Source organism: Pseudopipra pipra, chromosome 5 (assembly GCF_036250125.1).
Source record: "Pseudopipra pipra isolate bDixPip1 chromosome 5, bDixPip1.hap1, whole genome shotgun sequence".
In the NCBI taxonomy this organism is placed as follows: domain Eukaryota; kingdom Metazoa; phylum Chordata; class Aves; order Passeriformes; family Pipridae; genus Pseudopipra; species Pseudopipra pipra.
This window is the reverse complement of record NC_087553.1, coordinates 44,509,814-44,581,902: the sequence shown is the minus strand read 5'-3', so window position 1 is coordinate 44,581,902 and position 72,089 is coordinate 44,509,814. Positions and strand designations below refer to the sequence as shown.

Genomic DNA, 72,089 nt, shown 5'->3' with positions numbered 1-72,089 from the left:
TTCAAGAGTGATGCTATTTTTTAAATGATTATACAGCTGTTGATAAACCCAGAGCTTTTGGATGTGACGAACTCCCTTGCCATGAGCTTGGCCATGTGAAAGGTTGCACAGAGCCATTGAAAAGCATCAGGCCATTGCTGAAGGGGATTCCATAATTAGACCAATGCGGTATCATGAATATGACAAAGCAAATTAAGATCTCCAGACTTTCACCAAAACAAAACTGACTCAATGAGAGTGTCAAATACTCCTCCTGACTCTCACTGAGTAACTGAAGGCAGAGGAACAGAGTGTCTCTTCATCCCACAACTGCATGTAACCAGCACCACTGAATGTGTTTCTGGCTTCCCCAAATTCATCATGGTGCTTCTGGAAGTGCTATTAGCTCGTGAATATGTGGAAGGGGAGAGTTTTCTTCAGAAAACAAGGACTTCTGCCAGCTTCTCTGTGCTTTACAGATTCAAAATCACATCCACGCTGCTGCTTATAGCAACAAGAAGAGGTGCAATACTGGCATGGAGAACTTCCATGCGCCTTTTAGGAGGCAGCCTGTGTTTGCCAAAACCGTGGCATTTGTGTGACATTTTTCTCAGAAGACCAGACATGCTGCTTTCCTAAATTATCCATTTGGCCCAAGCAAGTATTATCAGGGTTTGGTGATGGTTTGAAATAGGGAGATTAAATGCAGCATGTTCTTGGTTGTTACCCAAGGCAGAGAGGGATGAGATGTCTGAGAACTTGTGTGGATGCTGAGCCCTTTCCAGAGCTGGAGAAACAAAACTGAAGGGTGCAAGCTAACTGGCATGGGAATTGGAAAAAAAAATTAAAAAAGGAGGGATGACTTTAACATGATGAGAAACAAAGCACAGAGGTCATCTTTGGATGGTTTCCAAGACAGTTAGCTTGTGACAACATTAATAGGCAATGCAGAAGATTGTAAAACACCTGTCTCTTTCCCTCTGGATGATTATGCAGCAAGTTGTGACCAGCTTGTGAACTGTGAGGTGGCAACTTCCAGCTAAGAGCAGCAGCAAAGTGCTGCAGAGGTTGGATGCAGAGGACAGTCATACCTTGTTGCTGTTTAACAGAGACTCTGTGAGCCAGGAGCTGAGATACTCCAAGTCTATCTCCTTCCACCCTTAACAGAAACTTCACCAGTGCAGTAGAAGTTTGTCATATTTGCCATTAATTTTTTCACATTAAGTAGGAGTTTTTATTCTTTTTCTGTTAAAAAATTCCACAGTAATTCTCTCCCCCACCACCTTTTAAGTTTGCGTGCAGGCCTCCGTGTCTTGATGATGGTTATATCCAGAAGGTTTATACTGTTTTCATAAATGGTTTAAAATCTTACTTAAAATTCTTTCCTCTGTTTAATATGTAATTTTTCAAAATAGTTTAAAGGGCCTTAGGGATTTCACTGACCATCTTGTCTTTTTAGGCTTAAGGCCCAGGCATTTTTTGATAGACTGCCTGTCTCACTGCAGATGTACTTTGAAACACAGTTTTATTTGGAGAGGTGCTGCATACCTACACCCTGGAGTCTTCCAATGTACATCTGCAGCTGACCCCTCCCATTGCTTTTTATAAAACTTAGTTTTGCTGGTTTGGGGAAAATATAAACAGTCCACAGTTAGAAAGCTATGTTTTTGCCTGCCTCTGAATTTTTATTTCTGGTTGCTTCAGAGGGCTTCAGCCCTTTCAAGCCCAAAACCCCATTGGGGCTGCAATAAATCTTTAAGAGATGCTTCAGTGTAGTCATGTCTGGAGCTGCACTGCCACCTACTAATGGTGAATGAATGAGGTCTTGCTCACACCACAAAAACTGACGTAAAGATAAAGCACATTTTTATGTCTTCAACACAGATGATGGACCATGGGGGTCTCAGTGCCCTGAGCTGGAGGACCTTGACTGCGGAAATGATCCACTCTCTGATGACCCTAAAACTGTGTGGGATCTGCTGCTCCACCTGGATCCCTACAAATCTATGGGACCTTGGGTTTGTCCAAGAATCCTCACAGAGCTTGGCTGATGTCATCACAAAACCTCTCTCAATGATTTTTGAGCAGTCTTGGGAATCCAGAGAGGTCCCAGCTGACTGGAAGCTGGTGAATGTTGTTCCTGTTTTCAAGAAAGGCAAGAAAGAGCACCCCAAAAACTATAGGTCTGTCAATCTCACTTCAGTGCCTGGTAAAGTTATGGAGAGGATTATTCTAGGAAGTATTGAAAAACACCTGAAAACCAACACAGTCATTGGTTACAGCCAGCACAGCTTCATGAGAGGAAAGTCCTGCTTAACCAACCTGATTTCCTTTTATGACAAGGTAACCCACCCAGTTGATCTAGGGAAGCCAGTTGATGTAATCTTTTTGGATTTCAGTAAAGCTTTCCATACTGTCCGAGTGAGCAGTTTGCTCACAGCTCAAGCACAGAGGGTAACAGTGAATGCGGTAACATCAGAATGGTGACCTGTCACTAGTGAGGTTCCACAGGGCTCCATCTTCGAGTTGGACTTGATGATCCTTCAGAGTCCCTTTCAACTCAGCATATTCTGTGGTTCTGTGGTAAAAAATAACATTTCACAGCAGCCTGAGAACAGTAGATACCTGTGCTGTTAGAAAGTGAGAGGTGCAGTCCCTTAAAACTGCACTTATTTAACATACCCTCTTAAACAGTCATGCCACAAAAAGGAAGAAAAATGGCTGCTGAAAATGTATGTATGGATTTGAAACACTTCCAATCAAATTTTACATTTAATTTGAAGATATTTGAAAACAAATTGAGAGTGGTGAGATACAGTGTAGGGCTTGGATGCGGCTGGGATCATTTTCCAGACAGGCTCTTCTGCTTCTGGGTGTTTTTTTTCTGCAGAGCCCTTTCATTCAAACCATACACTGAACAAACCTAGAATGGATTGCCAGCCTGTCCTCTTCTCATGTGTTATTAGCTTGTTAGCTAATGAACCACTATCCTCTCCTTTCCCTGTTCTGATCCTTGCTGGTGCTACTAGTCTCCTACAGCCAGATCAGCTCTCTTTGGTCCAGGGTGTCCCTGGACAGCTGTTGTTGGTCACACAGCTCAGTGCTGGAGCAGGGGCTTTTGTCCTGCTGGAGACTGTCTGGAGAAGATCAGCACCAGGAGGCCCAGCTTTCTCCCTCCACTCCTGAACTTACTTTACAAGGGAAAAAGGCTTGTGGCAGTGACTGCAAAGGCAGGATTTTGGACATACATGACCTGTACCATATTAGATCACATTACATTGTTTAGCACAAGGTTGGGAGGTGTGTATTCTGCTCAGATGTTTATAGATATCAGACTAAACATACTCTGTTATCCCATAGTACATTGGGCTCCAGTCTTGTAGTCTCCAAGCTATGCTGATTTCAGCCTCAAGTTAGTATATATTTGTGGACCTCCTGAATAGATACGGCTCAGACTGATCCTCTCTCCAGATGAACATGGTACCTTGGGAATCAGAAGGGCTGTAAACTTGGAGTTATTGATCTGTTAGAAAAAAATTGCAAAATTATTTGGGAAGGCTGAAGAAAAACATGGCTGGTGACTGAATTCATGGTGCAGCCAGTAATACAATGGCACATAGCTTTGATGTCCACATATGAGTTCCCCTTGTAAAAATAACAATAATAATAATAACAACAACAACATGTTTATTTTGTGAATTTAAATGTTTTGGCATGTTTGAGAAGGTTTTAAACATCTAAAACTGAGCTCTTCCAGGTTGCTCTCTGGTTATTTGTTTTAGGACCTATGACAAGCAACACCAGCTGTTGTGCTCCAACCCACTGGTGTTTCCAGATGGTGCAACCCAGTTAGAAAGGTGGCCCACTGCAAGGAGTTTGTAACTAACAGGTTGGATTACTTATCTGTAGCCAGCACCACAGTTGAAGTCTATTCTTCACAACATGCTTCCACAAAAATGAATTAAAAAAATATTTGAGACTTTTGCACTATCTTGAACATATACCATATGTCTGATGTTCCTGTCTGAAAGCTGGACTATAAATCAGCCGGGACAGGAATTTTCACAGCTCTTTTCATTAACATGAATATTGGGATAAGCAATGAATGAAAATCCTCATAATTTCAAGCTGATGTTTTTGATTACAAATAACTGTATATTTCTGAATATCTCTCAAAATCTGCTGCTTGTTGCTTCTGAATATGCATGTAACAGAGATCATAATTGTGCTGCAGCATTATAAAACTGTTCAGTTTGGAAACCTTTGAAGTCTTGTACATCTCTATCTTCTGCAACAAAAAAGTGAAATCAGAATATAAAATTAATATTCTTCCATCAAAATAGCCCGTTCCAACTAGTACACTTTTAAACAAGAGATGAAATATGATGGCAAATAGTAGAGCTATTTGAAATTGCCTGTATTTGCTCTTCTATTGTGTGCTTGAAATAATTGAAATTAGATACAAGGTGAATACCAGCAGGAGTCCTAATTTCAATTCATTTTTTTAAAGTAAGTCAGAAATGAATACTAAAAATGTGTCCACATATGCTTCCAGGAAGACATTTTATATAGTTGATACAACTGTTACCTTTTAGAAGTTGTGAAACTTATTTTTGGCTGCTAATTATGCCCATTTCATGTATGTGAATAACAGCAGAGAATTAAGAAGTGAAAGTGTTTTATTACAGCAAAATGTCCTTTATGTATTAATGTGAACTCCAGAAGGTTTGTACAGGAACTACCAGAGAGCGCAAGTCAAAGGGGCAACTTTAAAGTTTTTTTTCCTAAATATAGCTCTTTCTGGCAATCCCTGAAGTTAAACAAGCATTGGATGTTGTCATTAGAGTATCTGGAATGAGACTGGAGGTATGTGAGAGGCTCCACCTTGAGCTCCCATGCAGGTCAGGGCCAGAGATCAGAGGTGAAGGGTGGGTGAGATGGGGGATGCACCCACCTAGAATTGAGTAATGCAGGCTTTGGACAACTCAGTGAGAGTCTATCTTGATATAATGCTGAGGAATGGGGCTGGAGAGGTGAAAGAGTGAGTTATATCAATATGGCATTTATCTAGGTTCCTTTCAGGCTCTTGATTTTGGCTGTGCATGACAAGGATGTGCAGCCCCTCCTGCCTCATGCTGTGTTTTAAAGCTGTATTCTTGCCTCTTGGTGACTACTCAAGTAGTCTGCTGCCTGTTCTGCCTATACCAGGAACCAACCCTGCTTTGGATACACTCTAGTGCTGTGCTGGCATTTGGTGCAGCTCCTTCCAGACAGCCACCCCCAAGAAGTTCCCTGGATCCAGCTCCTCACTCATGAAGAGTGATACTCATCACAGTACAACAGCTGTGGTGAGGTAGGTAGTCCCTCCTGGGAGCAGGCATGGACAGTTATAGGTTGCTGCATACCACTAAAGAGCTTCTTCATGGCGAAGAATGATTTGTCCCAAGTACTTCAACTTTGGAGATACTGATATAAAACAAAAGAAACATATTTAGATGCTTCTATCCTTTTCTCAGCACTACCCTCATGCCCATGAGTAGATGTGACTTTGTACATGTCAATGTTCTCTTGGAGACCAAGTCAGAATTCATACCTCTGTCAGCCTTAGGAACCTAAAAGAACTTTTGCAGCCCCCTCTCCCCTCCTTCTTCTGCAGGCTTGATCTTTACCCTTTGATCTCCGGATCTGTGGCCTTAGAAAAACAACAGTTTCACTGGGGTTGGGGCAGAGCCCTCACATCTTCCAGGCTGTAAATCTGACTATTGTGTTTGAGCATTGCCTGTGATGCTTCTTATCGAGATCATTGTTCCACCCTTTCCTGTTTGGTTTCTTTCACAATTCCTTTTGAATGGGCTCCCTAGTAAAGAGCCCATCATAAACAAACACATGAGCTTTGCACAATGCAAAATAACATTGATTTCCCAGTTTTCCTCCCCAGTGGCATAAAAAATGCACCCCAAATACGAAATGAAAGAATCCCAAAGGGATGGAAAGCATCCAAGAAATCATACTCTCGAGTGGCAAACCACCACTGGTGCAGCTGAGACCCCCCCCATCCAGTTTCCAACTTTTCCAGAGTTTTCATAAGTGGGAGAAGGCAGTGGTGTGTGCCCACAGAGTGCCCTGCTCCCTGCCACCCTACCCCCCAGCAGCACCCCCTCTCTAACCCTCAGCAAGGTCTCATATTGACTCAGTGTCCTCTAGTGGCAAACCTGCAACACAGGCACGAGAGCGGTGGGATATGGGGACCCTCTGCTTGGGCTTGACTTCAGAAGAATCAGGAGAATGTGGCCTTGAAGTAAATATCTTGGGGGAAGGAAGTCTATCGCATGTGTCGTCCGAGCCATGGGTATAATGTGTGGCAACGTGTTAACCAAGTAAGTCACGGTGTCACTGTCATCTGGTCTGCTAGACATGCCAAAGAGGCTTCTGGAGAGCACTGCAATTGAAATACTTCAAGATATTCCTGCAGGTGAGCAAATTGTCCAAAATTTTTCAGGGTTCTTCACTGTGAATGACTGAGATACTTTCTTAAGGGTAGAATTTACAGCTTCATTTGGGTGAAATAAAGTCGCTAAGCTGCAAAAGTGAGGCGGAGCCCTCATCATGCCTATCTCTGGCTGGGAGCCAGGTTCGTGATGCAGCAGCAACAGGGGGGCTAACAGCACTGCTCAGGAGGGCTAACAGACTGCCCCAAAATCTTTCCTCAGTATCGCTGGGAATAGCACATTCATTCTTCATGTTTTCAGCATGTTAGCTTAAATTCTTCTTGTCACATTCACTAGACTTTAATTACTTGAAGTACCATAACAAAACCGTATTTAAAGTGCTCTCAAAAATCGCCTAAGTTCTGTTGCAATTACACAGAATCACAGAATATGCTGAGTTGGAAGGGACCCACAAGAATCAATGAGTCCAACTCTTAGCCCTCTCTGTTGGAACATCCAGGATTGCCCCATCCCAGGTGCAGAATCCAGCACTTTCCCTTGTTGAACTTCATATACTTGATATTTCTTGCTCTTTGTTTTCCCCCAACCTTTACTCTCATCCTACCAAATTCTTTTGAAATCTGTTGTTGGATGCTATTTCCTGACCTATGATTTAGTGATTTCAAATCCCTTTAGACTCTGAGTGTGTTTTCCATCTGGAGATGGACTCTGGCTAAGCTCATTTCTAGTGGTGACATGAAGGCATGACTTGTTATTTTGGCATGCAGCACAAGTCGATAGAGAAATCAGAAGATCAAATGGATCTCTGCATTAGGCAAGCTTCCTGGAAAGGATGATGCACTTTTAGTTGTTATCACCACAAACTCCCAATTAAAAATATGTCATGACACTACCATTGAGGAATAATGATTCAGCTTCTCAGATAATGGAGTGTTTATCCACACTGGAACACAACATTTTTAGTGGCTGTAAAATGCCCCAGAATATCTTTCTGTGCTGCAAAAACACGTATCAAAACTTTGTCTGTAATCAGTCTCCCTTGAATGTGAAATCAAGCGCTGTCTAGTGTTTTCCTTAAACAGATATGGAAAAGCTTTTTTCTTTTTTTCTTTCCCCGCCCTCTTTTGCTGTCCTTGAACAGCAAAGGAGATTCTTTAAAATGTCTGAGGCTTTCCAGATGACGCTGGTTGGCTGGCTTTATACACTGTATTGGGAGAAGTCGAGGCTGCAAAGTTACTTATTTTTACTTCTGTTCACATGTTTTGCATCAGACAAACTGGTTTTGAACATTTTCAATGTATTTTTTTCTTCAATAATCTACACTGTTCGGATAAAATGCAGAGCCAGTTCTTGGAGGTTGTACAGGAGCCCAGATGTCCCCCCCGCCTTACTAAGTGTTGAGAAGCTACCAAATTCACCCAGGACATCCTCCCTCTCTGGTCTCAGTGAAGTTTCCTTTCAAAGTGGAACCACTTCAGAAAACAGGCTTAAGGACTTCAAAGTTAAAGACTGCTCTCGGAATCCATCTAGAAGGGAAGCAGCAGCTGCTGTCCACTGGGAGAAACACAGATCTGACTGTATACCCAGGTGAGGCAGGCAGAGGATCTGTTGAGGATGGCAGATGCCTTAGGCAGTAAAACACCTCTGGTCTTATCACCTGCTTGGACCAAACCACAGCTGTGGAAGTCGAGGTTTGCTGCTTGCTGCCACTTAGAGGTGTATTGGGGCAGATGCTGAGCTCATGTCTGGCCATTGGCAGCAGTCACCTCCTCACCTCCTCATCAGAATGGGCTGTAGAAGTGGACAGCCTGGCCCTTCTGCACCATGCCATCCCTTTGTCTTCCTCCCATGCAAGGGACATCTAGTTCCAACCCCTCAAGCACAGCATGGCAAACCCCAGCTTTGCCCCTGGAGCTAAAAGCCTAGAGCTGGTTCAGATAGCATCCATTACATTACTTATGCCCAAGGAATGGATGGAAAAGGCAGGGCTCACACTGGAAGAAGGCAATAAGGTTAGTTTAGGACTCCACTGCAGGTATTTTTCCTCAGATGCTCCTAGTTGCTGCTGGACATGAAAGCTCAGGGGAACTGAAAGCAGCTGCCTCTGTGCTAACTGAACTGTGCTGCTCCTCTGTGTCTGCAGAAATAATGTTCGCTGTAGCTCTTGGCAGCCTTTGCTTTTTCCCATCGTGTTCCTTAAACCTATCTATAGCACCCTGCCCTTTCACCTAACTACGGGCTGGGCAAGAGGCAAGACATTTTGTTTCTGGCTGGAGATATGGTCAAATAGCCAAACAGTCCAGAGGAAGAAGGCTTGATTTTAAACCTTTCCTCTGGTGAAGATTTGAATTTCTTCTCTCTCTAGATGCTGATTTTTATTCAACTCTTAAAACACATTAGTTTATTGAGGACTGCAAGGTCCTGTCACATTGCACCAAAACAGACCACAAATTGGTCCAGAAAACTGCAGGAAGAGCTGACAGAGAAACAGAAATTGCATAATCTTCATTTCCATGGGAACCCAGATAATAAGAAGAACTTTTTCCTATGAGTCCACTCTGACTATTGAAAATAGATAACAGATAATATGATTTGTGGAACTGCAGGCTGTGACTTCCAGCATGTCTTTATGCCCTCAAGCTTCTCCACCATCTGCTGCTTGTTACCACCTGACCCAACCCTTGTTCCCGTACCAGCAATTCTGCTTCCATGGCCTCACAGGGGACCAGCCTGCAGAGCAACAGTTCTCTGGTCAGCTCTCACTCCCACTCACTTTGTGCATGGCAGGGTAGGTGGAAGCTCAACAGGGATGTGAAGAAATGTGTTATGTGACTGGAGGTCTAGATCCTACTTTTATGTGCCCAAATTGTTTTGTTGGTGGACCTGAGTTCAAAAGCTGTCAAGGAGCTTTCCAATGGATCCTATGTGAGAGATCTTCATTGAGTTGAGACAGCCTCCCATTAATAGCACTGATGGACCATGGTTTTCATTTGATCTTTTGCTTCAGACTACCTAAAAGGTTTACATTTATGTTCTAAAAAATTATTATGTAAGACAACTTACATAATCCTTTATTGTTTTACCCTTTCAACCACCTTTTTTATTTTTATTTTTATTATTTTTATTTTTCCCTAGAGGAGATGAACAATAAATAATTTGATACACAGGAAGAAATGGAAAGTTTCTACACTGTTTTGCCAGTGTGGTGTCACCTTTCTTCTTAGAGACACAAGGTGATGTACTGATAGTGCGTATGCCGCCTTCTGAATAGGGGTTTTGACAAAAGTTCCCACGATTAGCTATTCAGTAAGCAAGTGGATAAAAGTCAGGCCTGACTGCATAACTGGTTAGAAAACAGAAGGATCTGACTTGATAAGACATGTATCTGTCTTGACTGATGGTTTAAAAATATTTGTCTTTGTAAACTGGTGAAAGAGGAAGTGAAGAAGATCAGGCATAAATCCTGCAGATAATGATTTATCTAGTTTAATAATAATACTGTGTGACTCACTAGTCAGAGGGACCAAACTAAGCTACCCAACACAATGATATAACATCATATTAAATACTGTATATGCATGTGGGAAGAGTAATTTTAGTTAGAAATGATTTGTAGTCACTCAGGAAATCAGATGTCATTGTGGATATCTCAGTGAAAACATCTGGTACAGAGGATCAAAGGCAAATGCTATTTTGGGTTGGAGTAGAGTGCTATTGAAAGTAATATGATAACATAATGTTTCAGTCAATAGTGTTTGGTAGGTTGTGTTCAGTTTCAAATGTAGAGGTACAGCCAAAGAAGTACATTGGAAAGGACTGGATTTTTAGGGGTGATTGCACTGACGAGAGAGCTGGATACGGAGCCAACAAGGTGGCTGGGCTTGCCTCCTGATACAGTTGTTGGATTGTTGGACACTTATGTCAAGGTACCATTTACTTATTTACCATGGGGCAGGCATCATTGGAATTGCTTAATTATGGCAGAGGTAGATACTCCAGCACTAGAAATCTTTACCTCAGGGCTTGATTCTTTTCCTTTCACAAGAGTTCAGGGAACCTTCTGGTTTGTGCTGGCATAGGGTGAGCAGTCCTTAGCCTTAAAATGTATCAGTTGGGAGGAATAAGAAGGGAAAGAGAACATAAGGAGAAAATGAGTAAAAGTTTAGAGATTACATAAAAATTCTAGAAAAACCTTTGAAGTGGAGGAAGAAGCATGTCAATTAATTTCTTACTGAGGCAGACCACTGAACTGTAATAGACCCAAAAAGAATAGCTGTGTTCCTAGTTCATCGACACTTATGTAGCCGGATTATCCAGGTTTAAAATCCACAAATCTAAAATCTCTTGACCATGTCTGAAAACTTTCCCTTGTCCTAGGAAGAAATACTTCCCATGTGCCAAAACAACACCTGTTTTTTTTCCTTTAACCAGTTTGTAAAGAATATGGAGCAGCTGAAATATTCCATGTGTTGTTTTCTTTTCTAGACTTCTGGTTCTGACACAATTTTACCCACGAGGGGCTCAGCACATGGACTAGAACAGCAAACATTTTGATAAATTAGTTCGTTTTAGCAGGGACTGATGAACTTTATCATGACGTAGTGGAGAAATGCAAGATCTAACCAATCTAAGATGGATGGGCATTACTGTGGAAAGCAGGAGAACTCCAAGTTAAATCCATAGGGGAAATGTCATTACTAAACTTCAGCTGATTGATTTATAGAGTCATAGGCTTGTTAAGGTTGAAAAAGAACTCTAAGATCAAGTAAAAAGTTACTTGTCTAGTGAGGCAAAATCAGATGTAGAATTACAAACAATATGCAAGTATTTATGCAGAAACAAAGCAAAAAAATAGGGATCTAGGGCTATAATGGAGCACAAACCAAACAACAGTCAGCCATAGGCAGAGAAAGAGCAGAAAGCATGGGAAGGCATTGCCCTTCCACTCCGCTTACTGAGCATCACTAGCAAGCATTGAGACAGACTTCTTATCCATTCTCCTATTTTGTGGACTTATTGTATAAAGCTTATTCTGCTATTTTAAAGGCTTCATATGTGATTCTGGAGCATATGAGCAAGATCTGGAATAGCAAATGCAGAAACCCAGGGGTTCTGGGTTTCAGACGTTGGGTGGGGATGAGCAGGGCACATCCTGTGGTCCCTGGCAGCATGTGGCATGCGGCATCTAGTGCCCATGACAAGGAAATAAAAAAGGGGATTTCATAGTGTTGTGCCATATTTTTGCATCAGGGAATGGAGGCTCTTTGGCAAGGAGTTCCTCCCAAGGTAGGCAAACAGAGGCCAAGTGGAATAACTAATAGGATATTGTCTTCAAAAGCTCTTCTTAGGTTCCTCTGTGCAGTGAAGTCTGACAATTCATGGACATGTAAAATCTAAAGAGATTGTTTTGACAATTACATGGTGTTTGAAGACTGTTTAGCAATAGCCTGTTCTGGAGTGGCCAACATTTCATGGTCTGGGAGCCAGAAACCAGAACTTGTCCTCATTAGAGGACAATGGATCTTAATTATTTCAAGTGTTTTATGAGCAAACCTTGCGCTTAATCTTTGCTTTCTTCGAATCTTTTTTTAAGCACACCAATAAGTATGTGTGACTTCATTATTATATACAGTAATTTGTATATATCTGAAAAATCCTGCAAACTCATCAGCTGTAGTTACCCTCAGGCAGAACTAAAAGGTTAAGCCATCCAGGACTAGTCTCTCCATGACTGTTTCAAGCTACTATGCAGGAACCCGTAAGGCTGAAGCTTGACACCCACAACACACAGTGCTAACCCCCGGGTGCTGCAGCATCTCCTCCAAGTCCTGGGGCTCTACATCTTTGTTTTCAAGTACACAAACAGGAGAAGGCTTATTTTAGTAGTTCCCAGCTGCTGTAAGCCATGGTTTCCACTGCTGTACAGTCTGAAAGAATAAACCCCATCTACCCAGCCAAATACAAATGCGGTGGGGAACAGTGTGCATTCAGATGGCTTTCTGTGAGGCTGAAGGGGTTTTCTTGCCACAGATGTGCCTTTTGAGGGATAAAACATGGTCATAAATCATAGGTGGCACCATGAAGAGGATGCACAAATTTTTTCCAGTCACAATGGGGATGTGTCAGTCCAAGCATCTGAGTAACGTGATTGAACAAGTTCCAGATGAGGGCAACAGTCACCAAAAAACCCCAACAAAACAACAAAAAGAGGGCACAACAGAATCATTAAGATTGGAAAAAACCTATAAGATCAATGAATCCAACATGTTGCACTGATTGAATGTACAACTTTATTACAGTAAGCAAAGCCAGTGTGGGACCAATGCCACAAATGCAGTGGGCTATTATCAGGCTTTTCAAAAGCAGTTGCTGCCACATTCAGGTGTATCTCATAAGCCTGGTCGAGATTTCTCCCAGTTTTGCAAATGCCTATTTATAATGCAGAATGATAGACCTCTATGTTCAGCAACAAGGCATAAAGTTCTGAAGAATCAGATGTGAAAGTCTGCAGAGCCTTAGGCTTTCACTTATTTTTCTCAAATTTGGTCCCAATTTCAGAATGAAAGATGTTGAGACAGTAGTGACCACACTACCTGTAGGGGCAATCCCTCACCTTGGAACCTCTCTTTCTCTGCCACAGTTTTTTGTCTTAAAGGACAAGTGGGTCACCTTTCAGCTGTGATAAGTATAAGTGATCTTGGTCTTTGGGCTGCAGGCTGAATTGGAGCCTCAAGTTGCAAATAAAGTCATCAGTGTTGTACTTAGCCTAGTGGGGCCCAAGTTAGCCAGGACCTTTTAGCACAGCGGCAGTACAAATGTTAATAATAAATCAGTGAATGGTTGAGAGATTTGCCCTACAAGGAAATCTCTCCAGCTCTATTCTTTTCATCTATGTTGTTTCTAGGAGATTGCTGTGCTGTTTTCCTACAAAAAAAAGGCCCTTTTTTTCCTGCTTAATTCAAGATGCCAAGTCTTGAGGTCTTGCTCTGAATAATTAAGAACGGAAAGTCCTTTCCTACAATGTGACTTAAGGCCTTGTGATCTGCTATGGTCTTCTGATTTCTGATTCTGACTTTAAGTGACCAGGTTTTGAATTCAATATGAGGCTGAATAAGTAGTTACTCATACATGCAACCTGATTTCATTGAATGGAGCTAGCTGAGCATGACCGCTTAGCTGCTGGCGTAAAGAGCTCATGACCTGCCTGAAGTGACGATATGGTCATTTTTAGCAATAGCACATTTCCTTTCCTTTTCAGACTTTGAGCAAATGTGTTCCTGGACACAGGAAAGAAACAGTATCTTAAATTCCTTGTGAAACAGAGGAACTGACTCACTGAACAAAAATTGGGGGGAAGAGTCCTCAGCAGAGCATGTCAAACCCATGAATCGTGTTATTATGTTTTGGCTTTTAGCTAGCTTGCTAATCCTGTCATTCAAGTGGATCTTAGGAGGCAGGAGAGGGCAGTCTGACCTCTTGTAGCTCCTAAGGGATGCAACCGTGATTTTTCCAAAGCAACAGGGGTTTATTCCAGAGCCCTGGCAAAATGCAAACCCTGGATTAGAGGTGGCATCCTTGAACAACTACTACTGAATTGGTAAAAGCTTTGCTTCAGTAAGAGCTGCATGCATACCAAAGATGGTCTCAGGATATGAACATGGAGATCTTACCTATAATTTTTTCTGTTTTCAGCTGAAAATATTGTTTTGTGTCTGTTTTCCTGCCTGTAGTTTTGCTATTGTGTAGTTCTGTGTTTCAGTCCAGAAATGGTAACATTTATTAGTGTCTGAAATATCTCATTTGTTAGCTCATTGCTTAAAGAGGTGTTAGATAATGATACTTTGTCAGTTAAAGAGCAATTCAGGACACTTTGGATTTCATATGAAAACAAATTTTTAGACATTAAGCCTGTTGAACAAACTTAATTTTGTGGGCCTAATTTGATTACAGAAGTAAGTTATGAATAATCAGAAGGTATGGAAGGTAATGTAAGCATTGTGCAGAACCCTGGGAGGCAACCTGACAGAGGCAAAACTGAGAACAGAGGTATCTGGGAATTAGTTGGTATAAATCTCCCCTATTATCAAATTTCCCTGTGGCCTTCACAACCACTAGAAATCTCTCTATCTATAGAAAAGCTTATGGATAGCTGCCAGTAGATGATGCCTGGAAATCAGGAATGGGACAGCTGGTGCTTGACCTTTCTTTACATGATCCTGATTTATAAAAAGAGCTGGAAATCTCTGGGCTCCTATGACTCCTTTGGGAATCACCCTTTCCAGCCCTGTGGAACAGCCTTCTCAACAAGATCTATAAGCCACAAGTGAAATTTTCCATGTACCCTGGAGCCTTCTCCTGGCTAGCCATTGAATCATACCCCCAGTGGGAGTTTCAAAGATGTTCATTGGTGGTCATTGATTTTTTTTTTCAAAACTGTCGTTGCAGTCCTAGAATAGGCCATGTAATTGCAGCCTGAGAAAATCTAGCTAATAACCATGCAACAGATCCAGAAAATTACACACACAGTGAGACTTAAAAATCTCAATATATTGCCTGACTGGCACGAGAGTTTTCAGAGGAGCATCAATAATTAAAATAATAGATTATTAAAATCATAATGTAATAAAATAAAAATAATAAATAAAATAAAATAAAAATAAAGTAAAAACCACACTATATTGACTAAAATTTGGAGGAAAAAGAGTGAGTTATATAGAACTCCCCAAAGCTTTAATCTAGGGCTAAGAACCACACAAAAAAATTCTAACTCCCCTTTGTTTTCTTTGCCCCCTGCTGCTGTGGCCTGTCTCTCAACCTAGCAAAAGTTGCTCAGAAAAATTTAATACTTGGCATTGATTTCCAGAATTTCTGGATCTTCCAGTAGAGGGAAGTATTGTTTCATTTCCTTTGGCTTTGAAAGGCTTTGGCCTGGGGAAATAAGACAAAGGTACAGAGAGATCAATAACATACAAAGAAGGAGATGGAAATGATTACTTAGACCTTAGTCCTCCAGGAGCAGGTACTCAAAATAAAAGAATACATAAAAGCTGCAGGATCAGTCTCTACATCACTTAATATGCATGTGAAGGACACAGAAACTGTCCCAAGCAAAAGTTGTGCAATGGAAGTTAAAAGTGCAAATTAAAGTTTTGTTTGTGCTATTATAAGGGCTTTCCTGGATGATAGTTTGTAGCCTAAGCTTTTGCTTGTTTCCTCACTGCTTTTGTGTCCTGTCAGCTTTGATTATCCAAGGAAAAGTGGGGCTGGAAGACCTGACTAATACAGGTACTATGGCTTCCTAAGGCACCTCTACATAAAGCCAGCTTGGATTTCTACATGATGTTGCTAGGTGAACTCATTCACTGAGGGCTTCCCAGTTATTGTGTGCTGTCCTGTGGGTACTGGAAACTATCTCAGGTGGGATCGGAGTCATTGGTCCTGAGATCCCAAAGCAGGAAGCAGGAGGGAGCCAGGCACAGGGGTACAGAACCTGCTCAGGAGTACCAGCTCCTGGTGCTGTGCCCTAGGGTTGTGGATGTGGTGCTTCCAGCTGGCTCAGTGGGAGCAGAGCTGTGCCTGACCCAAATAAAACTGATTTGGGTACCTCAGCCATACTAAAAATATTAGGACCAGGGTATAGACTCAGACGGTGGTCTTTAATTGTTCACACACTCCTTGGTGTGATTTTCCCCTGTGCCAATTAATTCTCCTGCAGATCAAGGTAGACAGGGACAATTTGGAGAGCTGGAGGCAGCGCGAACATTGTCATCACAGTTTGGGTTGAAAGCAAATTTGTCAATTAGGACACGATCTATATGGTATTGTGACAGACACACTGCCCAAGTAGAGACAGCTTTGTTATTTCTGTCCTGTGAGGTGTTATCTGCGGAGGAAGTAATTTGCTGGCTGATAATCAAGAACTGACTGAACAGATTGTGCTGCTGAGGGTTAGCCTGGTTGCAGAGCCACTCTGCATGACTGCGCCTTATGTGGCGTCGCCTTTTCAGGTGCTGGTATCAATGTGAGCCCCAGCAGCACAGGGGCTGAATTCCTCAGGGATCCCTTATTCTGCTGCCCCATCTGCATGCCTCCTAGTATCCTCTCCAAACTTGCCCTGGGATGCAGCCCATGGAAATTCTCAGAGGTGCCTCTGAGACTGAATCCTCTCTCTTGTGGAACAAATGGGATGATCCTGCTTTGGTTCTGAATAACTTCTCCCAGCATTATGGGTACTGTGATGAGCTTAGCCTGAGTTCCTTAGCAATTCCGTGACATTTGCAATGTTTTTTTTTCTGGAAAATTCAATGCTGCAATTTTCCCAGTGAAGGCAGAGATAGGATTTTAGTGCACTTGATACGGTTGCTTCATGCTCTGCTCTCTTTCTTAGTACTGATGGCAGAAGTAATTAAATCTATAATGAATGAAATTTTGTAGTTATAGACCATCACAACTATGTTTTTTTTCTACCTATAGATACCATCTAAAGTTGTTCTACTTTTTTTCCTTTTTCTTAAAATAAATCAGACAAAAGTTTTCTTCTCCCTACAGAGCCAAGACAGATGAACCTGCTCCCTCCAAGTTCAAAGGTATATTAGCCTAGAGACCGGCCTAGCATTTCCTCAGTTATAATTGGGGAAAACACTTTTTTTCCCCATCTAGAATATGTCATACGAAATTTGTCATTTTAAAGTCATCTTTGTTTCTGCCTGATGCCTCAAGAATTATATGAAATTATTCTGGATGCAACAGCTCATAGAGGCTTCCTCAGAACATGAGTCAAAGGGTTGGACAGAGAGCACCCAACTGCCCTCTGCAAGGTGGCACAGAGTGGCAGTGATTGTGTATAATACGTCACCATACTTGGCTCTTATTCAATCAGTTTGAGGATGATGTTTTAAGAAACGGGAGTGGGTGTGGCAGAAGTTTCTCCTCAGCTTGTTGGTGGTAGTTGTAAGGATTAGTATGTTGCGCTCTGCAGAAACTCAAGAACTTGTTACACGCTTTATATAGGCATAAGCAATCAGGAAACAGCAATATGGAGATTATTCCAAAATGCAGATTTTTCTTGTGCACATTGTGGGTTACTGCTTCCAGAACTGTTTGCCAGAAATGTCAAAGAGAAATTTTCTTTCCTCATACAAACCTCAAATGCAAGCAGAAGCAATTTTGTTGGTTAGAATAGACAGATTAACTCAGAGAACAGGTACCAGTCAATTTGTTTCAGCATAACCTTTCCTCATAACCTGAAAGTTAAAGGGTATCAGGTGGCTGCCTTCTGTGACCCTTCATATGATGATGGATGGGCATGTGTTCACTGGAGAAAGGACTTCAGCATTTGAAATATCACTCACCCTCTGTGATATTACTGTCCTTTGCTGGAAATGCAGCCCCCATGGCAGAGCCACTGGAAGGGACATTCTGCTCATCCAGAATTTCAGAGAAGAGTCTACCTGTGGGGTTGAAGTCACTTGGTCGAGCTCTGGAAAGGATGTCTGGACACTTCTGCGTGCAGCACTGGGGCAGGTGATGCTGATGCCCAGCAGAAGCCGTGTTGCTAGGTTCAGTTCTCTCACCTCTTATGGTAAGATTTAATGTCTGACTATTAGCAGTTTATAAGTTTTTGCTAATGCTGAAAACTCTTGTCAGAGATATGTGGCTGGATGTTTCTTCCAGGCAGAAGTGTCAGCAGGATTATTCACAGGCACTGGTCAGGGCAAGTGTCTGGTTGTTTCTGAATCCTTTGACTAAGGGCTGCTGCTGGGGCTAGCAGTTCATGTGGAACTCTCACAGTTCTTGCCAGTGAGCAGTGCCAATCAGGAAAGGGCATTTAACACAAAAAGAAGATCTAATCAGTGTCTAATAAACAAAGACATCTTGCTTTGTGTCAACAATATACTGGACACATGGCTACAACTTCCTCCAACCCCGTGACCTCTGTGATATGCAGCTTTGTCCAACAGTGTTTAAAATAGCCACCCACATAGTCTGGCTGTTTTAAAAGTGACATTGTTCTAGGCTGAGGCTCATCAGTGCGATGACAGACACTGGAAAAGAAAATGCAAAATACAACTCCTTATATTGCATAAATCTCAGGACTGGATTCTTGATTTTTTTGCTGTCAGGTTGCACCCCTGCCTTCCTTCTGCCAATCCTACATAAGGATGTAACTATGGACAGATATGACAGGACAAAATTTCAGCTATTACTAGTACTGCTACTTCAACTTTACATATTTGGTTTCTGATTGGAATTTACTTCATTGAGGTTAAAATCTATTTGAACTTTGGATACAACCAAACAATGCTTTCAAAGGACATGTTAATATTATCAGTATATCAGTGGAAACTGAATCCAAATGTATCATTTCACATTCAACTCAACTCTCCGTGTGCAGAATAAATGTAAATATAAGTGATTTTAACCCAGATATTAGAAATATTGTACATTTTTTCAGTATGTAAGGTGCTTGGCACATGACATTTTGTGTTCCTAGTTTCAGTGAAAATCAGAAAAGAGTGACACACCAGAAAAAAGCCTAGTAGATTATGCTGTAATTGATATTTTATACAGAGATGACAGCTGTGATGGAATAAACCACAAGCTGTATTAGTGCTTGCATAATATATGTATGTAATACATATGTAATAGTATATGTAATATATGAAGATCCTTAAAACAGAAGAAGGGAAATTATTTCAGGAACATGTTGAATATGTTTCTTGTTGTGTTTTGATTGTCGCTTGTCTTTAGGTACATGTGAATCTTTCTACTTGCTTTTATTGGAGTAACTTCATGCCAGCCAGTACTAGATATATGTTGTATCAAAACTGCATACCTTAGAAGAGATGATTTAACTCTTCAGGTCAAACAGTTACCTTCATATTTACTGATTGCTGTGCATTCTCACAGGAAGACACTGTATTTTTATGAATACTTTTGTTATTTACTTAGTTCTGGAGGGTTTTGGTTGGATGTTGGGTTTCTCACAAACTATTTCTCATCACTTGTTTCAGTCCCAAGTGACCAGTAATTCATCCAATAGATGGTGTGTTGGCCAGCTCCATCTCATGGGATGGTGTCTTTCACTGGGGATCTGAAACTTTCCATGAAGGCTTGAACGAGTCCCTCGGGGATTGGACCTTTCAGCAAACATATGTAAGCGTTGCTATAGCGATGTGTGTTTGTGTATTATCTGTCACAGATTGTATGTCTCCGCAGAGCAGCAGCAATCATTTTGATGAATTCATTTATACATTGATGCTTTTCAGGTCATCTCCTTGCACGAGAATCATCATGAGCAAAGTTCTTCTGTGTTCAGAAATGAGGAGAGCAAAACACCTGGGTGATACTTAAGCAGATGTTGTAGAAAAGTTAGTATTTTCCTACTTCCTCACCTTCTGCACTCCAGCTGAAGGAGAGAAGTTTTCATATCTCCAGTCTGAAGTGAGGGTCTGATAGTGGAACCCATCATTCCAGTGAATGTTTGTCCCTTGTCTTCTGTTAACCACTTTTAACATGGCTATGTAACAACATTAAATGTTCTGGTAAATATACCAGAGCAAATAAAAAAAAAGTTTTTCTTCACTATTCCTTAAGGGGATAGATATAACTAGTGTTTTTTTAATCCCTGGTGATTTTTACAATACATACAGTATTTAGATAGCTTGGTAACTGTTATAGACCTCCAATGTGGACATTAGCAAATATCGAGGGATGAAGTTATGCAGAATATAAGAATCAAAGAAGTAGTTTCTAGTGCTCAGATGAAGTCACAGTACGTAGAAACATCACAGGTCTTCTTCACATGTGCTGAACATTGTATCTTAGAGGCTAAAAGGGTCTATCTCTCCTTTCCACTCTAAATAATAATGTTTAAGAGCTCTGAAGTTTTCTCCATTTCACTGGCCCTTGCAGTTTTTCTCCCCAGGTAGGTTTGCAGGAAAACTATTTTTAGCTTTTGGGAGGGGAATCTGGACTAAAACAAGCAAGTTTTAGTTGGAGCTCCCAGGGAGATAAAACTGTTCCTGGGAGCTGCTGCTGAGGCTGGAGTGTGTAGCATAGCCTTCTGTGACAGGCAGGATGAGCTTGGACATTTGAAGTGACCTGCTGTAGTGGGTTGACCCTGGCTGGGTACCAGGTGCCCACTAAAGTTGCTGTCACGCGCCCCTCTGCAATTTGACAGAGGAGAGAAAATATAACGAAGGGTTTATGAGCTGAGATAAGGACTCAGACAGGTCACTTACCGATCACCATCATGGGCAAAACAGACTCAAAGTGGGGTTACTAATTAAATCTATTACTAACAGAATCAGAGTAGGAGAATGAGAAGTAAAATAAAACTTAGAAACACCTTCCCCCCACCCCTCCCTCCTTCCAAGCTTTACCTCCTCCTCTCCAGGGTCACAGGGGGATGGGGAATGGGGGTTGCGTTCAGTTATTGTTTCTGGCACTGCTCAGGAAGAGGAGTCCTTCCCCTGCTCCCCATGGAGTCCCTCCCATGGGAGACAGTCCTCTATGAACTTCTGCAATGTGAGTCCATCCCATGGAAAACAGTTCTTCACAAACTACTGCAATGTGGGTCAGTTTTCCACAGGATGCAATCCTTCAGGAACAGGCAGCTCCAGCGTGAGCCTCCCAGAGGGCCACAAGTCCTGCCAGGAAAACCTATTCCAGCGTGGGCTCCTCTCCCCATGGATCAGCGGGTCCCTGCCAGGACCCTGCTCCATCATGGGTCTCCAATGGGGTCACAGCCTCCTTCGGGCATCCGTCAGCTTCAGCATGGGCTCCTCCAAAGGCTGCAGGTGGATATCTGCACCCTGGTTATCCTCCATGGACTGCAGGGGCACAGCTGCTCCACCATGGTCTGCACCACAGGCTGCAGGGGAACCTCAGCTCTAATGCCTGGAGCACGTCCTCCCCCTCTTTCTTGACCTTGATGTCTGCATTTTTGTTTACATGTTCTCATTCTGCTCTTCTCTGGCTGCAATTTTCATCTGCACAATAACTTCCCCCCCCCCCCCCCCCCCCTTCTTAATTATGTTACCACAGAGGCATTACTGTCATTCGTGATTGGCTTGGCCTTGACCGGCGGTGGGTCCGTCCTGGAGCCGGCTGGCACTGGATATACCAGACATGGGGGAAACTTCTGGCAGCTTCTCACAGAAGCCACCCCTGCAGCTCCCCCCACTACAAAAACCTCAGCATGCAAACCTGGTACACCTGCTGCTGCTTTCAAATGCTTGTGTGCAACTCAATTTTCTTGTGTCCAACAGGGCAAAAAAGTAGCCTGTGTCACTGACTGCTAATTAAAGAACAGAAAGTGCTGTGCCTGGCTCCATAGCACCAAAAGGCAATGCTCAGCAAGCCCTGCAGGCCCTCTGTCCCTTGGATTCACATTTTATTGCTATATAAAATTTATTGCCCATACACTGCTTAGTTCATATTATTCAATGATTGTGAGGCATGATGGTTAGTAGAAAAAACAAAAGTGAAATAAAAAAAAAAAGGTCTCCAGTGTCACTGTAGGAGACTTTTCTTATTCTCATTCTAGCAGTTTTCTTCCTAGTGTTTACAGGGTAACCAATCAAAATATTCTATCAGACTCTAGTAGGTATTGTAAAAAACTTGGTCACATGTGCACACAGCTGTGAAGTTTTTCTCTGATTTGGCAGTGAATCTGGAAGATGCTGGCTAAGGACTTTGGCACTTAGTTGACTCCAGTGTTTTAGCAAAAATAACCTGTCTCTTGTAGTGGTTGTACTTCAGAGTGCCTGGAGTACAGACTGAAGTAGTGTTAACTGCACACTCCCAGCTTCTGAAGTTAAGGATGTGATCCTTTTGCTGCTGGTGGTACAGTGTCTATGGGAAGGAAATAGCTTTAATCCCATCCAGAGGATACTGGTGATACCTTTTTTCTATTTTACAGAAATACTGAACTTGTCCTTGTCTTTCTTTTGTACCTGAAGCCAGGTAAAATATTCCCATTTAACCAAAATGTCAGTTCATGGCTCTGGCAGTGTATATGACTGTATATAAGAAAATGAGTTATTCCTGACTAGGTTGCCTGAGTCACCCCACCATGAATGCTGTTAGTCTGAATGCAATCAAATGTATTTCACATAGTACTATGAAGCCTTGGGCATTGGAGACAATTTCAGGGAAACTTGCTTTCTGAGTAATCTTGTCTTTGATTTCCCAATAGCTTCTAGGAACACAGCTGCTTTAATTGCCAGCTGTTTTAGCCACACATTATGCGGATGTTTGCCCAGCTCGTTACGGGTGAGGCTAGTAGCAGTATTCTGTGTCTTGCATTCTTAATAAGCAATATCAGGAACAACCACATTTCCTGCAACAGCCTGATCCAACATCAGATTTCCTGGAGAAAATAATGGGTAAATAATTTTCTGTTGAGCTTGTATTTGCCCAGTTACTAATGGTGTAAAAGCAGGGGTAATTAAAATGTTTGTTTTCTTTGAGGCTGGATTGAAAAAAGGGCTAAATGGCATTTTGCAGAAGGTTTATAAGAAAAACTGTAGAGTGCAAAAGCATTATTAAGAGCAAAGGAGTGTATTAAGAGAGCTCAGGCACCATCAGAAGATTTATATCAGTTAGTTGGAGGTTTCAGATAGATGTAAGTTTTATCACTCTGTAGCTGAAGGAGGGAAACAGGTGGCTCCTAACCCCTGCAATGGGGCTTTGAGACATAAATAAAGCATCTATTTCTGTACACTAGTGATGTATTAGGCTGAAGTGTCTCTGAATGGTGAGGAGATGTTACAAGTCAAGGGGATACCACCAAGCAACCTGTAGGAAACAGTAAATAAGGTAGGGTATAAAAAAGGTGTCTGCCTCAGCAGCTGCTTCTTCCTGGGGAAGTTCAGGAATGTTTTGTGCCAGGCCCTCCAACTTTGCTCAGGATGGACCAAGTTAAAGGTGGAGATTCAAAGAAGAAATGTCAGTCTTAGTGAGAGTATTTGTATTAATTCATGCACTTGGAGCTGTTTGTTGGGTTAGTCTGATTGTGGCAATCCGGAAACTGGGTCAATTGCTTGCACTGCTAGTGAAGAAGCTAAACCCAACCATCTTGGAAAGAAAGGGTGGGAAGGGTAGGCTGGTCTGTGGTGGAAGAGGTAGAAGTTTCACCTCAGTCAGAGAGTGAAAAGGAGGCTGATGCTGATGGCATGCATCCATTGCTTCCTGCCATTGGGAAGCTTCCCCCTGAGAGGAGGCACAGACCCTCCTTTTGGGAATAAACAGCTAGGTAATAATTTATGTGTAGACAATCTGGTACTGAGGAGAGGGTAACTTTTCGAAGCCTTAAGATGAATGAGCCAGGAGAGGTGTGTAATACCTGTAAAGCTAAATGAATGCTCTGAATACTTTCCATTTGAGTGTGTGGAACTTGAAACATCCACTTCAAAGTGTTCTGCAGAGCTGTAGCCAAGCAGGCATCTTTTTTTTTTTTTAGTTTTGCTTTTCCTTGGTGATAAACACCTTCTATTTCACCTTTCACAAGGCCTCCTTCTCATTTTATGTAGCAAAATTAGGATAGTGTATTGATTTCCAAAGCTATTTATCATTATGCAATGCACTGGCTTTAGAACTTGTCTCAAGAGGTGGGCAAGGGGAGTAGGCTCCACATGATGTATATCCTTTCAATGTTAATGCTTTGCTGATGAAGGCAGCAGCTCTGCAGAACAGTGAATGCCCTCAGCACCTTTTTGTGCAGAGGGTACTGAGGTATCAGTGTTTATTCTGCATAGCTGGAAACATCTTTTCCACACGTTAATGGTTGTGAGACCAGTCAGCACATAATTTTTTTGTATTTTGACTTCACTAGATGTCTGAAACAAGCATCTCAAGCCGACGTTGTTACTTTCGAACACTAGCCTAAGACTGCTATCTAACAAGGGTATGGAACAGGAGGTTACTTGAGATCCCTTCCAGCTTCACATATCTCACACTATTAAGGAAACTGTCTTTATTACCCAGGTTCAACACAAGCTTTTGTGTGTTTGCAGTATGTGGTGATTTAATTAACTAAAACCAATTTTTTTCCCCAGGATTCTACTAGACAGCAGAACAGAGACCAAGCTTTGCAGAAGGAAACTCTGTGACCCCGAGCTCACCCTGGACCCCCAGCCCTGGGGATGTCTGGGCTAGGTGTCAGTGGGCTGGCCCTTCCCCATTGCCAGGTGGAGGCTGGGAACTGTAAGCCCCCCAAGCCCACAGCACCTTGCCAGGCAGAGTAATGGAAAACCGGGCAGGTTTTCTCTCAGGTTTGACTGGGCTCTGCCAGAATTTTGTTGCAATAAAATATTTTCAGTAAAACTTACATTGAAATTTGAAGTCAAACAAATGGAAATTTTCCACCTATAGCACCAACTAGACCTCTTTATAAATAATTGCTGACTAGCTTTAATTACTATTATGTCAGCCATTGAGGACCAGCTAAGCACGTCAGGGTTTACTGAAAATTAACACCAAAGCCAGCTGTTCTGACTTACTTAGGCCTGCTGCCTCTCTTTTAGACAGATGTTATTGAATATAATCTTTGATTATTTATGGACTAGAGAGGACTTTGCCCTCTAGTGAGTGTCCCTTGTTCTGCCCCTTTCCAGAGCTGAAATATTCATTACTTCTGGTTTGTTTTTTTTTAACCCCTATATATTCACTTCTGGCATTCTTGTCACATTCATTTAATGACACACCTCTTTGACCACTAAAATTTCTAATACATTTTCATTGCTTTTTTCTTGTCCTTGAAGACATACCTTTTACTTTTAACTCCACTCATTCACTTGCAACAATTGTAATTGTTTAGTTAAAACAGCCTCCTGCTACTAGAAATTTATACCTCAAGCACCATCGAGACAGAGCAAAGCTGTTGCTGCAAGGAATTAAGGATGTCTAACTACAAGGGAAGGAGAAAATCAGGGCAGATGTTTCTGTCGTAGTTGTTGATCATGCATCTGAGTCTGCAGTGCCTCCCTTATTAGTTGGCAGGTTGCAAATGCTGGCTGGCCCCATGTTTCTCCCTTGAGCTCATCGGTGATGGAGGTATGTGTAGACCAGTGTATTCTGAGCTGTGATTATACACCAGACAAGTATGTAACAGCAGGAAAACCCACAGCTGCAATCATAGGAAGTATTTATACAGAACAGTACCATCTGGTGCGTGCTCCTATACCATACTTAGTGATATACTATATTTACTCCTATAGTACACTTAGTGACTATACTTAATTGCTATACTGAGTATCCCAGTTAATCCAAAGACATTCAGCTTCTGATAGATAACCCCACTTTTAAGAGTAGCCATTCTTTACCCGGTGATGTCTATGCAGCTCCATGAATAGATACAGAACAGGGAATGTGAAAGGGTTGTTATATGAAGGAGCTGCCATCCTGCTCGTCTGCAGATACATGGATACATAAATTTCTCTCTTAAAAGGGAATGCAGTTATAGCAATGCCAGTGTTAAGGCTACCACCTCGACTCTTCTTGATTTTCAAAAAAAATTCCTTCTCCTCCTAGCCTAAAACAGAATAAAAAAAACCTACAGTATTTGAAAAATTAGTTTATTATACATCCACAGATGGTTTTGTAATAAAAATCCTCACCAGGCCTATTGTCAACAATACAAAACAAATAAGAAACTCCAACATCCACCATTTGCATGGTGCAAGTGCTAATAAGTTAGTGAGCAATAGTGCCCTTACTTTCAGTGTGCACTGTGGCTGCATATCATTGTGACCAATGCATTTTAACTTGAAAACTTGACATTTTACAGCCTCTCTACCTCTGTTTTGGACAGTGACAGTTTTGTGCCATAAAAACACAGTGAGTTATGCCATTGTTCCATAGTTCTTCTGTTATTTTTCTTGAGGTCATCTGTGTTTTCGGTGGGCTACATGAATTCCTAAGTCTCTACATGCAGTTGCAGTCATGATCCGTGCTTTTACTCTGATACAAAGATGCAGTTGCAATTTCATACATATGACTCTCAGTAATGGTATCAGGAAGAGAGGTGTGGTGTTGTGGTACTATTAACTCCAGTCCATGCTAAAGGCCTCTTCAGTAATAAAGCAGCATTATTTTTATTAGTTTGCTTAAAACAGAGGTAAATATTACTGGCATGTTTTTCTTTAAAAATGCAAAGCCAGACTTAGCAATCACGAGGAAGTGTTTCTCAGTATATTAAGGATACAGTACTTAAGTGAGCATACAATACTGCCCAGAAAGGTAGCATTTGGCACGGATATGTTTTTTCAGTTAATCTGTGAGTATACACACATTTGTATGTACACACACACAGAGATTTTTGTGCGAAGCCAAGGAGAGAGCAGAGACAACTTCCAAGTGCCTCATAGCCTTCTGAGTTCACAGGTGTGTACTCAACAGATTTCGAAGCTGGAAAATGAAAACTCCAATTGCATGAGCTTGGACTTATGTAAGCATGATAAAACCAAGTCTCGCCTTCCCCCTCACTCCCTGTACTACTTTTCCCCGGTGTGTACAGAGAGCATATGTAGTGAGTACTCCACAGCATAGCCCAAAACATGGTCTGAGTGTTAATTAAGCATCCATATAACACAGAACATAACCTTTTTTTTTCTGTCTTGCACAGCTGCATAGCACGATACACTTGAGATTGTCAGCAATGTGGTTTCTTTTGCATACCTTAATTACATATGATGTTGCTGAATGCTAGTGTATGCATAGGCAAGCTAAGGTACAGCAATCTAGCAAGTTATCCAAATTTTTGGTGTACAATGGTAATACAGAATTTTAGGTAACATATTAAAAATTCTCCAGAGGAAAACATCTTGCAATTTATTGTAACATAAGTAGCATACGCCTGAATGTGTTTTTACACAGGTAACAGTTAGGTGACTTGCTACAAGTATATTTTATACAATGGTGAATAAAAATGAACCTTTTACAAACCCCCCAATTCAATATGTTTTCTTCAAAACAATATTAAGTGTGTGGCTATGAAAACAAAGTGACACATAAAAAAATTTCAAAAATCATTTACCACAGGGTAATATTTTTATGACTGGGGGAAAACAAAAAATTATGTACATAAATACATATATTTTTATGTATAGCAAATTACAGTTTCCTGCACTGAACATTTATCAAATATACAAGTACTGAACAATACTGCATAGAGTGCTTTGCCACACCTTGTGGTCTCTTTAAATTCCTGTGAGAGTGGAAGACATATTTCTACAGAGGATACAACTTGTTCAGTGATGCAAGCTCACACAACAATTAAAAAAGTAAAGAAAAAAAACCCTACAGCAGAAATGTCTGATGTTCCCAGCACAGGCATCTTTAACAACAGAATGAAAATGTTCAACTGTTCTTCAAGCACATGTTCCAACACAGAATCTGTGTCAGAGAGCTTTATTCCGTACGATGAGACATCACCTGTCCACGGCGATGCATTTGGACAACAAATCTAATGCTCAGCCTTGTCCACTGGCTTGTCAAAGCCATCATGTTTCTGATAGGCAGATTGGTCTATCAGGCAGTGAGGAGTCACCTTTCAGATCCCCTACAGAAACTGTGTCCTTTCTCTTGGACCTGGGCAGCCACTCCCATGAGCTTCAGATGGAGAACAAGGCACTATCTGGTTTTCTGGCCATTATCTTTCCAAGGCTCTAGGAACTGTGGTTATGATCATGATGTGAGATTTTGAAAGGGGTGACACCAAGCTATTTTTGAGGACTATGTACAAAGTTATTTTGGTACTGAAAATAGGAAGCATTCACACCACACATTTCATTTCACCTGGCCAGAAATGCTAAGCTCAGGTTTCTAATGCATAAATAATGATCCTTATTGAAAAGGATGACATAGACTCCATTGGGTTCTTGTGACCTTACCAGAAACTGTTTTCGAAGTACTGCAGTTACTAGCCAGGAATAACAATCCCATTTAGATGTTTTTCAGAGCACACAATACAAATATTTATGTTATAAAAAGCACTTGGTTGTCTCCACAGGTTAGTGATGTCTGGAACTTGGGGGATTGTAAATCCAGTCCATTACAATAAGGGTCATACTCACAATCATGAAGATTATGCCAACTATGAGAAAGATCAGAGCCTGCAATTCGAAAATAAAATTTTATTAATAAAACAAGTGACTGAGCAGGCTGTAGCTCACAGACTGTCCCACTGGAGCCACATTTATATAACACCCAGGGCCTGAGTTTGGGTCATTCTCTGTGACTAAAACCCAAGTAATGTCGTACAGGGTTACATAAATCAGAGTTAGTCCTGTGTGAATTTCAGTCCAAGAGACTCAGGCTTTACAAGGCTAGATCTGAAGATAACCCATTTTGCTACTGTGAACAATAATACAGAACATAACACAGGAACAGCTTTTTTTTTTTCTTTAAAAATTGATGAATTTTCAATAAATGATCATAGTCTCTGACATTAAGAACAGCTTCAGAGTTAATCCATTTTATCCTTGTTAGCCAATCAGGTAAGTCCATATCTCTCATCTAAAGGTATTTCTGTGCATATTCAAGCGATTTAGGTGCTTGTAGTCACTCTTTGCTTTATTGAGGCTTTAGTTTACCATAATCTGTCCACACTTTACATTATTCTGCCTTGCAGCACAAAGATGAATATTGTATGTAATCTCAGTGCAGGGTGTGAAATTCTAGATGTGCCTGACACACAGCAACATGAAGAGTAAACAAGGAGACATGAAAAAATATTCAGAGTCTCTCTAGAATAACAGCTTCAAAAGTCATGGTAGAAATAATTTCACCATAAAAAACCTCTTCTTCTATGCTTGCAGTATGTATTGGTTAACTTCCATGTTTTTTGTGAACATATATATAGATATATATATGCTCATCTGTTTACATTATGTTCCTGCATATATATTTCATTAATAACCTTTCTGATTAAATTTTCAAAGAACATTTCCTTGGTGATAGTTAAATGTGCAGACAGTTATTGATGTTCAGGATGAAAGGTACTGCTGTGGTAGTCCAGCATGACATATAGACACATTCTCTGCATAAATGGTAGACCTTCATATATGTCTTCTGTAGGTGTATGGATCTGTCTCAGAGGGGAAATCACTATTACTTATTTATCTCTGCAGTACAATTTCCCTCTTAACCTTGACCTCAAATCTTCCTGTTAATCCACAGCTGGCCCTCTAACATGAACCAAGAGCTCCTTATACAATTACTTAGTCTTGGTGCTATTTATGTAAATGCAGGTGTTAACTAGACCTTAGATTGGATTAAATAAATGCATTTTTATAGTTGTTAAGAGACACTTTATCCTAAACACTTAGTGTTGTGTATCAGGTGTAGTAGGGCACAAAAGGCTTCAGCTCCTGAAATCTGTGGTGAATCACACTGTCCAACCTATATGCTAGCATAAATGCTAGCATTTATGAGCAATTGCCACATATTGCAAGTCAAAGGTCTGTGTATTTGTGACCAGTGGAAAGCACACACCCTCCCACACTTCTTTTTGCAATTGCTGCCAGGTCTCTTACCCCAATCTTCTGGGGAGACCTCAAGGGTTCCTTCTCAACAAGACGCAGGTAGAAGGCACCAGGGAGGATGAAAATCAACATCGTAGCAGAAGAGGCTCCTGGAAGAGAGAGAAGAGCTGAGTACTGCGCCATCTGTCAGAAAAGCATTGTGGTGCATCTGCAAAAGAGAGCATGTGGGAAGGCAGCTGCTCTTCCAAGCCCAGCTGCACACAAAATATTCACTCTGTAGACAGCACTCATGGAGAGCTGTAGATGTCCAAACACTTATTTGAGTGCTTGGGGCCTGAAGAGACACTTGTTACTGAGAGGATTTTTTCAAACTGTGCCTAGGAAGTGCCTACTCCTCTCTGCTCAGCAGAGCCCAGTATGGTGGCCCAGGCACAACAGGCTGAGAGGAGCAAACCAGCTGCAGAAAGCCCATGGAGGTGTCTTAAGGACATCTGCATCCATGAGTCTTCAAGCAGCTCAGAGCACAGAGGCTCTTCATGCGCTTCTTTGGTCAGAGGCCAAAACTGACCAAAAGAAAGAGGTAGGGAGAGAACTGTGAATGTCAAAATAAATGTGTCACTTTTCTCCTTTTTCTTATGTCACAGTTTGGAAGTCAATACATTTTATTCAGCCTACAGGTGCTTGAAAACCAAAGGTGATTTCCCACTCCTCCATATGCATTGAATGACCTTTTTGTCAAAACGGGGATTCCTTACCCATTTTCATACTAGGATTATTGGATTCCTTGTGCCTCATGCAAGGTAGCAACAAAATTGGGTAGCCTTTAGCTTTGTGTGTCAGTTGTTTGGGAATTATATCCCTTTTAACTTTAATCTGTGTTTATAGTAGTATACTGTAAGACCCAAACTGAGACTGTCACTCAGTCCATGAATGTATATATGTAAAAAGAATTAACAAAGTGTTTATGAAACCTACCAATAAATCCAAAGATGTCTTTAATAGTTGGAACAAAAATTACAAGCAGGTTATTAAAAGCCAGAATTACTGCTGCAACCAGGAAATGTCTTATCCAGCTGAATGGCCTTCTGGGAAACAGCAACGCACTGATAGATGAACGGATCTGCAAGATGAAAACCAGCAGGAAAAGTAAAACGATTAATTTTCTTTGCTTTTCACTTTTAAAAATTATCTATATTAAGTACTTTTGCAGTGAGAAATTCTGACTGAAAAAAATGTGTTTTCAGTCTTTGATTCCTGTAATGTAGTCTCACTCTGATGTAGGTTTTTGAGAACTGGGTTCACGGTTTAATGCAGAAACTCAAATATTTGCAGTGTAGAAGAAAATCAAGTAAATAGGGTGTAAAATCAGGGACATGAAATCTGTTCAACTGAAAGATGCTAATATCAGCAAAAAAACCCCCAAAGAACCCCAACCCCCCACTATGAATACTGATCAGTAGGCAAAAAATGCATGTGTGAAATAGGAGTTGCTGTATTCTTGTACCAGATCCCTCTGAAAATCCCACAGGAGTTCTATCATTTACTTTTCTGAGAGAAAGAGGAAGCTGTTGTTTTACTTTCATCAAATATATACATATACATATCAGAAAATAAAAGCATATTTTTCAGTGCCACTTGGAAATTATAAACCTAAAAGCTGTTGCAAAGGATCTTTTTTGCTCCACTGACTTTCTCACACAACACAGATTTTTTTTGCTTTTTCATCATAAAAGGTGGCAAGTAGGAAAAAGGTCAAAAGCAAATCCATTTGGTGGCTGGAGATAGTGTTACTCTCAAGTACCATGATTAACTTAAAATTCGAAATGTAGAAATTGAACAACAATATTTTTACACTGTAAAAAAGCTCTAAACCCACTTCTGTTTCATTCTTTTAAAATAACATACAACTGTACAACTGTTTCTGGGTGAGTTTGGCAGCTGAATAAATGTATGGGGTTCTATCAGACTTGAAGTCCATCGCTTGAAAACACAGCATGAATTTTGTATTTTATGTTTTTCAGGTTGATGTGAGCCAATATTAGGAAGAGGGAAGCAGATTGCAAATATTTTTTCCAGCCTCTGAGTTGGTGTAAAACAGCTTAATTGCAGCAAAAAACTGCTGCCTGCATTTCTGTGCACTTACTCTTAGCATCTTGTCCATTATACCTTCTGTGACATAGTCCTTAAAGAGGATTTATCAATTGTAAGTTTTACAGTGACTAATGGTACGTTGCTCTATAGTTAATTAATTTTTTTTTAACAATGAAATTAATTTTTTTAAAGAAAAAACTCTGACTACTTTGAGAAAATACAAATTCAGTAATTCATTAAAAAATAGTTGTTACAATTATATTGCTTATTTGGAGTAATAATATCTGCTGTGCTGGCTGTCCAAATAGGCTGTGTAAATCTCTTTGATATTCTGGCTTACAAGAAAATGATGTTTTCTCAGGAGTCCTCTTAATAGAAAAATTAGTGCTGTGGTATGTAAATGTTAGGACTTCACACACTATTCAGATATAAAAATGATTTTACAGAAAGTTAAAAGGAAAAATGCTACATCTGACAGAGAGAGGCTTTTGCAATGCCCTTAGCTTGTTTTCCCATGAAGAGCAACCAGTTTGTTAAGACTAATTTAAACATTTAGCCACTAGTTTAAACATGACATTTAAGGCAGAGCACTGGCATTCTCCAAGCTACAAGAACCGATCACTCTGGGTCCTTTATACCAGACCTTTCTTTTTGATTGACAACATTGAACAGTGATCACTGCTCTAAGACATTTGTCAACAAGCCTGGAAAGAGTATCTACACAGAGCATGCACTGCATCCAGGACAACAGAGCAACAGGACCCCAGGGTTACTGCTCTCATCAGATGGGAACCCTATGGTGTGACATGGATTGCTGGGATCCCTCTGGCAGCATGATGCTGGGCTTGTACGTGCTATACAAACGACACACCAGCCTCCCAAAACCTAATCACCAGGATCAGCTATTTTCTCCCCTGCTGCATAGCAGCTCAGAGAAGGCATGACAGACAGTCTTATACATTCAGGAGCCTAGAGGTCTGCTCTTCAGGGGAGATTGATCCCTGAGGAAGCTCAGTCCCTCTTCAGAGCAGTTTGTTTACCCGTGTCTTTCTGTCCCTGCTACTGTGGATATTTTGTTTTTCCTTGTGAAGAGAACACAGAAGCTCCAAACTTTGCTCAGACAACTGACTATATGGCTGAGTCTCGTATGCCTCTGTGTTCTGGTATTTAGCTTCCTCCCCTGTCCATAGACTGAAGCATGTGAGGTGAACAGAGGCCTCTGTCCCTCTGCTTTGGCAGCTGGATCTGGGAGTCCTGCACAATGTGTGACCTGAGATTCACATGTCTGTCCTGAGTTTGGATGCTATAGTAGGTGCCTATGTCTCTATTAGGAAATCTCGTAAGTGGTTTCAGTATATCCCCGTCTTTGGTACTTAGCACTGCTCTGATAAATATAGTACAGAAAGAGCCAGAGAGACAGAGAAGTCATTCCTGATTTGTTTATAAAGACTGATTTATTTCAGTTTTTCAAATTTTGCAACCCAAACTGCCTAAGGTCCATGCCTAAGACCCTTCTAACTAAAAACTCAGGCTTATTTTTCTTCAATGTTAAAATCTGCCTGTGCTGAGCACATACAATCAGTGTATATGGGCTAGCCCTGATTTCAGCTTAAGCAACTGTGTTACTTACAGGGAAAAGGACAAGGGGCACAGTCAGGGTTACAGCCACCAGCACTGCCAGACGAACTGACAGCAAGAGGGTGTCGAAGGTGTACACTTTAGTGTATGTATGAAGTAGCTCATCTTCAACTTCTCCTGCAAAAAGGAAACAGAAAGGAGCTAAATCACTTAAGCAATATCTGAACATGCAAAAGGATCTTTGTACTGCAGCCAGATAAGATTAGCTTTAGCCCAGCCGCTGTCATTAGATACATGTTATGGGCTAGACATGAAAGAGGAATTTTCCCACTGTGACTGATACAAGTCCATCATTCACAGATAATGAGGGTAATACAGCTCTGAGGTGATGCTTTGTACTCTAGTATCTTTGGGATGACTTTGAGAAAGACATTAAGTGAATGTAGAACCTGAAGTAAAAATAATTTCTGTGATATGAAATATGAAACAACTGAACTGGTGACAGCTCCCTTTGACCTCCACCCACATGTCCCAGCTCTCAGACAGAGCTCTCTTGGCCCAGTGATAGGGAGAAGATTGTGCTGTATCATTCATTTCTTTGCTGCATGGAGGAACTAACAAGCTAAAAAGAAGTGGCGTTTGCATAAAATGGTGTGCTAATAGAGGGGCTTCTCTGTTTGCCTATCGGTTAGTCTAGCTCGTCCATATTTTTTTACACTGGAATGATTTGCACCTGCTTTTCAGCATAGATGAAGCTGAACTAGTGGTGTCAGAGCCAGATTGAGTAGCACTTAATAGTGTCATGTAAAACTGTTAAGCTCTAGAGTATTTTTAGTACAGTCACTCTTGGCCTTTGCCAAGAGCCAAGTTTACAGCAGCTTCTTCTCTGAGTTCACAAAACCAAGAGATACGCAACTGGTCCCCCTAGCAGATGCCTCTGAGTCTCTCACAGGTGAGGTTGTCTGACAGCTGGAGAAGTGCCACAGATCATTCAGGAGATTGCACACTGCATATTATAATTGAATGTTGCTTACACTTGGATTTGGGCCCATAAAAATACATTAATACTTGGACCTCTGAGATAGAACCAGCTCACCTGCTTTAAAATGACAGGGAAAATTCTGCAGAGAACACGGTTTTGACCTACCATAGAAGGTAAGGTATCCAAAGAGGGCAGCCAGAAGATACATGATAAGCATGCCAGTGATGGAGATATTTGAGATATTCTGCATCCGCTTTCGGGAGCGACTGAAGTACAAAAGAAAGAGAGTAACAGTCCTATAAAGCCTCTATTTGTACAAGAAGTACTCAGAAGTATCTTAGCTTTCTAACATATCCTCTCTGGCTAGTAAGTTCATAGCAACTATATTGGTTACACAGAGCTGTTGATACTTTACAGCTCTGTGTAGAGCATCATAGACTTATAAAAAGTGTGTTGAAACTCCATTTCTATTGCTTTCTCACTCACAACATAACACGTGTCACATTATTTTGTATATCATTATTTATTAACTATCAATCTCAAATGGTGTATTTTAAATAAAAAAAAATGGAGGGGCTAAAATTACAGGACTGATAGTAAGAATAGACAAGAGCTCTTAGCCAGCTCTATATGAACATACCCTTATATCTACATAGGGCTGTTCTGCAGGTTCAAGAACCCCTTGCAGGACAAATCCTTTCTTCATAAATCCTTTGGTTAAAGACAATCTTCATCTTATAGGACCTGGAAGCATGTTTCAAGTTATCTGTGAATTTTTATTGCTTCTGAGGTTAAACCTGCTGAAATAGGAGGTAATGATTCATAGCCTCCTTGAGTTTTGCAGCACACCCTCCTGTAATGTATTTTTTGCTGTTCAACAAATGTCTTTGATTAGTGCTTCCCACCTATCAACTCTATGCTGATTTAAGCATGTGTATTTGATTTTTGATATTTCTCAAGCAAATTAGGCTGGGTGAAGAGACTATGTAAGACACCCAAACCAACAGCACCCCAAGAAACTTTAAGAGTAAGTAACAATTGACCCTGAACTCATTAAAATATTATTAGAAACAAGAACTATCTCCCTCAGTGCAACCAAATTCCCCAGTTTATTTCACACCCTTTAAAGAACTGTCCAGATTCCTCCTTTCCTAAGTAAAAATTGATGAATGCAATGGTTCTCTGTCACCAATATCTGACTACAAGGTCAAAGCAAAGCCAATGTCTGCTTTCTATGGTAAGCAATAAATCATTATCATGTGGGTGTTTATACACCTGCAGTCAAGAGGTAACATGTAGAAAATGATCTCTAGCTGTGGTTAACTGGAAGTATTGGACAAAATTTAAGAACCTTACTCTTTTAGTTCACTGTATATTGGTAGCACCTCAGGGTGGCATACGAATGCAAATGCCAGGATGGGTATTGCATAGGCAGTCTGTAAAATAAAGCTCCCATTAGTGAGAATGGTCATGGCTGTACCTCTGACTTTTGGCAGCCAGCAATTTAGCTGTAGTACAGTTAAAATGGTTAAATGGTTAAAGACAAAGAATCTCCCTTACCCGTGAGTTGAACACAAAGTATTTTGGCTGACACCTGTCACTATTGTCACTGTGCGCTTCATATTCTACACTGCTTTTGGGGGAAGTATCTTTTGGTTCCTCAAGGCCTGGCAAGTGCCCAGCTGTGTTGTCCATCATGAAATTCACACCAGAGCCAAGTGACTCATTTGGTAACATGACCAGGTGCATTAGCACTGTGTTATTGGTGGTGGTCCAGTTTTCAACCCCATGGTCCATGATGGGGAGAGGACAAGGTATTTGGGATTTCTTGAAGATTACCTACAAAAGAGTAGACTATGTCATCAGAAGAGTACCACTGTAGGTGATTACACACCTGGGGTATTCCAACAGAAGTATAAACAGGCACACAGAAGAGGGGAAATAGAGAGAGCAAGAAATCAAGTGTTACCACTTCTGCTTCTCTTGCAAATATTTGTTGCTAATTTGCCTTTGCTGTTGTCCTGTTTTATTTTTTATTCTGAAGTGTTTTTTAAACTGAATTTCTTAATTCTGACTTCATTCAGCAATAGGCTTGTTGATTTGATTCACTTGCAGATGCTATTCTAACATCCACAGTAAATTGTAATGGTAAGAAATATAACAGTGTTTAAGGGTTTGCAGGTTCTGTATTTGCTTAGAGACAATACCCAAACAGTCACCTACCACACTGACAAAGAAAACCATACAGGTCAGCGAAAATCCACTTGTATAACCAAGATAACCTGTGCAGTAAGAAAAACAAAACAAAACAAAACAGAAACCAGTTCAGCTACATATAAATTCACAATCCTAATAGAAATAAGAAAGGAGCTTAAGCAGTACATTAAGCTTACCTAAGGTTTTTAGAAGGGAGAGGGGAAGAATAACCAAAACTGTTACAAGTATTACGAGGTAGTTCCCATTCAGGTACCATTCTCTAAAGAGGAGGAATAAAAATAGCAACAAACATCATTGACGTCAAAGTGAAAAATTTTCATCTGAGGTTCAGGTTGGGAAAAGGTACCTACCCAGAATTCTCAAGTTTCATAAATGCTCTGATGACTTCTGGAAGTTCATATTTAATAATAAAGAGGTAGCTTGACATTGCTGAAAAAAAAAAACAAGCTAAAAAAATAAACACCTTCAGGGAAAACTGTAGTTCCAAAAAAAGAAAAAAAGAAAAAGATTTTTGCAAAAGTAGAGAAATGAGTTTTGTTCAAATGAAAGTGTGACTAAATAAATGGTGTGACCTTCAAATTGTTATGAACATGTCCTGAATGACGTTAGAATGACATCAGAATGACATTAGAATGACATTATTGTATTAGAATGCAATACAGTTACTACTGAATTAACAGCATACTCAAACCACTCTTAACTTTTCCTTCTACTTTTTTGTTGTAAATGTTGTTTTTCCAATAGATGCTCTCCATCCCCATTCTGTAGTAACTTAAGATGTTACTGCCTCCAGATCTCTTCAGCTATCTTATTCTTCCTATTTTCAACTTCTTTCTTCTGATAATCTTCTCTATATATAAAGAAAACAACTAGTCGTCGAGATTCTTGATGGAAGAGTGGACTTCTATACACCTTATTTAAATGTACTTCCAAAAGGAATGCTTTTTTCAGTTATTTTATGTTTGCCACAGAGAGATCTCTGGAGACCTATAAATCAGTCTAGACAAGGACAAGAGAAACAGCTATTCTTCTTTAATAGGGAAGCGTGCTTCATTCCTGAATTCAACCAATTTGATATTTAGGCTTGAGGAAGGAAAGGAAGATCATAGAATAGCAGCTTTTATGAACAAATTCCAAAAGTCTTTTGCAGTAGAGAGACGTGAACTACATCTCCTAAAAGGTTTCTTCCAGGATAGTAAAAGGAAACAAGCTTTGTTGCATGAGTATACAGTCCTATCTCTACTATTTATATTGGTAAGTAAACAGCCTCCTGTTCTCAGACAACGAAGATTACTTGATAGATGTTTCACAGGAGATATCTTTGTAGGTGAATACATTAAAAACATACTTTAAACACACAGCATCTTCAGGAGAACACAACCCAGCTGTTATTTCAAGGAGAGAATTAAGCTGAAAAATGAACTACTGAAGAGTGTTTTATGGAGAAGACAGAACCATGTGCTGTTCCTTTTACATTGTACTAATCTTTTCTAAGTTGAAGCGGATGGTTCAACTAGATGCTAAGAAGAACAGTCTGAGCTGTGCTCAATAAAGAGAAATGGTCAATTCCTGGAGGACAGTCAGCCAGGCCACTTTAGCCATGATTGAAGCCTTTTCACTGGCCATGGAGAGATCCCGGGTAACTGTCTATCACCAGACACTGAAGTGTCAGGTAGCTGAATCAGTGACACAAATCTCCCATGTCCTTTCTTTTTGTAATACAGTGTATGCTGTATCTGGCTCAACTCTAATGCCATTTAGCTAGGCAGAGGGGGGAAAGCACTTGTGTTTTGTAGAAAAGCATTAAAAGTTAGAAAATTCTTTCCCTTACCTCCAATGTTCTGCATTGTAACCGAAATGAAAACACCACACTTCCCAGGCCAGCCAAATGCCTTTTCTCCCAGTTTTTCATATATTAATGATCCTGAAAAAAAAAGCAAAATTAAAAACAAAAAAACCCCATGAGCCACTGCATGCTTGATGAATTGCATTCCAAGGTAAAATACGTGCAGCAGGGACTCTCTATCAGCCACAGCCTGCTCCTCATACCTCCTTCTTTTGATATCTTCAGTAAGAGGTGGACGGAATAGAGTGACAATATTGCTACGCTGAGCAGCAAAACTCTGTAAAGCAAAGCAGAAATTAGAATCCTAAGCAGGACATCAGAGGCAGTGGATTTGAACTTGCTCATTTTCATGAGGTTAAACATATAAATAGTTTTCAGCGTGTTTGTTCTTTGGTCTCCCAGTGCTAAATGCAGAGATGTGTCAACTGTAGCTTACTTGTGAGTACAGTTGCACCTTATGCACTCCAAAAGCCCCTGAAGGGTTGTTTAAATCCAGTAAGTGCCACTTCTGTGCTATTCCACAAGGACAGAATCTTGTATCTTAACAATATCCTAGTAAAGTAAACAGAATTTCTATGTGAGAATCTGGTCTTTGGACTCTTACCCTCTCCTTGACCTCTCAATTTCATATCTCTCCTTACTCAGAGCTGTCACCAAAAAAAAAAACCCAAACCCCAAACCCAAACCAAAACCAAACCATGATTGTGAACACTTCACTGCTGCCTCCTGGGCGGTCACTGCTTTTGGCTTCTGCCATATCATTGTGAAGCAGAGTTTAGTTGCCTGTTGTGCAAGTACATTAAAAACTTTACATAATGTTAAAGCATGGCATGATACCGGAAAACCTGCTCTTGGAGCACTTGTAGCTAAGTCTTCTAGTCTAGTCTGCTTGAAGGTACTGGTGCCTGAATTCATTAGTTCTGATTACTGCCATGTTCCTTCCACACAACATTTGCATCCTATGTGATTTCAGCCTCTCACAAAGTGCTGGTGAAAAATGTAGCTTTGTATGACATATTCAGGGCACAACACTGTGGGCACTACATCTTATTACCATAATTGTCTTGTCAGCAGCCTGCACAAGTGCTGGTGCAGAAGGGAATGTGATGATAATGTGACAGAGCTAGGAAATACAGATGTGCCTTACTCCATGGCTGAACCCACACCTTCCACCCCACTGAACATGCAGTTTGGTACAGATATGGGAGACACAGCCAAGTTCATAAATGAGTTATAATCTAAGAGCAGACCTAGGACCCGGGGCAAGGTGATGGCCCCCAGACCATCACAATTTTTTCTGAAGTTTCTCTCTTTGAGAGAGACAGACAGTGTTACAGCCTTCGTGTGAGCAGGGTTGCCTGTCATGATGTGGGCTCATGCAATATGGTAAGGGGGAGTCATGCCTGAGATCACAGTGTATCCTGCTGAGAAAGCAACCTTCTTGATCAGGCAAACCCATGGAGCGTGCTGTTCATGTTTCCGTGTCCTAACACATGAGGTAGGGTAAAACAAAGTCCTCCTGGTTTCACTTGATAAATCATGACAGACAGAAGTGACGCTCTTGTGCAAAATCTGTGCCATTTTAAACCTCCTCCACAGGAGGAATGTAATGGGAACTTCTGGAAAACTTCTGAATTTTAGGAACCCTCCTTTTAGCTTCACCCTGTAGGACATCATCCATCATGAGAGCGCTTGAGCAACATGAGAACAGCAAATCACAAAAAATTTAGACAATGCTGCCAGTATCACCTAAATTAGAATTAATGTCCAGCAGTTTCCATTTAGGTAGATGGTATTTTTCTGTCCCAGTAACACTAATGTGGTCTGTGAAAACAGAGGAACTTCCAGCAAGTGGATACATGTCATGGGGGAAAAAATATCCACAAAAAGTTTATGCTTTTAAATAAAACTCCTTCATCTACCAGAAGGGAGAACGTTTTCATGCAGGAAATATGGAAATACGACAGAAAAGAAAGCAAACTCTGGGTGGAGACACCCTTTTTTTGGCTGCTTAAGTCTCCATGTAGTGCTTTAGCATTACTCCCTGCTCTAGCACTGCTAACAGAGCTAATGTCATTAGGCTCGTATCAGGTTTTTTTTTAGCCACCTAGGTGAATGAACAGAGCTTAAAAATAGTGATATTACAAAGGTAATGTTTTTTCCCCAACTAGTGAGGCTTAACATATCATAGTTTTATTTCCAGTGATAGTTCATGGACACACTAGTTATTACAAGTGCTCAGAGAAAGCTGGAGAAAAAAAGAATCCTACATTTTTCTAACCCTGATGCAGTCAATTTTAGAATGAGCTTCCATTTTTGATCTGTAAATACTATGTCTAAGACAGTAGAGTGCAGGTGTTATGAAGCACTTACCCAGAACAGTGTTTGAATATACAAATAATTTTCAGTTAAAAATTCTACTGGCAAAACAGGAGATGTTTCTTAGCAACTGGAATCTACACGTGGTATTTCAAATGCTGTTTCTCTTGTAGCTACACAGTCTTCACAAGCAGGAAGTGATATAAAAACAGCCAAGCAACCTGGTTTAAAGGCTTGCTAGATTTCACTAATGTCAAACAATGGCCTAACACCATCATGCTTTATTCCAGTTTCATGGGAGGTTAAAATTAAGGCTTCAGTTAAAATTAAAACCACTTATTAAAAAAATAAAAGCAACATTTTTTTTTTAGTCTGTCTCATTAAGATGAGCCAGAGGTTAGCCATCAATTAAAAAACTTCCCATGGCTATCTGTCACTGTCTATCAAAACCCATTCTGTATAGATACTGCCAGCCACACACCACTGCTTTCATCTGTGCACATTGTGCACAAATAAACTTGAGGGAGCAACATAAAATCTGGATAAATCTGTGAATGCATTTACATTCAAAACATGTTGCTATTATATTGAATATTCTTCTTCTATTTCTACATAGTGATTAGATAGTTGGAACGGTGTAAATATATTTATGGGTGATTTAATTCCCATAATGGGTGATTTGGATTCCCATAATGAACCAGCAAGATTGCTATCTTTATTTTAGGACTAGTATACTGTTCTTTCCTTCTGTTTTTTGACTGCACAGTATCAATTCACAGGTGTGTTCCTGATACAGAAGAGGTCTAAAATACAGGGAAAAAAAGGTTTTTCAGCAGTGGTTCCTTGTGGTGAAGCTAAAATGGTTTAATTACAGATGATTTTACGAAACCTTTCAGCTAACAAAACAAGCTTAACATACCTCTCTAACCATAAAAGCTTCAGTGCCAGCTCTGTTCTTATATTCTATTTGCTTTTCTTTCTATGTACTTACATGAAAAAGATAATTCCTGTGTTGGCCATAGCATAGGAGAGCCCTAAGATGCCGCTCCCCATAATAGCATTGCTGAGGTTGAACGAGGACATTCCAAAGGAGATTCTACCTGCATGCTGTTGGGTGCAAAACCAGAAAATGGCAATTAATTTGTATTTTACTGAGCACAACAGACTAATCATCCTCATTGCTGGATTTCCCTGTACTGCTATCTTGATCTTTAGAGGTGGAGTTTTTCAAGGTTCCTGAGTCCACAGATGCTTGCCATCATAAGGAGTCTCTTTATCCCCAAAGACAGCTATGCTGGTAGTGTTTGCCTCTACCCATTCTTCAGTTGTCTCAGAGGGGAGGAGAGCTACATTCCTGACAGGTGACTGAGGTGACAGCTGTGTTGGCTAGCCTCTATAGAAATATATGCTGCTATCTTATAGATTACCCACTTATTGATTTTAAAAAATCTGATTTTTTTTTAAACTTAATAAAATTGATTTTTGAATTTTTCTTTGGGTAGGATGTGCTTCTTTCTCTGGGGAAATAAAAGTGTGTCTAGGGGGGAAAAATGAGGGCTGAGTGTCTGGGACTGGAGGCAGGAGAGTGGAAGAGGACAAAACCTAGGAGAGGGAGGATGGTGTGTGACTGACACTTGACTGACACCAATTGGAAAAGAAAAAGGGGGAATATGGCTCTTAATTTTAGCTTACAATCACAAGGTTTTATGTGGTTTTATGTGATCAGTCCTAATAAAACCTGTAACACAACCAATAAAATAATATTTTCTTCTCACCAAAGTCATGAACACTGAATAAAGTTAAATCCTGAGCGGACAGGTACCCTTGTGCACACCCCAGGAACTGGTGCTGTGCTTCCACTTTCACATGGAGTTGTCTAAGGAGTGGGAGGTGTGCTAAGCCTGTAATGCTCAGCATCATAAAGCCAAAACAAGAATGTCCTGTCCTTAAAGCAATGCAGCTGGATGTGTATTCATTTGCACTGATGCTGGAAACAAACAATATAAGCATGCACGCACTGAGGCCAAGATCTATCTGGCTTTTGGAGCAACAAAGTCCCTCTGAACCAAATGTCTTTTTAGAAAAATGGATGCAGACCCGCACTGGTTGAACACAGGTGAGATTACATGGGTTCTACCAAAGTTCAAGTGTGATCTCAATGATTTTTCTGATTACTTGTGAAAGAAAGACCCAGTTTTACTTGTAAGACAACAGAAAGGCTTTGTTGCACTAACTGTTAGAAAATGCTTTTGTTTGAAAGCCAAAATTATGCTGATCGAGCTCCAGAGTAACTTTGTTTACTGGAAGTTTTGGAAAAAAGATTCAGGTCAATAAGATTTATTTTGTAATTATTCATTAATTCACTAAAAATGAATAAAACTTACATATTCTTCATTATAGTCTTCCAGTTTCTTTTTACCCAGATATCCATTTGTAAGGAACTTCTGACTTTCTGCATCTTCACTAGCAAATGGATTGAACACAAAGAAAAATAAGAAAATAGTAGATAAAGCTTATGATATATATTTTATTCTAGTAGTGCCTTTTGTCATTAGTGGAAACTTTCCTTTGACATTGCAATAAATATTTAAAAATCCTTCAGAAAAACACACTGTTCTCCTGTAAGATTCTCATGTCCAATGGCATATTTAATAGATCTCTGCTTTGCCTTGGAATTTAGTTTTAAACCCAGTAATCTTCAAATTATATCTGATTTTAGATGTTGGAAAGTAGAATTCCATACAGCAGTGTGCTAAAGGTGAGTGTATACTTCACATCAGAGTAACGAAGCACCTTGCAACTGCCCTGTTGGAGAGACGTGCTGGGGGGTGCAGCGAGCTGAGAGCTGGAAGCCAGTGGCTGTTTTTGAGATGTCTTTCTCAGATCATGCAGGTGCTACTGCTATGGTGGGTTCTGCTGGATCACCTGAGGGTGGACTGTCCCTGTGGGAGAACTGAGCTGCTCAGGTTGCGCTGCTCTGAGAGTGTATTAATTTATGTGTGTACTATCTGACTGGAGTGGTTGGAAATTGCCAAGGGGCTGGGAGCCTGCAGAGGTCACTTCAGGTGGTGGCAAGGAGGGACCTGGGCTACCTTGGCTGTGCTGGGAGCACTGTCCTCCAGAGCATAGAATGGGGAGGGTCATCACTGTGGGAAAACTGTCTCAGATGCCATTAGTGAAGCTTGTTTTTTGATTACTGCTTTCTAGCCTTAACAGAACAGTTAAATGCTTACCTCCTAATTGCAGCCTTTTCTGAATCAACCAGCTCTGTGTAGTTGTCTTCGAGGCTTTCCCCACTGTTGCTCTGGTCATCAAGCTCAATATTGACTTTTTGCAGCTCCATACGATCCATTAGAGAGGTCAGTGCTTTCCAGTACACACCCTCGCTTCTTCAAGGTAAACAACACCGTGCTGTGTGCTTGCACCTCTCTGTCATGCAGGGACTGCCAGAACACTCTGTTCTGCAAACAAAACACAATAGAACTCATTAGAATTTTCTTCAAATTTGATAAACCAGTGTGAATTGTTGGTTTGATCTTGATAATAGCATTAAGAGGAGAAACTGTTACAGACTGGGAAAATTCTGGGCAAGCATAGAAGTTCCTTTATATGCCAGCACTTGGCCCTCCTTCTCCCTTAAAATGGTAAAGTGCCAGGCCAACAGATGCACAGTGGGTGTCCAGCACCTGGCAAAAATACAAAGCCAGCAGAAAATAATTTCCTGAACTGCTTCTTTTGAATTTCTAGGGAAGGGGGATGCAGAAATGCTTGCTCTAAAACAGGAGTATAGCAGGCTTTCTCAGTCTCGTAAGATTATTGTTGTCACAGGTTTAAATGTATTGTAGACTTTCCCCTTTCACCAGGATCTGACAGATGTGAGCATTTCTGTATGATCACTTTTTGATTACTGGGAGGTGCAGTTCTGATAGATCAGTTTCTGGTTTTCAGTATACGTGTGTTTAATTCTTACTTGACCCTGTTAGAAAAATTCCTGTCTTTTAAAAATCATATGATGCTCAACTCTTTATTTCTGTATGGGCCAAATAAAACTGTACAAACCAAATTTACAAAGGGAACTTCACCTCTGGGATTTCAGCAGCTGCATGTTACAGACTTTTCTGTAGATACACGTGGATTCATTTGATCATAACCAGACTTAAGAGGAAAAGACTGTGCAAGAAATTTTGCAGTTTCGCAATACTTTTGCCTTCTCAAAGATATTCCTTGAGGTATTTTATATGTCCATTTCACAGCTGAGGGGACACCAGTGAAGGGAGTGAGCACAGACCAGAGAGCACATTGCTGGCAAGCTCATGGCCAGAGTTACAGGTTGCTGACCCTCTACCTGCTGCCTTGCAATCAGGCACACTGTCTAGATCCATGACATTTTTCATAAATATTACATGATAAATGCAGCTCAACATTGCACAATAACAATATCATAAAACACCGTAACAAGTAATTTCCATGTCTGGCTCTTTGCAACACTAAATCTGCAATTATTTAATAACCTTTTTCCTGGTTTTGCATTTATGGGTTTATAAGTTCTGCTTGATGACCAGATCATCTCTATCCTCTGTTACTCATCACATGCTGTTCTTAAGAACATCTCCAAGCATATTTGTAGTGGCAAGATATTGGAGTGCATGTTTTTAAAATGTAAATGTAAACTTTAAATCCAGTCCTGGAGGTTAATACTGACCCCAGGCCAGAAATTAAAGTGAAATTCATTGCTTCTTACTAAAAGCATTCACCTAGACAAGACAACTGAAAATGGAAAACAATATCACAAAGCACTAGGAGATTTCCTACCAGAGAGAGTGGGTGTCTCACAGAGAGTGTGCGTGAGGGGATGAGTGACTCAGGGATCAAGGCAGAGCTGTTGGCATTTGCATTGCAGTGGCTGGGGTATTCTACCCGCTCAGGATATGAATAACTCCATGAGTTAGAAAAACAATAAGACCCTCTTTGCCCCCTCCCCCAAACCTCTGATGGAGCCCTAAGAACCATAGTTCCATTCACAGAACTATATTCAAAAGCAGACACTGCCCTGTCTGAGAAACACAGTCATTCCAATTCTTGATGCTTATTTTTAATCTGTGGTGTAAAAGTCAGGCAAACAAATCTAACCGTGCTTATCCCTGTTCTGGTAAAGTGTAAAATCTGCCCTGTGACCACTGCCTAACTCTTATTGGAGAAATGTCTTTTCCAGAAGTGGCAGTCCAAAAAATACAAGTCTTCAAAGAGGTGAGAAACAGAGGTAAAAGTAAGTAAAAAAGTTGTCAGGAGTTAAACTACACAAAGATTAAGCTGAGGATGAAAATCTGTGCAACACAGTGAACACAATTTGGAAAGGAGAGGAAAAATTGACCGGAAATACATGTTACTGCATAAGAATCATCTGAACATTGTCCTGTCAAACATTTGTACATGTCATCTGATTTATGGATGTCGTCTTAAGAGGCTCTGGAATTACTGCATAAAGTAGTGATTTTCTATTTTTTTCTATTTTTATTTTTTAATATGTGAATTTCCAAAAGTCTGGTGAAAGTGCAAATTCCTCAGGTGGCAAAATTAAATCTGTTGAGAACCTGCTTTCTTGAAGTCATAACTTTTTAGATAGAGGTTGGTAGAGCTCAAGGAGTCTACAAACTGGCCTTGCCAGAAGCTTAGCATGTAATAGTGGAGGAGAAACACCAAAGTTCATATGTTTTAGCTTCCCTGGGATTTCATGCTTTCTTCTTCTGAGTTATGAAGTTGGTGTCTAAACATATAAGAAAAATCTCTTAGATTTACAATGTTCCTCAGACTCGGCTTCAATATGGTGATGGTTTTGCTGCCTCCTGGGGCATTTCGATGAACAAAAAAATTTTTCTTAAAGTTTAATATTAAAATGGAAATACTTATTGCAAAAGACATTCACCTATTACCAGAGGGAAGTTATTTGTCTCTGCAAGACTGATTTTCCTATTCAAGTATAAGGTACTGTTCTGCATCATTTATTAAGTAATGGTTTTCAGCAATGATTCAGAAAAAGATGAAATTTTTGCCATCTGATTTCAGAATGTTATTGATTCCTGTCCAGTATGCAGTTAGGACATTAAGAGAATGGGCAAATAATGCTGGGTCACAGATATGACTAACACTTTGATGAGTTTTGCAGTATCAGTATTTGTAATCTCCTCCATGGTATCCGATTTAGCAGATTTTGCCAGATTCTTTGTCTTCGTGACAGTGACTTTATAATATTATTGTCTATGTGGCTATTTCAAAGTGAGATAACTGTTGTCACTGTGAAACACGCAATTAAAATGTAAAGCTTTCACAAATTCTTTTGTTTAAAAAAATGTCAGCTGAGTAAATCAAAAGCCTTGAAAAAAATTCTCAGGAGTTAGCCAAGGTCTGCAAAGGAGAGCAATCATTCATTTCTTAATTGACAAGGCAATTTTGAACACTTTTGCTGTTTCTTTGGTTTCTTAGGTTTTGATTTTCTGTATGAAAGAGAAGGCTAAATTTCATTCCTGGAGAAGTACCAAAGATATTTGCCAGTGTAAATTACCATGTCAGTAAATCTTAAGGAGCCCATCCTTCACATTGCACTTATATGTACAGGTTAATTAAATTTCTAATTCCCAGTTTTGGAAGACATGGCCAATCTCTGAAGTACATTGATCAAACATTGTAAAGAAAGAAAGTTTACCTCTGAGTCAAGCAGGTTCTCTTCCTCGCTTGCTAGGCAGGTTATATCTTTTAGGAGTTGCACCTGTAAGGAAAAGTTTGCTCATGTGCAACCTAGAGCAGTTGAACAGTGATTTAAAGACAAATGGGAGTGTATGAGATGAACCAATCAACAGCTGCTACACCCCAACAACTCCCTTTGACAAACTTGCGTCAGCTCTTTTTAAAAAAGAGGGGAAAAAAAAAAGAAGAAAGGTAAATCAGTTTATTGGAGCACACTGAGGGCAAACATCTCGGTTACCGGAGCTATTTGCTCTCTGAGCTTAGCACTATTACAAAACACTTGTCCACAGAGTGCTTCACCCAGACTTGATCACACTTTCATTTCACAGTTTTGATTTTTGAATAATGCACATGCATTAAACTTGCAGCAGCACAATAGTAATAAGCTTGGAAAATAAGATCTGGGAAAAATACCTATGGGCTCCACACAGCTCTATCTCTTTGACTACAGAGACACATCTTGCACCGTCTGTCTGGGCTTGATCAGAAGTGTGTGCTTTCAAATGGGCTAGCTGACCTGTGCCTTAGTTTGCCAGTTGAAATATTTACTGTAATTGGAATTATAGAGGTATATGTCGAGTAACAAATGTTATTCATTTAATGGCAATATAGGCCTGTGGAGAAGTGTTTCATTACCTGTGACGTGCCTGTAATACTGTAGAATTTACCACCTTTTATCCAATTGCTTAATGACCATCATTAAAAACCACAACGAACCCTCCAGCCCTCCCTCCCTTGTAGTCTTTGTGATTAAAGCCCTCAGACTGGCCTGACTGTGAAGGCTAGAGGGCAAGTGAGGGGATGTGATTTTTAATTCTTAGAGTTTCCTGTGGAGCACTCAGACTGCTTTAGCTCAGGCTGAGTGACAACCTGTGTGAACCCAACCCTGATCCACTGTGACCAGGGCTTTTGTTTGCTTGCTGCCAGCACTGGCTGTGGTGTGCCAGCTTCAGAGTTCCCCCCTTTCAAAAAAATCTGAGTTCCAAGACAGACAAATTGTTTAACAAAAATAAGCTCTGACTCCCTCAATTCTGCATTCCCATGAAAAGGTGACATTGTAAGGCCCATCATGCCATATGATGCCAAAAGTAGTACAGTCCAAAGATTACAAGGTGTAAGGTTTGGAGCTAGAGGCCCTATCTTGCTTTAAACCTAGCATATAACTGGAAAAATGAATAAATTTTTGGGCTTAGATTGGTTGAAGGCACTTTGAATCTGAAAGCTCCCTGTGTTTTCCAGTGCATCACCTGGTTTAATGAGGGAAACAGGCTTTCCTTCTAAGGCATATGACAAAGAATAGGCGTCCTTAACGTATTAAAGTAGTTCTCAGCAGCAGTTTAGTCCCAAATTGTCCTATGCCATTGCTAGGGTGAGGGAGCAGAGCTATGGCAGGGGCTGGGAGAGGCAGCCCCACTCTGCTTGAGCCTGTTTACTTTGCATACTTGAGAGGGCTGTGGGTATGGGCAGCCTCCTTATTGCACTGTTGCTCATGTGGATGTTTCATGTAACAACAGGGGACAGAAAAACATTTCTTTAAACAAAGGAAAATAAGATTGCAAACCATAAAGAAAACAGCAGGGAGAGTTGGGGACAGATGTACTAACAAATCAGCAACAGCTGTGAAAATTACTTCTCATGCATTTTTTTAACCTGATTAAATAAATAATAATCAAGATTATAGTTAATTTCCTTTTCAAATACCACAGATATCAATGTCTATGTCTGATACCCATCAAGCCTCAGCAGTGTGGCACAATTATCTCTGCAGCCACATCAGGATACTTAGGTGGGTCTTTCCTCACTGCATGGGGAGATGGAGTCATCAGGGTCAATGGTGCTCGGCAGTTCCCCTTTACCAGCACTTTTTGCCCCAGAGATGCCAGGCACCATAAGGTGTACAGGCAGATGGGGCTGGCAGGAACCATCCACATGGTTGTAGGCAATTTTTACTGCAGAGGAGCCAGCTGTATTAACGTGGAGTTTCTTGACACTGACAGTTCTTTCTGTCTATCCCTAACTAGAAAAGCACCTCTTAATTTACATCAAGAAAGACTTCTTTCAGCAGAGCAAATGTCAGTGTCCAATCTTCACACATGGTAACCTTAGGACTGCAGAGTCCTTTTTGTCTTGTCTTCAGCTTGCCTGTGTTTGATTTCACTATTGGTAAAGAAAACATTGTATATGCTAGGATTGCTTGAAATCATGTCAGAGTTCACAGAAAAAAAAATAAAAATTTCTTTGTTTTCTAAAAAGAACAGAATTAAATTCTTGATTAGAATGTTGGAAACAGTGAACAAAAGAAAACACAACCTTGTGATATCCATCACATCCACGCCTCTTTGTAGCTGGAACTAGCTTTTTGTGTGACATATCTCTGCCACAGGCACACTGCAGTCAGAGTAGCTCCTCTTCCATTCAAAGAACGGCCAAGTGAGCTCTTGGCGACCTTTCCCCCTAAAGCTACTAAATAAAGCTCTTCTGTGTTAATTTGTGGGATCATGCTATAAGCTACAATACTCACCCTCAGTGCCTATGGAACGACCTGAAGCTCACCAAGGAATGTTTTCTCAGCTCAGAACCTGTTTACCCTTTCTCTGGGGAAGCCAAGTCAGTTGCAATTAGAACTATGATATTTGGTAGATATCATATTATACATTTCTCATCTGGTGCCTTTTGGCTACCTATCATCCTATAGAGACAACACCTGTTGCAGTAATACCTGCCACTGTTTACAGGAGAAATTTCCACATGTGGTGCACCTGAGGACTTAGGTCATGTTTCCTGCACAGAGAAGGCAGAAACAACCTTCTGTAGCTATAAGTGTGTTTCCAGAGTCTTCCAAATTTGGAAGGGTGTTTTCAGAGCAGATGTTTTTGCAAAATATAGAACTGTCAGTGGTGGCAGTGCCATTAGAAAGGGCTCAGTGCTCCTTGCATTCCAGGTACCACCTTCTACATTTGCCACATGAACAGGTCCTGTTTTCTGAATGCTATAGTACTCTTTAGTGAGCAAAACCTACCAGCCATTGCTCAGAGCCCTTGTCTGAGGCAAAGAGCAATAAAGGGCTGGTCTGCTTGTGTGAACTGGAGGTGCTGGCCCAGAGCTTGGTACTTCAGGTTCCCCAAACATGGGGATCACTGGGGCACTGTTAGGCGAAGACCAGCACGTTCTGCTGCCTGCCTCTGCCACAGCTGCTGTCCCCCCCACTTGAGCTGGTGGTCACCCTCTGGGATCTGGTCTTGGGTAAGGCAAGTCAGGGCTGTGCTGCCATCCCTGTAGCTGCTTACGTTGCTATGTATAGAGCACACCGAAAATGCTGGCGATATTTTACTTAAATGCTAAGTGCACTTTTTTCCTGTATTTTGGCCTTGTTTTTTGGAATGTGAGGTAATGTTAAATGTTCCATTAACATTTTCCTGTTTTATACAAACAGGAAATAGCATTCTCACCTATAAGCTAAAAAAAAAAGGGAATATGCCTGTTTTGTGGTAATTGCTGCTCTCACTCTCATACTACCTTCCTCCTGATACAAGAGCCTTATGTCTGTCTGTGTTTGCTTCTTGCTCAAATACTATCTTCTGAAGTTGAAGGAGATTTTTTTGGAGCTCTGAGTTTAGTTTTCTCTCTGTACTTATTATCACTGTCACCGAGACAGTCTGTAGAGCAGAGCAAAGTGTATTTTGCAATTTTTTTTTGGTTGCCTGCTCTACACCAGCACACTAGAAGTCAAAGGAATCCTGGCGATGATAAATGAACCGCATTCAAAGCACCTGACCTTACATGTATATCTATACACAGGTCCAAATCCACACTTTAAAAGGGTTAGGGAGATTTTTGCGGGGATCATTTCAGTATTATCAGACTCTTACTATGTTTTACCCTCAGAAATACCCATTAAAAATAATTTTTTATTTCACATTTTTTTACAGTTTAAGACCAAGATGGGCAATGTCAACTCTTGTATCTCAAACAACTTGCCTGAATTCTCACCCAGATCCTGCAAATGTAAGGTGCTGCATGATTTCAACTGGAAAAAATCACTTGAATTTTTCAAAATAGAAAAGTTTGGGAAAACAGGGTTTGTTTAAGCTGGAGAAGGGGAAGCTAAAGTGAGGCTAGAGAGCAAGCTATAGCTACTGGAAAGGTATTTACAAAAATGACAGGAGCAGACTCTTCTCAGTAGGGCCAGACAGCACAGACATGGGGTGGGAGCCACCAGAGTGTGGAAGATTCACATTGGACATGAGGAGAATGCTAGTACAACTCAGGAACAGGTTGCTAAGGGAGCAGAGGCTACAGAGTCACTGCCCTTGAAGGTTTCTGAGACTTTGTAAGCCAAAGTCATGTCTGAGATGACCTGATGTTTGTGTCAGCCCCTCTTTGTGGAGGATGCTGGACCAGCTGCCCTCCACTGGTCTCTTCCAACCAGTGTTTTGTTGAGTCTGTGAAACTGCTTAGTGACACAGACAGGAACACAAGGATACCTCACTGCAGTCTACAGCTTCCTCATGAGGGGAAGAGGAGGGGCAGACACTGACCTCTTCTCTGTGATGACCAATGACAGGACCTTAAGGAATGGCCTGAAGTTGTGTCAGGGGAGGTTTAGGGTGGATATTAGGAAAAGTTTCTTCACCCAGAGGGGGTTTGAGCGCTGAAACAGACTGCCCAGATAAGTGGTCACCAACCCTGACAGAGTTCAAGAAGCTTTTGGACAATATTCTTATGCCCATGGTGTGACTCTTGGGGATGGTCTTGTGCAGGGCCATGAACTGGACTTGATGATCCTCGTGGGTCCCTTCCAACTTGTCATATTCTGTGATATTAAAGATACTCTCAAAAATACTGATGGCAGAAATGCAATTAGGTGAGACATGGCCAGACATTAGGCAAACAACACTCCATGTGTCAGAAGCAAGTAAAAAAAAGGACTTAGTGAGGAATTCAATAGTCCATTGATTTCTTGAAGAGATTTGCTGCAGAAAGTGGAGAAGGTTTTGGCTTTACAAACCTTTCCGTCTTTACACATACACTGTAAATACATAACTACCCACAAAAGAGCTCAGAGTGTTCTTTTACAATATTAATATTCACAAGTTTTGCAAAACAAAACTGATGACAGTTGGTAAATGTGTTAAATTCTGTGTAGCAGAATAACTGGTATGTTCTTAAAAAGGCTGCAATATCCTGTGTTTCCTTTCCAAAACTAGAATTTTTTCTCATCCCCAGGTTTATTCCAGTCTCTCTGGCAATAATGAGCTTCACAGGGCAAGCATGAAAAGCTGCATTTGCAATTTGCTACAGTGAACTGAGGAAGAGCTAAAAGAGAGTATTAAATAAAACTCATGTGATTAATTTTATGAAATAGAATTCCTTATAATAAACACAAGTTTCAGAATCATGACTATAATTTACAATATATTAACTGCTTTACTACTGTGCTTTTTGACTTAGTGTGCTTATAACATTAAGTACGACTATGGATGGCACAGGGTATTTCCTTTGTGACGTTACAGTATCTCCCTATTGTAATGATTCCTGCACTGCAGAGTGTAAGTATTTATTGCTGCCCAATATTTTTAAGTAAAAAGGAAAACTTGAGGTTTGTAACACCTAAAAAAAGGCACTTCACTGCAATGACTAAGAACGGAGAAAACATGCCTCGGTGTCTGTATAATCTCAACAGAGAGAGAAAAGAACATTTCTGAAAATTATTCAAGCCACCTAGAAGGGGCTTATGGTCACCAGCCAGTTTGTGTAATACACTTCAGTCTGCTGCTTAAAGGCTTATGGTATGAGTTTAGGCTTTGGGAATGGTATAAGGTATAACAGTACTACTTATACTATTTTGAAGAAGGACATACCATGAAAATATTTTGCCTTCTTTACATCTGAACAATGCCAGGAGTGGACAAAAACATCCTCTAGATTTTTACCCCATGCCTTCTGTTGTTCTAAACCCTCACATAAAAAAAAATACTTCAGTGGTACCTGTAAAGGTCCAAACACTAAACAATCCCAGTTTTGGAGGTAGAAACTGGAATCTTTACTGAACATGCGAAATGTTATTTGAGGGTCTTGGGGCAGAACATGCTAATGAGGAGGCTGGGTTATGCCAACTAGGGGACTACCCAATTGATTAGCATTTCCAGTAACAAGGATTACATATGGGGGAAAAATGGCTAACATTTCCTGTATCCAGGATTACATGTGGGGGTAAGAGGATTAATATTTCCAGTAACCAGGATTACACTGGAGGGAGGATGGTTAACATTTCCTGAAACAAGGATTACAAGGGAGGAGAGAAAACAGAGGGGCTTCTGCATAGACTGATAACATCATCACAAAGTCTTTCCATATCCTGCTGCAGGAGATAGGACAATCCACATGGCTGAATATCAGTGGGTCTTGTCTGGTCCTTAGATGATGGAATTTCTCTCAGCCCCTCTTACCCAAGGCTTGCTGCTTAAGCCCATCAATCTTCTTCCTGATGATAGCTGAGTTTTGGCCCTTACAGGTACCATTTCTCCCTCCATTATTTTCTGAACACATTTGGGAATGTCTTGCACCATCAGGACAATTATTTCTGGCTTCAAACTTTGTCTGAGCAAAGGCAGAGGCTATTTGGAGATTTTCACTGCAAGCCTGTATCTGTTGTTTGCTCTGAAAATGCCCACATGTGCTAGAAAGAACATATTGTCCATGCTCTACGTGGAATGAGGCTGAGCAAACAAAGCTGTGTGGCAAAGGAATGATGAATTCACTAGGTAGTGAATAGCCACAGCTGGATAACATGGAATATAATACCATGATTTTATATGTTTTTAAATGTAATAGCTCACTGAAGAATATTGAGCTATTATATCCCTTTAGCCTAGTCCCTTTCTGTACTGATATGAGAAGTCTTAATACCCCTGATTGTATGGAACTATGTATTGCAATTTATCCAGTCTCTTTTCACTGTGCCTTTTGCTAAGGGTAGACAGCTGCCCTTTCAGGTGACTAACAGAGTGCCTGGGGTTTCTCACAGCTGCTGCCATGTTCTGCCCATATGACTCAGGCTCTCAAATTTACCACTGCTTTGACACCCCTGACTTGGGCAGTGAGTGGTGCTGAAACTCAGGGGCAATGGGAGCATCCAGAGCTGCATATGAGGCATGTCTCTAGAACCTCTGTTTCTTTTAAGATCTGGAAAACCTGCAGGTCTAGGAAGAAAAGAAGTTAAACTTAGTTTGATATTTTGATCCCCATCCTCGTTTCAGGAGGCTAATTTTTGCGGCAGCTGCAATGACCCCTTGCTTCCTGAGAAATCCATCAGAAGCAGACCAACTCAGATCCAACCTGCCGAAACATTTAATTTAGGTGGTTTGCATCTCTGCAGCCACTTCTCATGGAGGTCCTTCAGCTGTAGATAAGGAAAGGTTTCCAGCAGGATTATAGCAGGATTTCCAGTAGGATTAGGCTGGGCTAGCCTGCTTACGGATCCCCCTTCCCTGGGTCACAATGCCTGTCCCATTGCATGACCAGACATATGTCCACTACAGCATGTATCTGCAGTTATCTACTGTGAGATAAACACACTTCCAGTCACACAGGCTGAGGAGAGCTCACCGTTCATAATGTAATAGGGAACACATGGGACACATACATACATTTTTGTTCACTTTTAGTAAGCCAGATGAGCCTACATTTGTTTAGTAGTGTACAATTCTCAAATGCCTTCATATGTGCCAGCATGATGTTCTGGGATAGAAGGCCTGCCAACACTGCTCCTCACCTCAGGTTCACAGAGTGAAGGCATTGAAGAGTTCTGATGAAACCATCTGGATTGCATTATCTGGAATGCGGTCAGTGGGTCAAAGGTGTGGAAAAGATTACTCTCCTCCATCGGGCACTTTTGAGTTTTGCTCCCCCAGAAAGGAGTACAACAAGATGGTGGTGGAGTGCAAGGCATACAAGGAGAGACTGAGGGAGCTAGGCTTGGTCAGTCTGCAGAAAACAAGGATAAGTAGAGATATGATTGCTGTCTACAGCAACCTAATGGGAATATGAGAAGAGAGAAACAGATTCTCCTTGGAGGCAGAGAGGCACAAGTTTTTATGAAACAAGCAAGGAAAGTCGCCAATAACTTCATTTCAACAGTAATCTTTAGGGCCCCATGGCTACCTTTCAGTTTATAAAAGTAACAAGATGTTCATATAAACTAGATGTGATTAAAATCAGCCTGAGAAAATAGATTCCCCTTCATTATCAGACTCTGTGGGAGACCGATACTGCTATTTGTGCTGTCTGAGCAACGTAAAATACTTTGCACCACTTAACAACGTTTCTTAGACCCTAGGAGCAGAGTCATCTCTTTAGAAGGAATCATGATGAGGTACCATTCTTCCAAAGGTTTATCTTCATACAAGAGTAAAAGCATGCTTTTGGGAGACATACGGGTGTTGACATCTTACAAAAATTTCCCAATTATTAAAATCAATGAAATAAAGGTGAAATTAATACGTTTCTGGCTCAGTAGAGTCTGAGACCATTACACTCTTCTGGCAGTGAGGGGCAGATCCCATACACCTAGCCCTGCTCTACCCAGATGCTCTGCAGTTAGTCCAGGGCAGAAAAATTAATTCCTGGTTCTGTTGCAGACTTTTCCCCCTTATTGAACACACCTCTAAGGCAACATTTATGGAGAGCTTAGACACTAGAGTGGCAATCAGTGCTCAGACACCAGTGTGTTAGGCACTGACACTTTCCCTGGGGAGAAAGGGTCCTGTCTGGTATGGTTACTACCTGAGCTAAGCGTCTCAGGACCTGGGCAACTCAGGCTCTATAAAGTCAAAGTTTCTTCACTGTATAATCTCCCTCATCTATTCAAAATACACCAAGCATACAATTACTGATATGAAATGTGACACCCTAACAAAGCTTCAATTCTCTTCTGTGGCACTCCTATGGGTTCCGTGGGCTGGACTGACTTCGAGCATGGGCACTGCCAGCGCAAGCCTGGCCAGAACATACCTTGTAGACAAACTCACGACAGTTCAGAAATGTTGCAATGTCCTTAGTGAATCTTTGCTCCCCCAGTCTTTAACCTGCAAAACTGGGAATGTAGTTCATCCCTATTTCACTTGGACATTCAAGGCTAACTAGCAGAGTTCCTCAAGGAAAGTTGGCTGCCAATTATCATCTATTTAATGATTGAATAATATAGAAAAGCCACATAAAACAAAAGACAAAATGCAAAAATGGTTAAAATTATTGAAGACATACTCTATGTGACACATTCTTGTTCCTACTTTGTTTTCTGTTGAAAAGCTTTGTCTCTATCAGTTTCATGTAATTTTCTTCATAGTGTTCCTTACCGCATGGGAGTGACTTTCTGTAATGCTTTATAGTTTCTAAAAAAAATTTTTAAAATCACCAGATGACTTATAACAATGGTTCATGTTATTGTTATTACTCATTATTATCATTTGTCATATGAGACAATGCCTGGCTTTGCATTTTTAGCCTTTTGAAAGAGAAATCTGGCTCAGCTCTGAAGACTCCAAGTTCTGTTTATTATACTAGCTGAAACATGTTTATTACACTGGCATGTTTTTATATCCCTCCTACTACCATGTGCAAAACATACTTTTGCACTGACCAAACTGAAAATTCTGCAAGGCTTTGCTTTTTCTGATCAAGCCATTGATCCAGCAAGTTTAGCAGCCTCATGTGATGGTAACCTGTATCTGACCCAGCAGTTTGTCTTTCACCTCTCAGTACCACACCTAATCTTGAGACCTTCCATGGAGAAGATGCCTTCATGAATTCCAGTCCTAATTAATGAGATTTCCTGAGTTTTAAGCTCTATTCCTTCCTGAAAAATGTGAGTTAGAAAACGCCATGTACTGCCTGCCTGTATGGTTGCTAGTGTGATGGTGTTTGATTGAGAGGAAAAGCCACACAAGATATATATGTAATGTATATATCTGTAACAGCTAAAAATAACAGTAACAGTAATGACAAACCTATTCTCATGTTGCAGCTGCAATGAGTTTCAGCATAACATTGTCCAAGAGGCTTTCAAGGCATTTTGGCCATTTGGCCTTTTGGAGACCCTTGAGCCACACTGACTCCACTGCTTGATGGTAGGAAGTCAAGTGACTTTCTGAACACAAATAGCATTCAGAGAAAGTCATCTTATGGGAAATCAGTCACTGTCACTATCTCCTTGATAACAAGCTTTACCTCTTGACATCTGGAAATGTGATTGTTCTCTCCTGAATTCTGCAGTTGGATCTAATGAATTACCTTTCCCTACAAATCTTACGCTATCAGGTTGTCTGTGATTCAGTAGCTAATGGGATATTGCTAGAAATATACTAAAGGTTCATAGTGGAACAAAAACCTCCCAAACAGTTTGCTTGATGTTGCAGTGATGTCAATGTTTGTTGTCTCTGTCACAGACGCAGAAAGATTACACGGTCATGGCCAGGATGCTGCACTTGCAGTTTATATAGGGTTACATACAGCACTTTTCCTCTGGTTTTGAATTTAAGAGACGTTGCATCACAACTGGTGTCAATGAAAAGAATTTTTCATTCAGCCCAAACACTGTTAGGGAAGGAAGGGAACCAGTGACTGATGTATCTAGATTCCTGCTTCTTGCTCCACAGACCCTGGCTGGGTTTGAGCCCCGTAGGAGCAATGTTAACTCTGTACTCCCACAACTCCCTTAAGTCAACATAAGCAAATGCTGATGCTAAAAGAGGCAGTGCCTACTTCACATTGACCCAATCACTGTTTTCACTCTCCTTGCTTCCCCAGTGACTGCAACTAATCATAAATACATATGGGAGGGGAAAAAAAAGAATTTAACCCAGAGTGTTGTCCTGTTCCCACTCACCATGTGACTGCATGAACATCTGGCAGAAGGGAGAGAGAGATGCAAATGACAATAATCAGGCAGAGGACTGGAAGGTAAGCCAGGACTGCTTATTACAGTTTAAACAAGTTCTAGAAGTAGCAAGTAACCTACAGCACTTGTACAATAATCCCTCAGGGCTAAAGAGGGGTGGAGGGAGGGTGTGCAAAGGCAGGAGACAGACTTCCCTGGTCCTTTATATCCAGATTAGGTAGATTGGATGAAACCAACTTTTTGACTCTGAGAAAATGCCATGAGAAATGTTTAAGCTAGTCTAGGCATAGCTAAAGTACCTTTTACTTACAAAGTGTTTCACATCCATGATGACATACAAAATCAAGTACTCTCAATTTCTAATGAAACATAGCCTAGTAAAGATGCCCTTTTAAATCAAAACCATTGTCTCATCTTTTTTTGAAAAGAAAATCACTTGCCTCATAAAAAGTTTTTATGTTTCAGAAAATTATATTGAGAATAATGTTTCTTAATAATGACTCATAACAGCATTACTTAAAACAATGAAATCAATTAGTTCAATAAAATTCTTCAGCTGAACTGCAATATTTTGGCACTGTAGCCAATTGAGTTTACTGCCTTTGCAATTAATGAAAGATTGGTTCCTTTAGCAATTACACTCTCATTAGTCTGCAGCAAGAACATTTTCCATTTCTCATCCCCCACTGCTATCAAAGGGCCTTTATTTCTGGATTTTCATTCTCTCTTTAATCCTAAATTAACAGAGTTCATCAGAGTCCTTTCTCAGTAGACTTCTTGGAGAAAATTTGATTTTGTATTTTATGTTTGCTAAAACTTCATCCAAATAAGAAAATCCAAGAAGTAACCTTACTGGACACTAAGGCATCATGCCAGCCACAAGCACCTAGCATTTGCTTAATTTAAAAAAATTGCAGCTGTGTCTATTCAGGAACAAGTAAGAGTTAGTATCAAGACCTGGGATAAAAAAGCAACTGTTTATCAAAAAATAGCATAAAGAATCTTTTCATATCCTAAGTACTACAAGTGCTCTTACCGGTTCAAAGTAATCAGAAATTACCTATACGGATATTGTTAAAACAGAGTTGGATTTATGTATTTATTTTGTCACCATTAGTTTACATGTCTTTTTTTCCCCCTCAAATATTAAAAGTTTTTTAACATGGTATAAGTTTCGTTGCTTACTCTGCTTGACTCTGTTAAGTGTAGTTTGAAGTAAAATCTGGAAAGCATTGACTCACAGGAAATTAGTGTTCTACTTTTATCTGCTGCACATTCATACACCACTATTGTTTATTATACTACTATGTAAATTTGCACAAATATCGACTAGTAATTTCGTAAATCTGAAAACCACAATTCCCAGGTGATGACCATGACCCTAGAAAAAGCCTAGAGAAAACAACCTCATTACGAGACATACCTTGCAATAGATGTTTGTTTAACTGGAAATCCACAAGAGCAGCTGCCCAGTGCAATGGTACATATTTGCTTCTGAATCTTTTCTCAAAGAGACTATTTAAACATGTTGATGAACAGAGCTGGATTTTCCCCTACCTCCATTCCCGCAAAACAAGGAGACTCAGAAGATAAAGCTTGTTTTGTTATTGCAAGTAGTGCTATGTGGTAAGTGAGAAATTTACTTTCTATAGTCCTATTTAATTCTGAAAGTGGAAAACATCCATTTCCTGTACAGATGCAATATCTATGTGTATTGCTCAGTGATATTTCTATTTGAAAATGAATATACTTCTATTTCTAGAAGTGTTTGTGTGTAGAGCTCCTTCTTGTCCATATTTGGCTTGATGTTAAAGATCTGCTACTCTACCTTCACCACTTTGGCAAGAGGAAACAAGTATTACTTGTATTAAGACTATGACTCCAATTCAATTTGTACAATGTGTTTCAGATCTGGTTCTGATTTATGCTAAACTGTAAACAACTGAGAATGATGACAAGGGTTTTATGATGTGTACAGATGGACTAGCTACCACTAAATTTCATGCAACATTCTGAACACTAACAGTGATAACAGAGATTTTTCAGTTGACTCTATTCTGGGCTAAGTTTGAGGCTTTGACCTAAGGGGGACAGTTTATATCTCCTGAGCCAATCACACTTTACACTTTCTTTCTGGACTCTGTTTTAGCTTTTCTTCTGCCAGTATCTGGATGGGAATCACTTCAGCCTGTCAACATCTAATTTTAATTAGCTGAAGAAATTTCTATAGTGCTCCTTCTCTCTTGGAGCTGTTTCTGCAACCATTATAGCTCCAAAACCAAAGGAATCAGGAATGACCATATTTTCACTTGCTTTGGAGTTTGTAGGCAATAAACCATAAAGTTGAAACATGGGCTGAATCCTGAGATACTTATTCAGACTAAGGTCTTATTACTGGCAAAGGAAGGTCTGTCTGAGTAGCCTTGTCATCCCCTAATTTTTTCAGCGTAAAAAGGAAAAATACTAAAAAATCATATTCATTCAGCATTCAGTAAGTTTGCTTCTTTCAGTTTCAATAATCAGAACATTTACCACTAATCTGATTTAAAAGTAGAAGAGTAAAACCGTGCCTCCTAACAAGACCTGTGATGAACTTGAGGAGCAAAGGTTTACTCCCTAAATTTCAGCTTTTGGCTTCATAGTGGAATTTTCTGATTCTTGTTAACTTATCCTGTCTTGTCTCATCCTCTGCAATGATTTTAACACTAATGTCTGAAAAATTACTTATAAATTTCCAGATCTAATTGCCAGATAAATTAGAGGGAAAAAGGAGAAAATGAGCTTACTAAGAATCACAGGTGCTTTGTAAATTACGGTAATTTCTAGATAGCTAGAAAAACAAGATGATGTTATGCTTTTTTTATTTTTGCAATGTTTTGCAGTTTTCTCTTTATTTTGAAAAAAAATTTGCCTTGAAGCAAAATGGTGGTTTAGTTGTGCATAGAGAAATTGTCCATGCTGGTTATGAAATCCGAATCATCAAATGAATCACCAAGATCAGATGGTAATCTTGACTACTACTACTACTTGCAAAACTCATCAGTGGTAGTGATATATGACAGGTTTTTCAAGCCGTAATATTCAGTTCTGATGAGAAGGAAAGTATGATAACAGTTTCCACCTTATTTCAAAATGATTTTATGAATATCAGTTAGTTTTCATAGAATTTTTTGATTGGCTAATATGCTGCACGAGCTTTCATCTTTTACTTGGACATCTGACCTTAAAGCAATATTTTTAAACATTCTTTATGTGTTTCTTAATAACGTAATTCTTAAATTTTTTATTACTTCCTTCAAAGTCTGAACTCTTTAGCATGATAGTCTATGATATTTTACACAAGGTTGTGCTTTCCATGATTTGAAAGCGAAATTCAAAATATTGACAAGATGGTGAATTTTTCCCTTTTCTGAACTTTACACACTTGGATAATGATGAAAATTATCATACTATGGTTCTACATTTTTGCTTTCTGATGCTAGTAGTTTTTAGGAGCAGATTAAAATAGTGTAAAATTATGCACCAAGGGTGTCTTTTGCATGCCTTTCAAGATCTAGAATCTGTGGTTCACTGGTGGTCCATAAGACTTTTGGTAAAGATGTAACACACAAGATCACATTTCTAGCTTTTCCTGATAAATTTTCTATTATAAGAATAGAGAAGGTAACATCATGAAGTCTTAGCCACCAATGAATTTCACTAAGAAATACTGGATTTATTCAGCATGACCATAATTCAGTAATGACCATAAAACAAAAGCGAGAAATATATATAAATAACTTCAAAACAAGCTATCTGCCTCAGAAAAGTGATACATACAATAAATGGCATCATGCTGGTACAAATTTTTAGGCATGGACCAAGGCTTTTTCAATCTCTTCTAGGTATTTTATTCTATACATTTACCATCTCAAGGGAATAATTTGCATGCACTCTGGTGGTAATGCCAGTAAGGAAACTAGAGATGTGTCAACTGTTTCAACATGTACACATTGACTTCTAAGGGATGGTGAGAGGTTGCTCTTAGCATGTTGCTCTGGTGTGTCACGTTATTTTCTGTTATCTTTTTTTTTTAAGACAGCTCAGATACTGTTTTCTGGGTTCCATTTATTTGAAAAACTCATTTGTGTCTTATCATGCATGAGATGCCATGCTTTACCCCACTGATATTACATGGGTATTCAGCCTTAGGGTCTGACAAATTTTCCAGTGAAGATCCTTAAATGTCGAACTTAGTCCATTCCTTCCAGTTGTCCTTGCTCCAGTTCTTTTATGCACAAGTGAAGGAAGTAGAAGGAGAAAGAAAGAGTATGCTGACTTGCTGTCTTAGCAGGATTTCTGTGCACATTGATTAGTACAATTGAAGATAACTGGTATGGAAAATATGAATATAGGATCCTAATAGAAGAAAAAAGATCAACTACTAGTCTTCATACTGGTAATTCTTTTGAAAAGTGGGTAGGCTAGTACTTTAGGCATGTTCTACTCACAGGAAAGTACCAGAAGATAAGTAAAATTCAGTATGTTCTACTATTCCTTTTTTTATGTTACTGGATGGTATTTTCTAAAATTTTTAGTATTGCAGCTTTTGACCCTAATACTGCAATGTCCAATATTGCTTGTATTTGGAATGGAGGCCATAAATCAGAAGATTGAAAGGGCATTTCACATCTTCCAGTGCTGTAATGCTCAATTTTGTAGAGTTTGAGGTCTATACTATGCAGGAACTGAGCAACAGTTTGGGCAGTAACATCCAAATATTGTAGTACTTAAAACTTGGAGACATCCCCAAATTGTTTCAAGAATCTCTATGATTCCATTCAACATGAAGGGCCTTGGTTTAAAGACCTTTTTGTAAAAAACCCAGCTTCAGTGTTTTATGTCAGGGCAGTATCTGAAACATATCACATTTCTCTCTTTCTGACTACTGGAGTAAATTCTCAAAAAATAGCCTTCCTTTCTCATTACCAGCTACTGATGTACATTTATAATCTGTTTGAATTTCTCCATCCAACCATCAAACTTATGAGAAGATATGTTTGTTCAGACACATTTTTCAGACAATTCAGTAATGACCATCCACGCTTACCAGATGACATGAAGCACAGAAGAAAGTGTTCCACTTAAAATTTTGGTCTTCACAAGGTCAACATGTAAGCACACATGCAAGCCCCAGTAAGTCCTAGTGTAATAATCAGACCTTGTGGGGAAGTTGGATAAACTTAGTTATTTTTTTGCAGTATATTCTGACTTTTCCACCCAGGTCCTTAAAACTTACAGTTTGAGTAAACATATCTCTATTTAGAAATACTTTTGCAGCAGTTTTGCTTCAAAAATATTATTATCTGTTGTAAAGGATTTTGTCAAATATAGATGTTTCCCACAAAATTTGTTATAAAAAGCTGATGAAAGCAAAATATTTCATCAGGTAAGTCTACAAATTTTTAAAAATGCACAATGCAAGAATTAGCCTGATATGCACAGGAGAGCTTATAGAGAAAAATATACTCAGAAAGTTGCTCAATCTTTTCCAAAGTAAATTATTAGAAAACTAAATAGATGTCAAAAAGATAAAAGTATTCGATTACTTTCAACTCAGCACTCCTTTCCTGTGTGTTATCCTGGAGAGTGACTCAAATAATTCCTCAAAAAGAATGCACTGGAGTCTTCAAGTTACCTTTCTGATGCCATTTAGTTAAATTGAATCATTAAATACCAGTACTAAGGACCTGGTTCTCCTTTATACAGAAGTGGCTTTATGTGACTCTGGCAGTACAGAAGGCCTGTACAGAAAGGCTGTAAAACAAGTACTGGAATTAGTGCATGACTGAATGCCCACTGGCACCAACTGGAACAGCGAAATGAAAACTAACACTCAAATTTTCCTAAAGATTTTTCTAAATTAAAAGTCTCATAAGTAATCAAAGTCATTAACTACTAAAGAATAGAAGCAAATGTACTGATTTTTTTAGTTTGATTTTTATGACAGAAGACTTCAGAAAGTTATTGATGTTGCAATAAAAATACACTAGAAGAGTACAAAGGCTTCTCTGGCTTGGATTTAGGAATAGTTTTCTTTGATTTTTTTGACCAAATCATAACAGGAAAACAAGTATTTTTCATAGAAATGCTGACCTAACTTTACTAATAGCACCTTTAATGGAGATTGTTACAATGTGTATTTACTCAGGTACAGGATTAAATAAGAGATGTGAACTCACCATAGCAACCCCTGCACCACATTGAGATATGCTGCTTCTAAGATACGGCAAATGTTTCTGAAGAAATACACATGAATATCAGGTAAACATCTATTGATTCCAAATTGTGTTTCAAAAATCCTTTGGCATACAGTATGACAAAAAGCAGCATAACTTGATGTTATGTACATTAATGTATTACTGGAAGGTATTTTCATTGTGTTATGATTATTGCCTCAAAATGTAAGTTTGGTTAACTCCCCAATTCACTATAGCAAAAACAGTGACAAACCCACTATTGAACTCCTCCTAAATGTCACTCTGAATCCTTACATTCCCTATTAATCCAGGAAACTCACCTGTCCTTTTTGGGCCTAATGGTCTGAGATCTGGCAAAAATTACTACATTTCACCGTAAGATATTCAGTAGAGTTATGTGAATACAGTTAAAGTTGAAAGTAGGTTTTCTTCTAAACAGTTCTTTTATCCCACTTTTAGACATTTTACAGTTTCTTCTTCATTATCCCTCTGCATCTTGAATTTTATCAAGTAAATGTGTCCCTTCAATTTATCTTTATTTGGATAAGCTTTTCTTCTTTTGAATGAAGAAAACATCAGTGTATTTACAAAGTTACTGATTTTTTTTTTTTAAGTAACTGTTTTCACTTTCAACTTCAAATCACTTTATGCAGTGCCTAAAGTGAGTTCCTGACGATATCCAGTGGGTTGCTGTACCTCCTGCAGTGAAGTTTTTGCTGCTATATATTTCTTATACTTTACCCAAAAATTAAAGGCAGAATTTACTCCTGGAAGGAGAACTAAGTGGTCACATTGCTTTGTTTTTTTCTTGATATTAAGCAACCATATTGTCTCTTCCCAGATGTCACTTGTAGAGGGGGAAGACCCACTTTCTCACATTACCTGAGAAGGCTGATAGAGAACAAGTATTCTGTTTTGCCACATAAAGTTGTCTCCATACATTCTTTCATCACTGTTCACCAGCTTCCTTGGGACACACATGTCAAAAGTCTTTTATCTACTTGTTATGTGCGTAGAAGCATCATGTGAACAACTCAGGAACTGCGCACAACTCCGGGCCACAAGCTTCCCTCCTCTCCATATTTAGTCCATTGGGACTACATGGAAGATGAAAACACAGAGGCTGCTAGCTCTACTAAATTGCTAGTATGCAATAGGGTTGACTTTTCTTGCTGTTTCTTCCCAGTCTACTTTAGCCTGCTTGGACTGAGCAACTACCGGATTCATCAGTGAACTGTATGTTTTAAGTTTTCCACTATTTTCTGAAGAAAGGAAGAGATTGCACTGGGTGTGCAATATAGAGACTCACATGGATGCAAACTGATATACATTTATGATTTTATAGAGCTGGTATACTACAATGAGCCTCAATGCATCTGGATGCCTCAATGTCTATGGAAACAGTGAGGCTTTAGACCTTCAGATTTCTTATATAGAATATCACAAAACCGATAAAACTTAATGTCATTGTGTGTTCATCCTATAATTGGCTGCCTGCAAAACCTGTGAAGTGTTGTCCAGTTTAATCATCCATAGCAATTACTTTCTACACTTCACAGCAGAAAGCTCTGGATTTTGCAAGAAACATGAGCAACACTTGGTCATTCTTTCACACCTCAGCATCACTTCCCCCACAACATTAATGTCAGGTCAGCCGAGAGGTGTTTCCCTCAAGAAGACTTTGTTATCCTCTCACTCCTATCCATTTTTATAAGAGAATAGACACTGAATCTTGGATAGCCCAAAAGACCTATGATCACAGCTGTGTTAAAATAATTTAATATTGATATATTTTTTGGAAAATAATGAAAAGCATTATTTTTAATCAAAGGGAAACCCTTGGGGTTCACCTACCATTTGAATTTGCATTTTAATCATATTTCAAGCCCTCCAAGCTTCAGTAGAATAAATGACATGGAGAATGCAACCAACTGAACAAAACAATTAAGGAAGGAAATCCATGTTCTTGGGACTAGTAAGGAGAGAAAAGAAGATGCTACTGCAAAATATTTAGGTATCTCCAATGTATGAAATGCCTCTGAAATGCTGAAACCCAGCAGAGAAGGAGAAACAAGATCCAAAAGTTGTTGTGCAGATGTATTTTATATTGATATCCTTCAATTCAGTATTCTGAATTATGTGGTAGAAATATTATACATCTTGGGTACAAAGAGTGAAAAATCCTGACCTGTATGAAAACAAATTAATATGCTAAAATATAACTAAGAATTATAAAAATGCCTGTGTTTTTGCCAGATGAAGAATGTGAAATCAAGCAACTACTGTGCTTACAACAACTGATGGAATATATCTAAATAAAGAAATATCTGAAGAATTAATGCAGTTATTAAAATGCAAAAAAATCTATTTTCTATGCTGATGGTTATTAAAATGAGTTCTAGTAAGTAGTATAACTTATTTTTTGTAATATCTTCAAAACATATGGATGTGCTTTAAAGAACTCAGGATTTTCAAAAGTAGAGAAGACATGAAAAGATTTGTTTGGAACAGGCTCAGACAAATTATTCTCTATGGCTTCTGGTTTGTCAGAGGTGAGGTGGAACAATTTAACAGGAATAAGATGTACTCCCAACAGACAGATGAGGATTAAAATGGTACCATCATCAAATTGCTGAAATTTCTGTCTTCAGATGTACATTGACTTTTTTGCTTAAATAATTTTTAAATAATTTCTTTTTTGATACACAAAAAGTGATGTTCTTTCAACCTTGAAAATGTACAGACTTCTGTGAAATTACAGACCTATCTGGCTGAATTTTGAGAACAAAAATCCATCATCATCATCATCATGGCTGTGCTTCGCAAACGAAGATTTGGGAAAGGCTCTACCCACGTTTGTTACAAGCACGCTGGTGGCTAAAAAGGCCAATACGAGACAGGCACGTTCGGTTGCAAAAGGCACAGCAGAAAGACTCCTTAGGTGAGAAATTCTGCAAGGCATGAATCTTTCTGTGTTGTCTTTTCTCCTCGAGAGTGATCCTGCGTGTTTTCTCAAAAGCATCAGCAGCGTTATAGATGGTGTGTCTCCAGACCTCCCAGTTGGAGGCCAGAGTAGACCAGTTATGTTGATCAATATGGCCAAGGTTGAGATGTTGCTTCTGGGAGTCCTTGTATCTTCTCTTTGGGGCTCCTCTCTTGTGGCAGCCGGTGGCAAGTTCACCATAAAGCAAGATCTTAGGGAGGAGGTGGTCCTTCATCCTTGAGACGTGCCCTGCCCAGCGCAGCTGCGTTCTCAGCAACATGGCCTCAATACTTGTGACTGCTGCTTGTTCTAGAACAGATGTATTGGTCACATAATCTGACCAGTGGATGTTTAGGACTGTGCAGAGACAGCATTGATGAAAGCGTTCTAGGAGTCACAGGTGGCGGCGGTAAATGACCCGTGACTCGGAACCATATAAGAGAGTAAACAGCACTATGGCTCTGTAAACACTGATCTTTGTACTTTTCTTCAGGTGTTTATTTCGCCAAACTCTTTTATGAAGCTTTCCGAAAGCACTATATGCCTTTGCTAACCTGTTGTTTATCTCCCCGTCAATCTTACCATCCAAGGAGATGAGGCTACCTAGGTAATTAAACTGCTGGACTGATTTGAGCTCTGATTCACCAGTGGTGATATGAGGATGATGGAAGACTTCCTGAGGTGCAGGCTCATAGAGAACTTCTGTCTTCTTTAAGCTGACTATCAGCCCAAAGAGCTCAGCAGCATCTGCAAAGCAGGATGTTAAACGCTGCAGAGCTGCTTCTGTGTGGGTGACAATGGTGGCATCATCAGCATAAAGCAGCTCCCGGACAAGATGGTTTAAGGTCTTAGTATGGGACAAAAATCCACAATATCAAGAAATATAACTTCAATATCATACATGGCTAAAACTTATTTTCACCTGGCTGATGTGGGATGCCAACATATCAAAGCCCTAAGCAGATTCCAGCACTACCCATGTCCTTTTTTAACATTGAATTCCAAGTCAAATCTGCCAATTGACCTTTCTTCCCTTATTTATTTTTAAAATTTATTTGTTGTTTGGGGTTTTTGGTATTGTTTTTAGTTTGTGGTTGGATTTTTTTTTCCCAGTTATTTGATTTAAGAGAACAAAAAGATTAAATAATCTTGAGGTATTTTGCTTACTGGAAATACTCTGTGTAAGTTCTTTTACTATTCTTTTCCCCACCATTGCAGTAATTTTTCCATAGATTATCGTTACAGCTATATTTTACAATAAAGTAATGAGCAACACAACACAAACACATCTGTTCTATTAATTGAATGAACTACAGCTTTTTGGCTGAAATAAACAATAATATTATTTATAACTCACATTACATTCCATAAACTATGCTCTCATGTATAAAGAGACTATAAATGACATGGTAGGGTTCCATACTCTCTTTTTTCTTTTTTTTCTCCAGTGACTTTCCTGATGACCTCTCTTTTAATTTACAAATAAAACCTTGACTTTCTTGACTGCCAGCACTGAAAATCCACCCTGGGATCTGAGATCAAGCTGTGTCCTTTCTGCTTTATGCCAAAATAGACTCCGGTTCACCTCCTTAGCGCTGAGCTGGCTCTGCAGGGCTGGCAGGAATGTAAAGAAATAACAGTACTTTTGCCAGTAAAAAGATGAAGTGAAAGAATTCTCTCAGAAGTAGGAAGATACCAATTTCCAAGTCAGCTTTATAGAAAACAGCTGTCCTTTGAAACGAATGCTCATAGTAGTGTTGGGGTGGGACATCTCATTGCTCGATGTTCCTGCACAACCTTTTTTCCTTTGATCTTTCCAGTTCAGCCTGTAGATCAGTCAACCTGAGGTGCTTGCAGCTGTGGTTGTACAGCCTTTTTCCCTGTCAGCAGTGCTGGACTCAGGTGTTTCTGCCCTCTTCTGATTGTTTGTGCCCCTATGCTTGTGTTGATACTGGGACTGCTCAGTGCATTGAGCAGTGTGGACTTCTGTGGAGGTCACAGATATATGCTCACCCTTTTGTGTCTATATTTTTGGGGTACCAGATGAAATCTAGGAAGTCAGTTTCCTAATTATTTTTTTCCAATGCTTGTCAAAGATGAACATTTAGTCAGTTCTTTTCACTTAGCTATAAAATCTTCCATAATTTTTTGGAAGTCAATATTCCATATAATAGTTGGCAAACATATGCTTGCAGTGAGAGTCTGATGGATGTAAAATCCTTTTGAATAGAGCATGAAGACTTTACTTTGAGATGTCCAACTTCCTTTGGGAACTGTGTGTCTCTGTGGAGCTCAGGCACCCACATGCACTCAAACATAGAGACCAAGCCCACTCCTGACATGGGATAAGGGCTCACTCCTTGCAAGGATAGGAGTTTACACAGGACAGAGAAACATGGGCAGAGCAGAGAGGGTGCAGGGCCTCACAGCAGTCAAGGAAGATTCCAACAGAGACTGCTCCAGTGGTTTTTTAGAGCTATGATTATTCCTGCTGCCGAGCAGGAGTACTGGGGCACATGACGGGTCAGAAAAACTCTCTCTTAGGAAAATGGCAACAGGTGAGGCCAGGCAAAGACAGGATCGTTTCCAAAGGCACATATGAAACTCCCTTCCACATCTGCAGTGGGTCTTAGCACTCTCAGCAGAACAGAGTTCAGCTGCCTAATCTTGTAATTAACTGTGTTTTATTTCTTATTTATTAAAGAGGATAGAGAAAAGGTAATGATGGACAACAAAGATAGCTGCCCCTGGAACTCTTTCAGGCAGTGGACCAAAAATCCCAGATTCAAACTCTGGGAAATAATTGGCTAAGGTTCAGTTGGTTCTTAGGGAAATGACCATGTAAAGTTCATGGTGACCTGCTGATGTCTGGATTGTCAGATGCCCAGTACTATCTGCCAGACCAGTGGCTGTCCCCCACAAACCCACATGACACCAGCCTCACTGAGAGCACTGACTCATCATGCAGTGCTGAAGCAATCCTTCTGGAGAACCTGATGAGCATGGAAGAGCAAAACTGAAAAATTATTTGTAATTTAAACCAGTGAAGATTTAACAGCAGAAGAAACATTGAGCCACAGGAAATGTTCACCGGCATTTACAGTTCCTTCTCCCTATACATCCTGTGTGAAATGTGATTCTCTGAACTGTTTTTTTGGTTTTGATGAAACAGATATTTAGTGGAACTTTATTTTTGATTTTATATGTAATTTGGCTCACTGAATGTACACTGACATGTACACTAAGAGTAAAGGAAGATAATTACAAAGGCAGATTAACATAGCTTCCACACAATCCAGAGATTTATGCATAATTTCTTCTAGAAAAAATTGCTTTGTGCTTGGTTTGGCTGGTATAATGCACTTAAATTGTTTTTTTTTTAATGTAATTTTGTAGGCTACTTCTACAAATAGGTAGTTGAGACTTAATTTTAATAATCACAGTGATCTGAATATTTACTTGCTTCTGCCCAAGGGTTAAACATCTGCATGTGGCAGAAAAGGTATCTGTAACACTGACCCTCTGTAAAACTCTGTTTTCCTACTAGCCACCACCAAAAAAAGGTAACTCTTTTCAGGAGTAAACCCAAATTCATGAAAGTAAAGACATTCATAGTTAAGACATTGACTCTTTTTTTCTCTTAACTCAATACAATTTGCTTATGTATTATAGCATCTGCTGCCAATTATGTAAGACCTGCTGCAAGAACTTGTGTTATCTGATGAATAAAGGACAAAGTCTCAGTTTAGTTTTGAATTTTCAGAGTTTAATGAATTCTTCTGCAACCCTGTCCCAGGAAAATTGTCTCTTTCTATGATTAATGTAAAAACTACTGTCACTGAGTGCCTTGAGGTTGCAACCCTACGTGTTAAGTGTTATCCAAATGTAATGAAAGGACATTCCTTGGGGCAAAGTGCTAAAATTCACATATTAGTTAACAGACAAATGTTTTTTTAAATTGGATGAACTGATAGATTATATTATCAGAAGTAACTTTCACATTATATGAGTTGTCAGTCATTTAAATTAGAAGAATTATCCTCCTAATCCAAATTCTATCCTTGGCTCAATTTTTAATATTCAGACTACATGGACATCCATTTTGACATCACACAAACTAGTTAGCAATCAGAAAGCTTAATCCTGTTTATTTCATTCAGATAAGTAATCTCACTTAGGTTAATGAAGTGCTCTTAAGAATAATATGAACCTGGTTACTTAATTCTTGCTTAAATAATGTTAAATCATTTAATTAAATACCTTTTCTCTCCCTAAGGCT

The 72,089-nt window shown here is 39.9% G+C and overlaps 1 protein-coding gene and 1 long non-coding RNA gene across 4 annotated transcripts; one reads left to right on the top strand and one right to left on the bottom strand.

Annotated features, from left to right (window-relative positions):
• The first annotated feature begins 23,178 nt into the window (after positions 1-23,178).
• On the top strand, positions 23,179-24,805 carry LOC135414733 (uncharacterized). Its single transcript, XR_010430807.1, has 2 exons — positions 23,179-23,252; positions 24,491-24,805. It is a non-coding gene; the product is annotated as an uncharacterized LOC135414733 (long non-coding RNA).
• Positions 24,806-24,950: 145 nt separating this feature from the next.
• On the bottom strand, positions 24,951-47,772 carry SLC38A4 (solute carrier family 38 member 4). Of its 3 annotated transcripts, none has more exons than XM_064655828.1 (16): positions 47,651-47,772; positions 44,184-44,406; positions 43,335-43,413; positions 41,942-42,057; positions 38,835-38,908; positions 38,617-38,709; positions 37,136-37,214; positions 36,962-37,044; positions 36,792-36,850; positions 36,129-36,407; positions 35,925-36,004; positions 34,734-34,834; positions 33,639-33,763; positions 30,893-31,037; positions 29,969-30,066; positions 24,951-28,546 (listed from the first exon to the last, which is right to left on the bottom strand). In XM_064655828.1, exons 2-16 carry the CDS (start codon positions 44,300-44,302, stop codon positions 28,445-28,447), a joined length of 1,632 nt encoding a protein of 543 aa, XP_064511898.1. In that variant the 5' UTR covers positions 44,303-44,406; positions 47,651-47,772; the 3' UTR covers positions 24,951-28,444. The 3 variants fall into 3 exon arrangements, with proteins under 3 accessions (XP_064511898.1, XP_064511897.1, XP_064511899.1); XM_064655827.1 differs by having other exon boundaries at positions 44,184-44,411; positions 47,651-47,770; XM_064655829.1 differs by having other exon boundaries at positions 43,335-43,408; positions 44,184-44,411; positions 47,651-47,770.
• Between the last annotated feature and the right edge of the window lie 24,317 nt (positions 47,773-72,089).

Coding starts and splice junctions, on each gene's coding strand:
- SLC38A4 (XM_064655828.1), bottom strand. CDS start 44,302: ATGGATCGTATGGAGCTGCAAAAAGTCAATATTGAGCTTGATGACCAG. Junction 43,414..44,183: donor GAAAAGGCTGCAATTAGGAG/GTAAGCATTTAA, acceptor TCCATTTGCTAG/TGAAGATGCAGAAAGTCAGA. Junction 31,038..33,638: donor TGCCCCTTGTCCTTTTCCCT/GTAAGTAACACA, acceptor TTCATCTTGCAG/ATCCGTTCATCTATCAGTGC.